The 72089-nt window shown below is 36.2% G+C and overlaps 1 long non-coding RNA gene and 1 pseudogene across 1 annotated transcript; both read left to right on the forward strand.

Moving 5' to 3' along the window:
- Window positions 1-12741: 12741 nt before the first annotated feature.
- Window positions 12742-43426, forward strand: LOC143676258 (uncharacterized). The gene is made up of 4 exons (XR_013171954.1): window positions 12742-12956; window positions 25982-26057; window positions 26988-27057; window positions 43338-43426. It is a non-coding gene; the product is annotated as an uncharacterized LOC143676258 (long non-coding RNA).
- LOC143676765 (SWI/SNF-related matrix-associated actin-dependent regulator of chromatin subfamily E member 1 pseudogene) lies at window positions 36535-37726 on the forward strand (annotated as a pseudogene).
- Window positions 43427-72089: the final 28663 nt, after the last annotated feature.

Here is a 72089-nt window from a genome sequence, read left to right on the forward strand (position 1 = left end):
ATTTATTTTGTTGGTTCTTCAGAGGAAAGGCAGCTAACTTTCCACTGAGGTTCTTTTTTACGTGGAAGACACAGGATGGTCTCTGCTGGTCTTCTTTCCAGGCCCCTGGGTTCCAACAACTTTCCCCGGGGTGACTTCTTTCTGCATCTCCAAAGGCCTGGGCTGAGCTGCAAGTGCTGAGCTGCTTAGACTGTGCTACATTGCGTTCTCTCATTTAAGCACCAGCCAATTAGTCAAACGTCACTGCAGCAGACACGCCTCCTAGCCGATTGCAGATGTAATTGGCAACAGATGAGGTTCACGTACCGTTGGCTTATGTCCGCAGCAACAAGATTAGATATGTTCACCTGGCCAAGTTGACGACTGAATCTAGCACAAATATAAAGAGGTTATTTATGATACTGTCCAAAGCACTGAGTAACAGAGCTGGTCAGGCATTCAGAGGCTATAGTGTTTATCTTAGACTAGATAAATTCAAAAGTACCTCCCTCACTTCAACTGTACGTAGAAATTGCCTCAAACATAAAATTTTTGTATGACTTTGACAATTGAAAAATATCATGAAAATTGTAGACATACGAAAAGATATAAAGTCTAATATATTAAACTATCATGTACTTATCCACTCTCCAAAAAAGAAAACATATTTGAAGATGGCTATGCACCCTCCCAATTACCATTCCTTTCCCTTTTCCCAGAGGAGACATTACCTTACGCATTTCATAGTGTGGCAGGGTGGAGGGGTAAAATTTTGCATGTGTTTAAATTGTGTATAACTATTGCAATATGCATTTTATGGCTGAGAGTCTGCATTTATGTTCATAATAAAATATGTAGGCTTTTTAAACCATATATACACTGTTTTACATGTTTTTAAACTTTACATAAATGGTATCATGTTGGCTGTAAACTGATTTTAGTGTGCTTTTTTATTTTGTTCAATATCATGTTTATGAGACATCTATATTGATAGATGTGCTTTATTTCATTTATTTCACCTTTTTTTGGTATGCCATTGTATGAGTATATCGCAATTTATCCTTCCTCTTTTTCATTGACAACCAGGTTATTTTCAGTGTTTGGTTGTTGCAAACAATGACCTCTTGGGTCATTGAAGTCATATGACTTCCATTATGCGTGTGTAAGACTACCTCAGGGTCTGTAACTAGGAATGGAATTCCTGGATCATAGGATGCATTTACTTACTTGAAAATTCATGAATCTCTTTAAGCAGTAGTACATTAAGCTGGCATCTGATATCAGAATAATACTATGATTAATTTCATCACATCCCTGTTTTAAGTTTAGGAAATCATTGGGTAACATATCATTGGCCTCAAGGCCCTGGAAGGAAGTGATATGAAATAAAATAAAGGGCACAGGATTCTCCTATATATTTTAAGATTCTTCATTCTCTTGATTCATTTTTCCCTGAGCTGAGAGATAGCTACACCACCTTCCTTATTTTTTGGATATGTAAATATACAGCATATCAGTAAATTTACCAACAGGTATTTATTGTTAATTTCTTACAGTTGTTTCCTTGTGGTTCTAGAGACCAATCTCATTCACCTTTTCTGCCTATTTGAATATGTAGTGTACCCTAGAAAAGCCATGCTCTTTAATCAGTATTGCTGGGTGGGACCATTTTCATTGTTTTCATGGAGATGTGACCCACCCAGTTGTGGGTGGTAGCTTTTGATTAGGTGATTTCCATGGAGATGTGTCTCCACCCATTCAAGGTGGGGTTGCTTACTGGAGTCCTTTAAGAGAGAGCCATTTTGGAAGACACTTTAGAAGCCACACAGCTAGAGATCTCTGGAGTTGCAGAGGGGAAACACCCCCAGGGAAGCTTTGTAAAATGAGGAGAGAAAGCTAGCAGAAATTGTCATATGCCCTCCCAGCTGAGAGATATGTCAAAAAGCCAGAGACCCCAGCAGATGCCAGCCAGTTGCCTTCCCAGCTGATAGAGATATTCTGGACAACATTAGCCTTTCTTGAGCGAAGCTAACCTTTTGTTGGTGCCTTAATTTGGATATTTTCATGACCTTAAACTGGAAATTTGCAATTTAATAAATTATCTTCTTAAAATCTGTTCCATTTCTGGCATAGTGCATTCTAACAGTTTATAAACTAAAACACCTTCCTCTACTGAAAAATGGCTGTTTCTTATTATATTAGAATTTAGTGTGATCAGCTCACTATTTTCACAAGAGACACACTAATATATGCACAGGACCACAAGAGAATGTTTCTTAGAATAGTAGAATGTTAAACTAGAAATAACTCTAGAAATAATTTACTTAAGTGTTCATTTTATAAGTGAGAAAAACTGATACCCCAAGAGGTTAAAATAATTTATTTAAGGTTCAATGACTATTAGCAGAGAAAGACTTATGACATGAATTCCCAAGATTTTAAGTAGAGTCTTCAACTGCTCACACTATCTGGCACATTCAAACTTTCTCTATTTATAACATAGTATCTTTTATCACTGGATGCCATTTATCTTGTTCATATTTCTCTTTCTTCTTAAATCAGTGCAAGTAACTTGGTATATTCTTTCAGGGACATTTTTGATCTTGAAAATCAAATAAAATTTTAAATCCACAAAAGTTACTATTGAGATGACCGCCATATTTTCCTATAGAACTATTATAATTTGAAAGTATAAAAATTTGATATATCAGGAAAACAATCAGTTCAATTAATCCTTTGTGATGGGAAAATATAATGAAGAATAACCAAGTGACAGGAAAAATACAAAGTTCATCAGAACATTTTCTGATGTCTGACTGACCCCTGACATGCCATTCTCAATGAAGGGGTAGAATAAGGTGGGGGCTGATTTGGCCAGTGCTGGGCTGAGGCCTCTGCAGATGAATCTGGTGCAGTGTACAAGACAGAAGAACTTGGAAAGAACAATGTGTTGTAGAGCGCTCTGGGGAGAACACCAGGGACACTGAGGTCTGTCGTTAAAATCTAAAGAGTGCATGTGGAGGCAAACTGGAGACAAAGGCAAGGGATTCAGAATTTTAAAAGTGGATGGCATAGGGTGGGCATGGTGGCTCAGCAGGCAAGAATGCTTGCTTGCCATGCTAGAGGGCCTGGGTTCGATTCCCGGTGCCTGCCCATGTAAAAAAAAGTAGATGGGATAGAAAGCAAAGTCAGGACTCTTGTTTTTGAAACATTGTTATATTCATGATAAATGAGGGAAGCTTTCCACCCTTTGAAGATTATCACCAATGATTATAGTAAAGACAAAAAATGCTAAACCAAACAAGAATAACATACCACCACCAACAGAAGCAAGAAAGCTGGAGATTATTTTGTTTGAATGCCTCTTAGTATTTTATGGTTTAGGATTTAGGTTGTGGACACTGGTACAGATTACAGTTTATAGATTTAATTTGAAAAGTTGCAAAATTGAAAGAGGTATTGCAATATGTAATATAAATCTTAGAAAGATGTGATCAACCAAGCACACAAATACCAAATAAATGGGGGGAGAAAATTAGCGATTGTCCTTATATGAGAATCATTAATATTTCGAAAGGACAAGACTCTACCTGTTAAAATGCACTTGCATATATAGGTCAATAAATTGAGATGTTTAGATGATCAGAAATCTTATTTCCAAACAATTAAACCACATGCCAGAGGATAGTATTAAAACTGGGTCGTGGAACTTAATGCAAATAAGACTGCCTCTTGAAATTTCCCATAAGTCACTGATTGCAGTCAATGGCTGTTCTTCTCTGTTAGAGAATATCCTCAGTGATTTTAAGCGAGGAAATTTATCCATGATGACACCACTCAAGGTGGCGACACATATCCTGCCTAACATCTTGAGCCATCTGGATTTCTCAATTAAAGTAGAAACTCTAACAATTTCTACTTAATTAAACTGAAAGTTATGAATTTCCTGCTTGCTATGACTTCTACTGTTATTAGATATTAAATATTCATAGCATATTTGTCTTGAGCCAAGATTGATGTTTCTATGCTAACAGGGAAAATGTGGGTGTTATTGTTAGTAACTAAGATGCCGTTAAAATCTTGATATATTCATTTTATTCTTCTCAAAATGATTATTTCTTTTTTTATTAGAGAAGTTGTATGTTTATAGAAAATTATGCAGAAAATACCGAGTTTCCAGGTTACTCCCCCATTATTAGCTCCTTTTTCAATTCCTTTTTTTAATGTTTTTTAAAAATGTTTTTATTGAGATATCTTCAAGCACATACAATCCATCCAAAGTATATGAACAATGGCTCACAAGATCATCACATAGTTGTGTATTCATCACCATTATCATTTTTAGAACATTTGCATCACTCCAGAAAAGAAATAAAAAGCGAAAAGAAAAAAACACACATATCCTTGTGCTGGTGTGAATCTGTAGAGGACCCCAGAAAAGCCATGTCTTTTAATCGTCATTCAATATTGCTGGCCGGGAGCTTTTTTACTGTTCCCATGGAGATGTGACCCACCCAGTTGTGGGTGGTGACTTTGATTAGATGGCTTCCATAGAGTTGTGACTCCACCCATTCCAGGTGGGTCTTTATTACTTTACTGGAATCCTCAAGAGGAAGAGTTTAGAGAGAGTCCCTTTTAGACTCACGACAGAGCCACAAGAACTGCAGAGTCCACCACGCGAGACCTGTGGAGATGAAGAAGAATACCCTGGGGGAACTTAATGAAATAAGAAGCCTGGAGAGAAAGCTAGCAGAGGTCACCATGTTTGCCATGTGCCTTTCCAGTTGAGAGAGAAACCCTGAACTTCATCAGCCTTTCTTGAGTGAAGGTAGCGTCTTGTTGGTGCCTTAATTTGAACATTTTTATAGACTTGTTTTAATTGGGACATTTTCATGGCCTTAGAACTGTAAACTAGCAACTTAATGAATTCTCCTGTTTAAAAGCCATTCCATTTCTGGTATATTGCATTCTGGCAACTGGAAAACTAGAATAATCCCACACCCCTTTTTCCCTTCCCTCTCACTGACCGTTAGTATTTCAATATACCCATTTTTTTAGGCTCTTATCCCAACCCCTATTATTTATTTGTTTTTATTGTCTCTGTTTTTCATTCAGCTGTCCATACCCTGGATAAAAGGAATATCAGACTGAAAGTTTTCACAATCACAGTCACACTGTAAAAGCTATATAGTTACACAATTGTCTTCAAGAGCCAAGGCCACTGGACAGCAGTTCAACAGTTTCAGGTACTTCCCTCTAGCCAGTCCAATGCACCACAAACTAAAAAGTGATATCCATATATTGCATAAGAATATCCTCCAGGATAATCTCCTGTCTCTGTTTGAAATCTCTCAGCCACTGAAACTTTATTTAGTTTCATTTTTCTCTTCCCCTTTTTGGTCAAGACGGCTTCATCAATCTCATGATGCCAAGTCCCAGCTTATCCTAAGAGTCCTGTCCCACATTTCCAGGGAGATTTACACCCTTGGGAGTCATGTCCAATCTAGTGAGGAGGGCAGTGAGTTCACCTGCCAAGTTGGCTTAGAGAGTGAGGCCACACCTGAGCAACAAAAGAGTCTGGGGTGACTCTTAGGCACAATTATAAGTAGGCTTAACTTCTCCTTTGCAGGAATAAGTTTCGTGGGGGTGAGCCTCAAAATCGAGGGCTCAGCCTATTAAATTAGTAGTCCCCACTGATTGCAAGAATATCAGGAATTCTCCAGAGGGGGATGATGAATATTTCTTCCTTTCTCTCCAGTCCCCCAAAGGTACTTTGCAAATACTTTTATTACTCTCTTTCTTGCCCAGATTACTCTGGGAAGTATTGGGGCATCACACTAACCTGGACAAACCAACAAGATCTCACAGTGTATTGGAGATTCCATGTAATTATTGTTTTCAAATAAACTGACCATACAAGCTAAATTCGACAATGTGCTACCCAAAATATTAATTTTGTACCAAGTAAACATCTCACCCATTGGTTTCACATACAGGTTAAAGTTTTAAAATATGGTCCATATTTTCCTTTACCTTGTATTCTGATTTACCTTAGTCCTATTTATATCAGCTTCATTCATATCTCTAGTCGAAGTCTGATCATTTTTTCTACTTTTTCAAATAGTTGTTGTATGGGGTAATATTGACTTTCATGGCTTCAGAGCTCTAACTCTGAGCCTCAGGTGTCACAGAAATACCTGAAGTTTCAGGTAACGACCAGGTATACACAAGTAGCTCAGTTTTTCAGAATTTAGAAATAACAGTTACAACTCCAGAATAGATGTGAATGCTGTAAGAGCTTACAATCTAGGACCCTTTACAATAGGCCCCAACTTGATAACCCATGCTCTCGACTTCAGTTCTCTGAGTTTATATAATACAGTTAGTCCATATCAGTGAGGCATAATAATATTAGTCTTTTTGTTTCTGACATTTCATTCAACATATTGTCCTCAAGTTTCATTCACCTAATTGCATGTCTCACAACTTACTGCTTCTTGCAGCCACCCAGTACTCCATTGTATACATATACCATGGTTCCCCTTTCCATTCCTCAGTCACTGTATCCTTAGGCATGTCCATCCATTATGAACTGCATACACAGCCAACGTAAACACCAGTGTGCAAATGTCCATTTATGTGCCCACTCTCAGTTCTTCCAGGTATATACCTAGCAACAGTGTTGCAGGATCATATGGCAAACCTACACCTAGCCTCCTGTGGAACTACCATACTGCCTTCAAGGGGAGCTGTGGGTCTCAGCTTACCTACCAACAGTGAATAGGTCCATCGCTTTTTCCACATTTTCTCTTGCACTTGTTTCTCTTCGTTCAGTTTTAAACAGTTTTATTTGCACATCAAATAATCTAACCTAAGTAAAAAATCAGTGGTTCCTGGTATAATCATATACCCATTCCTTCACCACCATAATCTATATGAAGACATTTCCTTTCTTCCACAAAGAATCATATACCCCTCCCCCATATCACCCCACTTGTTGACATTTAGTTTGGCATCTTGCCTTTTTTACATTCAGAGGAAGCATATTACAATGTTACTGTTGACTATTGATCCTAACTTGCATTGATTACATTTTTTACTGCATACCATCCCATTTTCAGTACCTTGCAATGTTGATATTCATTTATTCTCCCTCATGAAATAACATTCTTATATTTGTATGTTTAATCACCACCACTGTCCACTCTAGGCATTCCTAAGTTATACCGTCTCAGTCTTCATCCTCTATCTTTCCTCTGATTTCATACCTGCCCTCAGTCCTTCTCCCTCAACCATACTCGCATTCAGCTTCATTCAGTGTACTTATGTTATTGTGCTACCATTAGATAATATTGTGCTATCCACTTCTGAAGTTTTACAGTCAGTCCTGTGGCATGTTCTGTATTCCTTCAGCATCATATACCTACTCTCTACCCCCTTTATATCTCCTGCTAACCTGTGTTCTTATCTTTAACTCTCAAAGTTCACTCATTAATGCTATTTCATATTAGTGAAACCATACAGTCTTTGTCCTTTTGTTTCTCACTAATTTCACTGAGCATACTGTCCTCAAGGTTCATCCACATTGCTATATGCTTCATGACTTTTTTCTGTCTTATAGTTGTTCTATATTCCATTTTATGTATGTATATACCACAGGTTGTTTAACCATTTATCTGTTGAAGGAAATATTTGGGCTGTTTCCATTTCTTGACAATCATAAATAAATATCAGGGTGCAGATGTCCATATTTGTTCTTGCCATCAGGTCCTCTAAATGTACACCTAGTAATGGGATTGCTGGATCATATGTATATTCTATACTTAACTTCTGAAGAATTACCAAACTGCCTTTCAGAGCAGTTATTCCATTTTTTTGGGGGGGGGGGTGCATGGTCTGGGAATTGAACCCATGCCTCCCGCATGAGAGGCAAGCATTCTACTACTGAACCACCCATGCACCCAGCTGTACCATTTTACATTTCCACCAATGGTGTGTAAGTGTGTCTCTTTCTCCACATCCTCTCCAGCACTTGCCATTTTCTGGGATTTTTTTTTTCTTTTTTTATTAATGGTCTTTCTAGTGGGTGTGAGATAATATCTCATTGCAGTTTTGTTTTGCATTTCCCTAATAGCTAGTGAAGTTGAGCATTTTTTTATATGTCTTTTAGCCTTTTGTATTTCCTCTTCTGAAATGCGTCTATTCATATCTTTTGCCAATTTTTAAACTTGGGTTGTTTCCTCTTTTTGTTATTTAGTTGTAGAACTCTTTATGTATTCTGGATATTAAATCCTTATCTGATATGTGGTTTCCAAATATTGTTTCCCATTGCATAGGCTGCTTTTACTTTTCTGACAGAGTCCTTTGACATGCAAAAGGGTTCAGCTTTAAAGAGATCCTTTAATCTATTTCTGCTTTCATTGCTCACACTTCGGATTTAAGGTCTAGGAAAGAACCTTCTAGCCACAAGATTTATAAGATATTTCCCTACATTTTCATCTAAAAGTTCAATGGTCTTAGTTCTAATATTTAGGTCTTTGATCCACTTTGAGCTAATTTTTGTATAGGGTGTGAGATATGGATCCTCTTTCATTCTTTTGTTATGGATATCCATTTCTCTAAGCACCATTTATTGAAGAGGCTACTCTACCTTAGGTGGGTTGGTTTGACTGCCTTATCAAAGATTGATTGTCTAAATATTAGAAGGTCTATCTCCGAACATTCAATTTGATTTCAATGGTCAGTATATGTATATTTATGCCAGTACTATGCTCTTTTGACCACTTTAGCTTTGTAATATGCTTTAAAGTCAGGTAGTGTGAGACCTGCTTACTCATTTTTCTTCCTCAAGATACTTTTGGCTATTTGGGGCACTGTGTCCTTCCAAATAAATTTGATTGTTGGTTTTTCTAATTCAAAGTAAGCTGTTAGGATTTTAATTGGTATTACCTTGATTCTATAAACCATTTTGGGTAGAACTGATATTTTAACTATTTTAGTCTTCCATTCCATGAACATGGCATACTTTTCCAGTTATTTAGTTCTCCATGATTTCTTTCAACAATATCTTGTAGTTTTCTGTGTACATGTCTTTTGTGTACTTAGTTAAATTTATTCCTAAATATTTGATTCTTTTGGTTGTTATTGTAAATGGAACTTTTTTCTTTATTTCCTCCTCAGATTGCTCATTACTAGTGTACAGAAATTGTACTGATTCGGGGGTGTTGATCCCATACCTTGCCACTTTGCTTTATTAGCTCTGGTAGCTTTGCAGTAGATTTTTTGAGATTTTCTACATCTAGTATCATGTCATCTGCAAACAGTGAATATTTTACTTCCTGAATTTGGCTGCCTTTTATTTCTTTTACCTATCTAATTGCTCTGGCTAGAACTTCCAGCACAATGCTGAATAACAATGCTGACACTGGGCATCCTTGCCCTATTACTGATCTTAGAGGAAAACCTTTCATCAATTCCCCACTAAGTATATCAGCTATAGGTTTTTCATATATTCCCTTTATCATGTTGAGGAAGTTCCCTTCAATTTCTACCCTTTGCAGTGTTTTCATCAAGAAAGGATGTTGAACTTTGTCAAATGCCTTTTCTGCATCAATTGAGATGATCATGTGGTTTTTTAGCTTTGATTTATTGATATGGTGGATTATATTAATTTATTTTCTTTGTGTTGAACCATTCTTGCATACCTGGAATAAATACCACTTGGTCATAGTGTGTAATTCTTTTAATATGTTGCTGGATTCAATTTTTAAGTATTTTGTTAAGGATTTTTACATCTATATTCATTAAAGAGGTTAGCCTGTAATTTTCTTTTCTTGTAGTATCTTTGTTCACTTTGGTATTAGGACTTCATAGAATGAGTTAAGTAACTTTTCTTCCTCTTCAATTTTTTTGAAGACTTTGAGCAAGATTGGTTGTAATTCTTTTGCTAAAACTTAGTAGAATTCACATGTGAAGTCACCTGGTTTGGACTTTTCTTTTTGGGGGGTCTTCTTGATAACTGATTCAGTCTCTTTAATTGTGATTATTTTTTTGAGGTTCTCTATTTCTTCTTGAGTCAATGTTGGTTTTCATGCTTTTTAGGAATTTGTCTATTTCATCTACATTTCTAGTTCACTAGCATATAATTACTCATTTGTCCTCTTATTACTTCCTTTATTTCTGCAGGGTCAATGATATGTCCCCTCTTCCATTTCTGATTTTATTTATTTGCATCCTCTCTCTCTTTTTTTTTTTCTTTTTGTCTGCCTAGCAAATGGTCCATGGACTTTATTGATTTTCTCAAAAAAAAAACGACTTTTGGTTTTCTTGATTGTCTAGATTGTTTTCATGGCCTCAATTTCACTTATTTCTGCTCTAATCTTCATTATTTCTTTCCCTTTGTTTGCTTTGGTGTTAGTTTACTTTTCTTTCTCTAGGTCTTCCAGGTTAACAGTTAATTCCTTGATTTTTCCTCTTTCTTCTTCTTTAATATAGGCATTTAAGACAATAAATTTCTTTCTCAACACCAGTTTTGCTGCATCCCAGAAGTTTTGATATGTTGTATTTTTGTTTTCATTTGCCTTGAGATATATACTGACTTCACTTGTAATTTCTTCTTTGACCCACTGGTTGTTTAAGGGTATGTTATTTGTGAATTTTCTGGCCCTCTGCCTGTTATTGATTTCCAACTTCATTCCATTATTATCAGTGAAAGTGTTTGATATAATTTCAGTATTTTAAAATTTATTTAGACTTGATTTGTGACCCAGCGTATGGTCTATTCTTGAGAATGATCCATGAGCACTTGAGATAAATCTGTTTCCTGCTGTTGTGGGTTGCAGTGTTTTCTAAATGTCTGTTAAGTCTAGTCCATTTATTGTGTTATTCAAAATCTCTGCTTCTTTATTGATTGTACTCTTTGGATGATTATATAGTATGTGAATATATCATATATCTCAATAAAATTGCTTTAAGAAAGAAATATTCAGAGATTAAGTAGGTTGTTTAAATTCTAAAGAACAGTAGGACACAGGTCTAAACCCAACGATAGTCAGCTCGTGAACTTTTGCTCTTTTTTATTTGTCTTTTGTTTTTTTGAGCTTTTGCTCTTAACCACAATCTTATAACTGATACCCTCAGCAAGCTCAGAACTTTCCTCCTCACAATCATTGAGAAGGCCTCTTAATTCTTTCCAGATTATTTAGGTTGTAGCAACATACTGTCTTATTGGAGGACAATTTTCACCAAACTTGTAAATTATTTCAATAGTTTAATTTATTCTATCCTCTGTTTTGCTTTAGTGGGTCATGAGCCAGAATGTAGGCTGTTTGGTAATCCACACTTGTAAAGAACCATGGGAATTGTGGATACGGTGATCTAGTGATAAAATGGTCAATAGTCAAGGCTTCAATTCTGACCCCAAACTTACTATCCACTATTACTTTAATCATTCAAATGCTTAGTATCAGATGGAACATCACAAGGAAAAAAAATGTTTGGGATTGGGGCAGTGAAATATATTTATCTTACTTTCGTGAGCTAAAGAAATAAAATTACTCAAATTATTTACTAACCTTTTATTGCATACAAATATACATAATGTAAAAAGTATACAGTGAATTATCACAAAGTGTACACACTTAAATAATCATCACCCAAGTTAATAAATGGAGCATCAGAACTCACCCTTTTTTCATTCTTTAGTAATTTTTTAATCATTATACTATCTTTACATTCCTAAGATAATTACTATGTTGATATTTAACACCAGATATTTAAGTAGGTTTTGAACTTCAAATTGAATCATCTAGTTTTTATTCTTTTCTAGATGTCTTCTTTCACCTAAAATTTATGATTGTTTTTGCATGTTGTAGTATTTCATTTATTTTCATTGTCACATAGTATTCTTTTCACAAATATGTCACAGTGTATTTTTCTAGTCTGCTCGTGATGATATGTGGGTTACTTCCAGCTTGGGGCTGTTATAAATAAAGCCACTACGTACCTTCTCAGTCATGCCTTTTGACATAGACATAGACATGAATGAATTTCTGCTGGGTAACGTAGAATAGCTGGATCTAAAGGCAGTATATATCCAGCTTTTATAGATATGGTCAAGTATCTACTTGCATTGCCACCATCAGCACATGAGAGTCCTAACTCTCATATACGTTTCCCAAACTTGGAAGTATCTATCTTTTTAATTTTAGACATTCTGTTGGGTAAGTAATGGTATCTCATTGTGGTTTTAATTTTCATTGCTCTGATTATTAATAAAGTTGAACTAGTGATCATAAGTTATTGGCCACTTAGTTATGCCTATTCGTGTCTCTTGCCATTTTCTCTTTGGGCTTGTCTGATTTTTTTTTTTTTCTGGATTGATTTGATTGGAGGCTTTAATCAATAATTCTCATGGTCTCTTTGTCACTTTTCTTGCAAGTATCTTCAATCCTATACTTCCCTTTTTCATTCTTCTAATAGTGTTATAAATGAGTAAAAATTCTTAATTTTAATGTAGTCAAATTTATCAATCTTTTCATTTATATTTAGTGCTATTTTTCTCTTTTTTAGGTAGTCTTTTCCTAGCTCATGGTTATTATGCTGGTTTGAAACTGCTGTGTACCAGAGAAAACTTTTTTAACCCTGATTCAGTATTGCTGGGTGGTTCTTTTTGATTAAGTTGTTTCCATGGAGATGTGACCCACCCAACTGTGAGTGGGGCCTTTTGGTGAGGTGGTTTCCATGGAGATGTGTTCAGCCCATTCAAGGTGGAATGCTTACCTGAGTCCTTTAAGAGGGAACCATTTTGGAAAAAACTTCAGAGCCCACATAGGCAGAGACTTTTAGAGATGCAGAAAAAAAATGCCCCTGAGGAAGCTGTTTGAAGAAGCCAGTAGAGAAAGCTAGCATAGTAACCATGTGCCTTCACAGCTTAGAGAGAAATCCAGAACATCATCGGCCCTTTCCTTGGTGTTAAGGTATCGTTCTCTGGACAATAATTTGGACATTTTATAGAGTTAAAACTGTAAACTTGCAACTTAATGAGTTCACTTTTTAAAAGCCATTCCATTTCTGGTATATTGCATTCCAGCAGCTTTAGCAAACTAACACAATTATAAAGGTATTTTCCTAAATTGCTTTCTATAAATATTCCTACTTTATTCTTCACATTTAGATCTGTTCTCTATCTGGAATTATCTTTTTTGTGGATGGTATAGTTAGGGATCAATATTAATTTTTTCTTATGTGCTCAATTAACCCATCACCATTTTTAAAAACAGACTTTGCTTTGCCTACTGTTTTCCAGTGCCAGCTTTGTCATTAATCACTTGATTATGTATACATGGATCTGTATCTCTGTTTGCTATTCTATTTTACAGTTATATCCATATTAAAAATCAGGAACTGAGGTGATTAAAGGTCAGGCCTGAGTCCTTTTGAGGGCTTGCATATTTCTGCTTCGGTCCAACTCATCTGAAGTAGCCCATTGTGTTTCCCACTGAAATGCTGATTTTTTACTAGGACCATTCTTCCTTAACCAGCCTTGAACCACAATTTTTATTCTCCCAGCCTTGTAATTTAGCTGAAAGCTCTACATAGCTTCCAGCCTCTTAGCCACCTCTTTCAAATTATTTTAAATTGGTGGATGGCTTAGGATATGGATAACCCCAAATTTGTAGCTCACTTCTCTGGAATCCTGGTACCCAAAGTCCTTTCTGACTTGGAAGCCCTCAAGTGGTTTCGAGCCAATATTTATTAGTGTTTTATCTAACATATCTATGTATTTGTGCTCAGATGGAGGGATGGCTAAAACTAGTTCACCATTGCCCAAAACGAAACTTTTGTGGAATTTTGGATTATTCAAAGTAAGACAATCTCTGTATGATGATTGCAGAAAGAGTTGACATATCTTCCTATTTAAAGAAATATTTAAAGAAATATAAAAATGTATATACATGTTTTGTCAACGAGCCAAAAACCCCTGATGAAGTGGAGGGTGGAGAAAAGGCTATGAAAATAATAATTACATAGACCATCACTTTCCTCTTTTTTGGGAATAGCAGTCTAGCACAATAGTAAGTTCTCAGCTTTTATTTTTTTGACTATATAAATCACTGTTCATATTCAATGCTTTATTCCACATTTTATTCCTTGCCAATTTTATTACACTTGTGTTTCATATTTATAGGATATTTGGAATGATTATAGATTATCTGAATGGTGGGACATGACACAAAGGTATTCATATAGGTGAACATCTTTGTTACTCACAGCTTGAAATGAGCTGCCAAGCAGGGCCACACAAGGGTTGCACTCAGGTAGAAGGTAGGAGCAAGTTGGAAATTTAAAAAGGCAGTTTAAGTATGACAAATGGGGTGGGGTTAGCTAGGTTTTGCAGGCTCCCCGTGGATTGAATAATTTGAATAATTTCACAGACTCTGGGGTCATAAGGGCTGTTGCTGATTGCTTGGTATCTGGCACAGGGGTGATTTGGGCAGGAGAATCTGTGGTTCTGAAGTGTGAGATCCCGATAAAAGGACTGGTTGCAATGTAGACTTTAAAATCTTCTGAAGAAGGGTAACATGGATCTGTCTGTCTAGGTTTTAAAACTGTGATGAGACTGCACTTTAAAGAAAATTATATTACCTTGTGCATTCAACTTCAACTCCTGTGTCCTTGCCATTATCTTTACAATCTTCTGCTTTCTTAATTTCCATCTCTTTTTAATTGAAGGGGCCACAGTTTTTTCCTAGGGTATAAAGAATTGAGTCATAAGATTGAACTGCAACAATTGTTAGGATGCTGCTTGTTTTCAGTGGTGCGCTATTGTGTTAGGAGAGGAAGCTATTGGAATCCAGGAACATTACCCTGAAAAAGAAGGACATCCAGCCCACTAGCCCTATCATTAGACAAGTAAAAATTATCTAATGTGTAACACAGCTCCAACAGTCAGGGTTTTAAGAAAATCGAAGGCTCAATTGAATTAGCATAATTTGAGTAGGATTTATTTAAAAGGATTGAAAGGGATTATCTGTGCAGACCACATGGGACAGTGTGGCAGAAGTGGAGGAACTGCAAGGGTGGTTCAAGAGCTGGAAACAGCAGGAGAGCTTTCACATACCCCTGAGAACAAAAGGAGAGTTTGGGGGGGAGCTTATGAGAAACAGGAAGAAGACAGTGAGACATATACAGAATTTACTTTGTGAAAGAGCAGTCAATGTCAATAAACACAACCAGCTTATGTGAACCTCTCAGGGAGAAAACAAGCAAAATAAATATCCTAACCTCAATTTGTACCCTCTGATCTCCTGCCAGCTTACCCCACTGGCCAAACCTGACAGAAGATAGACTGCACTGGAAGCCACTGAGGTAGTCAGCAAATGTCAGATTTATAGGGCACAGAGGGGAGCAGAGGGGGTAGAGAACGGATGTGGAGAGCCACATGCAAGATATCTTGCATGGTTCTCATATTGTGTACCTTAGGTGCACTTTTTGTCCTTTATCCAGGTGAAAACTATAATCCTAACATGGAGTATGCATAAAATCTCACCATCGTGATTTAATGTCAATTCAGTCACTCTCCCACATAAAACTTAAAATGTTTGCTGCAACCTATAGTTTTCATATAATGTAGTAGAAGAAAAAAAATGGAGAAAAGAAGCAATTCAGTCATATAAAAATAGCTGCTACTCTTCCTTCTTCTGATCATGAGACCAAGGTTGGAATCATAGTGAACTTCTTCTACCACCAACTCCAGATTTCCCTAGCCCTCTATATCACTGCAAATGATCCAAACCTTTGTTCATGCAAGGTTGGTTTCCTTGGGTAGTCTTGTTTTTTGGGATTGACAAAGTTTTCTAGGGATATGGATATTGGCTATGAGAGTTTTGCAGGTGCTCCAGAGAATCCTCTGGATTTTACACATATTTCTACTTGACTTTTTTATATAGCAGCAACCACATTCCTCCTGGACATTGGAATCAATCACCAGGACTCCAATCTACTTCTCAACCTTTTGATACAAAAGCATGAGGACCACAAGCATAAGGTGGCATTTTTGATTTCTAGTTCATCAGATGCATTTCTCTGGCCCATGGTGAAATCATTCTTCCCTTAGGACTGGGATTCCAAGTGCCCTGTGCCCAAGGGCATACATGCATGAATCAAAGACTCATTCAGCAAGTTATTAGGAACGATATTAAAAGTGTTCTTGTCCCCTTGTTTTCCTAGGTTTCCATTTAACATGGATATGTGAGAGACAGAAAATGTCAAATCCTGTAGGAAATTTTTTCAAGAGACAGGGTATTGCTTACTAGCCAGTACTGTGAGACAATTATAGCAATCTGTAGTGTCAAATGCTCTTGGATGAGGGAGGATATGGAAGACCAGTGAATTCCATTGAATTGAGGCCTCTGATGCTCTTTCTTTGCCATTAAATGTATCTTCTGTAGGCAATTTTTATGGAATTCTGCTGTGATGTGTAAAAGTATTTCCCAAAACACAAGTAGGAAAAGTATACCATGTCCAGAACAAGAATCTATACTTATGAGAACAAAGTGTCAATATGGGAAGGTTCAGTGTAACCATCCTGTCACTAAGAATAACTGTCTCCCTGTAGAAATGGTGCTGTATTTGGAGATCAGCATTATCTTTTGCTGTGACAAGTGGGTACTTAACACTTGTGGTGGTTTGAAGCTATATGTAACTAAAAAAAAGCGTATTCTTAGTCCATTGTAATTAGAACCTTTTGATGATGCTACTTCAGTTTAGGTGTAGTCCAGTCCAATCAGGATGGGTCTTAATCCTATTTCTGGAATGCTTTATAAGTGGAATGATATTCAGAGAGAGAGAGAAAGTCACAGAAAGTAAGAAGCTGAACATCAGCAAAACCTGCAAGAGAAAAGATTTTTTGCTGCCATGTACTTTGCCACTTGACAAGCTAAGGACCAGAGATCATCAGCAGTTGGCTGCTGAATGCCACAGAAGGAAAAAGTGTCACCTTAATGCTGCCTTCATTTGGACTTTTTCCTAGTCTCAAACTATGAGCAAGTAAATTTCCATCGTTTAACTTGCTCCATTTCATGGCATTTACTTGAGCAACCTAGAAAACTAACATAACACTGAATGTGACCAAATCAGATTTGCTAAGATTAAGACTATGAAATTGAGTCCATGCATAACTTCTATTCCTGTCTCCATCCCTGTCTCCATGGACTTTGCGGTGAGCCCATTTAATAAACACTTGGCTGGCTAAGAGAAGAAGATGACATTTATATGATAAGCCATCTTATATACATGATTATTAGTCTTTTCTGTGGCTATCTTCTGGTGGGCATTTAGGTGAAATATGAATATCTTAATTTACTGTGTCCAAGACATCTCCCCAAATATCTCTCACTAAGACTTGTCATCACTATTCCAGTGCTCCATGCATGGCTAAAAATAAATCAGTTAGCTACTACCTATGAATCATTGTAGATATTGGTTATAATGTAATATCCCATGAGTCCATGGTTGTGGGCTGAGAGAGATATGGTGAAATATTAGCAACAGGTACACATGAATCTGAGCTGCCTGCACATGCTTTACTTGTGATTTTTTTTTGGACATGCTCAGGCCCGTATCATATATATTACTTCTATTTTATAACAAAATGCTGGTTTGCACGTCTCATTATATGATTTGGTTGATTAGATGTTACCCAGTTCATGATGTTCAGTTTGAGTTGAATAGTCACTTCATGTCCTAGGGGCTGCCATTCAGTTTCTAAGAGTATCACTAGCAAGGCAGGAACTATTTTTCAAATAGTTGTTTTCAGAAAATAGCAAGATCTTACTGCAAAACTCTTGGAGTCAACACTGTGATTTTCCTGTTGGGTCTTGCACAGTCCCTATACCACATTTCTCACTGCAACAGGCATTGGACCTGCCAAGCCTCAGGACCTATGTTCCACAGAAGCTGGCAGCCTGTTACCTGTCAAAGAGGGTGAAGTGCTTGCCTAAATGTGATATATCTGCTTCCAAATCCAAAGATGTCCATCAAGCTTTGTGCCTCTTTCTTTGGACAAGTGGTACAAGGTGTAATAATTTATATCTCCTTTTAGATTGGATATTTCAAGTTTATAGGTTCCCTGAAACTTTACAGGTGTGGTAGTCTCTTGAGCCTTCATAAGGTTTTCTTCCCATTTTCTACTGTGTAATATTACTAAGGGATTGAACGTGTTTGCATCTTCCTGTATACCAAGGCCAGTTAATATCAGATAATCAGTATAATGGACCCACATGATGTTCTGCGGATAAAAAGATCATCTAAGATCCCTCTGTACCATGTTATGACAAAGTACAGTAGAGTTGACAAAACTCTGAGGTAAGATAAAAATGGTTTGTGGAAAATTCATAGTTCAACCTTATTCCCTCATTTCATGGCCCTTCCTCAAAGGACTCTGGCCTTTCTTTAACCAACATAGGCTTGAGAATGGATAAAAGGCCATGAATCTTCACTCTGACAACTCAATTTAGATTTCTTCCCAGACAATTGGATTTTTTCCCTCCCTTTCCCTGTATATAACAAGAGCACCTTGTAAGATTTCTTCTTGTTTGTTTCCGAGTTTTTAAAACAAATACCATACTATGGATTGGCTTAACAAAGGAATTTATTAGCTCAGAGTGTTAGAGACTAGAAGGGTTGCTTCACACTGGGGTTGGATCTTCTGGTTGGCTAGTAAGTCTTTCAAGTTCCTTGGCTTTTCTATCACATGGCAATGCTCATGGCAATGTCTTTTCCTTTCTCTTCTGAAGTTCTCTTGACTTCCAGCTCTGGCTGCTCCTTGTGACTTTTTCTCCATCTTACTTTCACTGTGTTTATAAAGGACTATACTCATCCAGATTAAAGCTCAACTTGATTTAGTTGGATCATACCTTAACAGTAGTAACCTCATCAAAAGGTCCTAGTTACACTGGGCTTATACCCATAGGAATTTGTCAGGAACATGAAGGTACATAACTCCAAGCCACACATCTTTTCATGTCTGGAGAATTTCTGATAAATATTATCATAACATACCTATGAATTAAAACATCCTGTATACCATTCCATTCTTCTGGTTTATTGTGATAATTTTCCTATCTTTCTCTAACAGCTATGAACCACACAACTCTGAGATCTCATTATTCACATTGAAATCAGGAAAACTAATTGGATAGCAGTATCCCTTCACAGCATTATCCAGGACATTATTGGCCTCCTCACCAATTATTTTTTTATGCCTTAATGTCTTGGTTCAAGGATGGTTTCTCCGGGTCCTCTCAGGAAAACAGTTGGGAACTGACTAAGCAGGACTCACATTGTAGGTTCATTCCAAATTCTCTTTTCCCTAAAACTTTGGAATCCATCCTATATGACATGTCAGGAAAGTTCCAGGATATTAACTCTATTAATTGTAGGCCATCATTCAGGTACTGTTATCCCACCTAGTGCCATTCTCAGGTCTTCAAGCCTACCCATTACTTCCCAAATATGAAGTTATTTAAGTCATCCATAACAATATTATTGGATTTAAGCCCACTGAGTCTTATAGTTTCTCCCCCTAAGTATAACACCCATAAAATCCACTTCCTACATATTTCCCAAGCTTCTTCTAATACTGATTAGCAAATTTTCTTTTTAACTCTTTGGATTAAAACAATTTATCCCTAAGTAGGCTTATTCCTATCTGATTAGGCTATTTTGAACTCTTAAATATCATATAGGTCTGAAGGCAATGAGTGGTGATGATTTGTGACAAGAATCAGAAATATTTTTCTGTCAATTAAAAGATTTTATGCTAGAAAGGGTTACCTCTGTAGGAAAGGGATATTTTAAAATTCAAGGTTACCAACCCTGTTGAAATATGCCTAGATGAAATGAGTCCATGGATCAGGGTCCCACTTATGCATCACTAGTCTTCCCACTTTAACATGGTGGACATGATGTGGCAGAGTATTGAATTAGCACCACAACTGTACTCCTTCCAGTTAGACCCAGGGCTTGGACCTCAGTTCTGCAATTATAGAAAATGACTTGAAGGTGACAAAGCTAGAGAGCTTATGGTTCTCCACATGTGTTCCTAATTTTGCATTAAAGATCTTATATGACTTTTCTTTGTATACAGTATTAAAGTATAATAGATGAATTCAGGAAATTAATTGCTATTACCATGGCTATTAATTTTATTGTTGTGTATGCAGCTAAGTGACTCAGATCTTTGATATCCCCATGCTGTGTCCTATACCTGCATTTTATGTCATTCTACCATCAGGGACAATTTATATAATCACAATATGATCCCACACTATAGATTGCCTGTGTTCAATCAATGTCTTATTCATTCCCTCCCCAAACCAGCCAGGAGTTTATCTTGCAAGACTCCAATATATGACCAATACAACACCAGAATCCAATTTTGAGGGTCTTTTTCCTGAGGCCATTTCAGTTCAAACCACTGTCTCAGTTAGGGAGCCAGCAGGAAACAGATGGCACACTCAAATTAGGATAATTTGAAGAGAGTTTATTTACAAAGTGACTAATTACTAAGGTTTGGGTGAAGAGTAAGGAAACCACAAGAGAAATTTCAGGAATGTGGAACTCACAGCAGCAGCAGAGCTGTCACCATTAGCCATGAAGAGATAAAGGGATGGAGGGCTCTCCAGACAGCCTGTATGTCAATTAGAGGGAACCAGAGAGATAAATCCTTCAACTCAAATCTCATGTAGGCAAGATTTTTTCCCCTGACTCATTCTCACAAGGTCTCAGCTCAAAGGTCACTATCTCAAAGAATTTTCTTTGTTCTGTCTAACTAAATTAGCTCGACCAGCCTCCTCCCTCTATTTTCTTCTTTAATAGCACTTATCAGCATCTGACATTATCTTCTCCCACTACAATTTTACATTCCAGTACAAAGTTCATGAAGCAGGAGTCATACATATCTTATTTTTTGTAGTATCCTCAGCAGTCAGAAGGATGCCTCGTATATAATAAATAGTCAACAAACTTGGTAAATGGCATAAATGAAGAAATAGTTGAAAATTTTTTAAAAATGTGATGAGAATGTAAGTCAAATTGTAGTCACACATTGGAGGAGAAAAAGTGACTCAGAGAAAGAGGCTAAAGGGACATTAAATTAGAACAGGGGAAGAAAAGGGGAAGGAACTATAGATGAGGTCACATAGTCCAATATGGTTGAATGGAGGAATTTATAATGTTTTTGTGGATAAGTTGGAAATTGGAGCTGTATTGAGTAAAATGTTATATATTTGGTCTTAGAATAGTTAATGTAGTTTGATGCACACAAGTGAAATGTTGGAAAAGACGGAAATAAAAAAGTGTCCTTCAACGATTGCTTTGGGAATCAATAGCATAGAAGTTATATGGGTGACAACACACATTCTCTGTATGTCTGCTGTTTGATGTCTTTTTTCACAGCAAGCCATGTCAGTAAACGAATCAACAGGTATTTAAGGAGATCCATATGCAAGTCCAACATCACTCCATGTATCACCAAATTTGACCTTATAATGTACAAAGAGCAAGTTTATTTTGGAAACTTTCTAATCTAGCCCACCAACTTAGCTGAAGAACAAATTAAATCATTCTCTTTTCTGAATCATATTCAGATATAAAGTTAATAAAGTTAACAAAATGAACATATATATATATTGTTCAGTAAATGAAGTGAAGGAAAAAAATGGAAAAAAAAAAGAGGAAGAAAGAAAACACTGAGTGCTGAGTCCAAGCCACACATGCTGGCAATGCTAGTTTTCCAGGGCTGCTGTGGACAAAGCATCATAGACAAGTTGGTTTAAGCAATAGGAATTTATTGTCACATAGTTCTGGAGACTAGAAGTCCAAAATCAAGGAGTCAGCAGGGCCATGCTTCCTCTCAAGACCACTGTGCCTTGTTAGCAATTCATGGTATAATTCAATCTCTGGCTCTGTCATATGGCTGTCTTTCTGTCTGCTTCTACATCAGTCACATTTGTCTTGGTCCAAATTTTCTCTCCTTATATCAGCTCTACTCATACTGGATGAGAGTTCACCCTAATCCAGTTTGAACTCAGCTAATAACATCTTTGAAGATCCTATTTGCAAATGAGTTTGCATTCACAGGAATGGAGTTAGGACTTGAGTGCCCCTTTTTGGGCAACACTTCAGTCCATAGCACCATTATTGTGTTAGGCTAATTTCATAGAATGTCTCTTTCAATTCTTATACCAGCTTCTGGAGCTAGATATTACTCTCAATTTACAGATGTTTCAAGTAAAGTTTAGAGAAGATAGACACATTTTCTAAATCATTTCATTCCAAATCTCATCTTTCCAGCACACACTGGTTCTTCCACATGAGAAGAAAGGAAGTTAGCAAACATTCATCATTTTTGAATTACATACTGGCAAACAAGAGTTGATACACTCAATCTGTTAAAAATAGCAACTATTTATTTCCACTGCCTTTGCTCCCCACTCCATCCCCACTCCCCACCAAGTGTGTTCTAGCATTTTAATAGATTTTGACTTTTCTTTATTTAAATTTACTTGATCTAGTATTGCAAACTCTTGGACTTACTCTTCAACTCAAAGTTGGTTCTTCCTATAATGTTCATCCTTCCATCCGTTCTTGCTTTTCTTTCTTAGACAATCCCCTTTGGCCTGTCCTTTTTTGCCTTCTAACATACTCATTCTCACCTTCAGTCTCTCAAGTCACCTTGGGGCTGCAGAGGGTCTGGGCCCAGAATGGTCTGCCAGACAGGAAGGGTGGAAGTCAGAGTTATGTCTGCAGCCTGAACAGATCTTCAAGGAGCTAGATCATCTCTGACTCAGACATTTAAAACTCCTTCCATTTAATCATTTGATACACCATTTGAAACTCAAAATAATTCTCATTTTCAAATAGATTTTAATTATTCACACGTTTGGCACAGACATTTGATATGCAATGATGAATACAGTCATTCAGGTCCTTGAAGAGTGACAATAATAAGGAAGATATGTAGATGAGCCTGGGTCGGTGCTACAGAAGTTCTGGGAGGTGATTAATTCATCCTGCAGGTGTCAAATAAAGATTTCACAGAGGTGAGAACACTTGAAGTTGACCTTGAAAAGTGATAACATTTATCAGTTAGTAGAGCTGTGTAGGAAGAAGGCAGTAGATTGCAAATTACAGAGGAAATTTAGATTACTGTCTTTGTAGGCAGGAGATATACCTGAGAACCCAGGATAAGAATTCCAGTTTCTTCCTTAAAGGGCCTTATTAATGTGGTTTTGTTTACAACAAAACATTCTAGTTACTTAAAGGATATTGAACCCACAGATAACTGAATTTTTTGGTAGGCCAGTGCTGGGCCTGTATTTTAAAATGTGGAATGTTTTCTACCTTCTCTTCATAGGGAGATGCATTTTGGCATTTTTATGATAAGTTAAAATTTGATTCAGATCAATTTTAACCAGCTCTAAAATATAACTTTTACTTCTAAAATTTGAGACCGACAATTTTTTTGTTATGCACAAATCCTTTTGGAATACAATGCAACTTTAGTTGATTTGACCCTAAATCATCCTCCTTCTACTGATTTCCATATCAAATAGCAGTTTCCATTGCCATAGCAAATTAGCTGTCTTCTTGCACAATCTGGACTGTGAAACATATTAGGACATCACGGATATTCTGTCTGATGTTATAATGCTCTTGTTTGCCATTATCATCCATCATTTGATTACTCTCCTGGTGCAAACACTCTTTTGTTTGGAGATAGGAGAATAGTTATCCTTCACGTTTATTCTAACTGTCTGCCATTACCTTTTATTTTGTAAAAGCTGCTTGGGAATATGACTCCAGTGGATAGTTATTGGGAAAATGTATAATGTACTTTCTGGAAACCTATCAACAAGAGACAAATCTCACTATGGAAGACTTGGCTTTGACTTTTCTGGATTGTCTGTATTTTATGTGTCCTAGTTTGTCCTTTGTCCTTTGTGATCTAGAGTGTAAATCAATATGATTAAAAATGGTATGGAGAGATAAGAAAATACACAGATGAAACAGCTTAGCTTGCCTGCTTTACATGTTAAGATGGCAAAGTATGTTTTTCCTTGTCAGGATCTGACACATTTTTGTGCAAATTGCTTCAGAGACCTGTTCATTTAATATATGGCTTCCTCTAGCACACATTTGTCAATGTTGGTTTTTCCCTCCAAAATCAACTAATGAAACCTTTTACAATCAATTGGGAATTTCTCTCTTTAGTTATCTGAATGCCAAATTCTTAAACTGTTCCAAAATCAAATTTTCAACTTTTTATGCCAGTTTTTGACCATTGTGTTAATCTAATTATATGACTAGAACTAGCTTGGCAATTAAAAATGGTGAAGTTATGAAATGGCAGAAATCAGTGCTGGATGCTTTATAATGTTTATATGATTTTACCTTCATAACCACCCTGTGAGGTAGTTATTAGTACACTTATTTCAGGGATGAGGGAGCTGAGACTCAGAAAGAATAATTAAATTATGTACGATTATATAACTACCAAGTGATAGCGAAAGGGAATAACAAATTCAAGTCCCTTTATTTTGTCTTTTTATGTCAGTTTTCTAAAGGTTAAGTTTTAGAACCATATTCTTAACTCATTTGGCTGTGCTTAGAAGACTCAGTAGTTACTCCATGTGGAGGATGAGTTAGTAGGTTAGGGAGAGGAGTGGGAGGTTGGTATGCAATTAATTATCTGCTCCTAATATTTGATAAGAAAGCTACTCTTTTATAGACAACTTAGCAAAGAATTATATAGAAGTATTTATCACCCCAGAAAGTAACTCAAATCTAGCAATGGTGTGCAAATGAGTAAGAAATGAGGACATGGTAACATAAATTCGAATTCAGGAAATTAGAATATGTGGAATGTAAATAAAGAAAAGTGGCAACAAAATGAATTGTGTCATTGTTTAAATGAAGAATATCTTCAAAGCAGAGTGTTCTTTATGGAGCCTAGAAATTAGGAAGTAAAAGAAGAATGAAAGAATATCTCAAGATCATCCAATTACCTTTTTGGTTTCCTAATATACTCTTATGCTGCAAAATGCATTTAAGTTTGAAAGAACATTATTCACAGTATTTTAACTTCGTTAAATACAAATCTTCTTAATGATAGAACTGATTTTCATTTACCAATTTAATGGCATCTTTATGATCATTATTTCTTATAATTGAAGCAACCTTAATTTTAAAAGGTTTGGAAAAGAGAGAAGTAAAAAGACAAATGTAAAAAAAAAACAGTCACTGGCACCATTCACACATATACTCAATTTATGTTTTGTATATTGATATTTTTCATTACCTTCATATAACGTTATTTTTAGTTCATTATCAAGTATTCTCAAAAACATGATTAAAATAACAAATACAATTTTATCACATAGATACACTGTTTTAATGGCTCTTGCACCAATGGGTACTTAGAATATTTTCATAATTTTGTTTATCCTGAAAAATTCTGATATAAATATTCCTGTCTTAAAATCTTTGTGTACTCTCTGATTATCTCCTCAGGAGAGATTCATAGGAGAATCAATGAATTAAAAAGTATGAACATTACTGATATTTTTTGAGACAGTCTGCTAAATAAACTTCCATGAAATTTGTTAACATTTATTCTTATTATTAAGGTTTTGTTATATTTATGTGAATTTTTTAATACATATGAGACTGAATATTAATGAACTAGTTCTATTTTTTATTATATAAGTTTCTTATTGATATTCTTTGCCCATTTTTCTCTCATAATGTTTACTTTTCTTGCTCCTGATTTTTGAGGCTTTCTGTGGATGAGGGTTATTAAGATTTTTCCAATTTAAATGTGTCAAAAAGCAATCCCATTTAAGATATTTATGGTAATATTTTTAAAAAGTTGTTCAGATCAACCAAAAATTTCCCCTATATTTTCCTTTATTATTTATCCCTGTTCTTTTATATTTAGCAGGACTTGCCCAACTTGAGTACAGTTTTATTTGCATCCTTCATGGCTTCATCCATTTAATTCTTAAGTCAGTCTGGTATGTATATTCATCTGCTCTGAATTTATAACTTGGTAGTGTAAAAAGTACTGGCAAGTGGATAAATTAAACCTTCAATTTGGTGTTCCTTTCCTCCACTTTTGTCTTTTTCCAATCCAGTGTCAATATTGCAACTGAAGTGGTTTCATACTTCCTGTTTTCTAGTTTCTCCTGTTAATTATGTAGTTACAAAGACATAATCAACATGGATTTTGCTTCCTGGGATCTTAGACTTCCCTTGAGATGGCAAGGTCAATTGATAAATGTGGTTAAAGAAAATTGTAAGATAGCTTTTCAAAAATGCCACTTGGAAGTATGTGATAAATGGCAATGAGGGGCATCAACAAATTTATACAGAGTTTTCAGAAGAGAGTGCTTGAAGGGCTAGAATGCCTGTTAGAACACTTTAGGAACCAGGATGAACTTGAGTTAGATCTTGAGATATATGCCGAAGTTAACTAAATAGAACTCAGTTGGAGCAAAAGGAAGGGCATCATGTTATCAAAGAGTACAGAATATTGTTAATAATGTGGGCCAGTTTGTGGTATACAATAGTAAGGATATGTTGTTATGACATAGTTGTATTGTGGTTTCCACATAACTATAGAACATAAATAGTAGGAGTGGGCAATATTGAATTGACATCTCATTTGTGCTACAGTTTGACTATGTGGCCTAAGAAAATTCACTTAACTTCTCTTTATATTTACTTTATATTTGTGAAATGAAGAAAATGGGTTAAAGGACTTCTCAGGTCACTTTGACCATACACAATTTTATTGGTCTATGATTCTATGAATCCTTAGAATTTTAGACACCTTGGTATCCTGGAGTAGATTGGAGGAGTCCACTTATCAATATTCAAATCATTCACTTATGCAGTTATCTGTTCTTTCCCTAATTAATACAGTCAAACCCATTTCTTTTCAGGTTCCAGTCTCTATCTACCCTAGCCAAGTGATTCCATATGTACTTTTTTGACTACTCTACACCAAGACAGGTATTAATTTTTTTTAGGTAAATATTCATTTTACTTATTAGCACCAGTTGAACATAAAAATTATATATATCAAGAAGCACCCTCAAAGTGAGCTCAAAGTATACACGTAACTGAGATCATTGACCCAGAGGTTTAAAAACTAGCTTGTTGTAGAGTGAAATTGCCATGGCTAACAATTTTCAGTAACCCCTGATGGTTAGAAAACTCTCAGAAGGTCTGTGCATTGCTCAGTTATTTTGCTCCCCATAGATCTCACTCAGTTGTCATGCCAACCTCCTGGTTCTTCTTGATGTGAAAATGGCTGGGTATTAACCTGGGCATTTTGAAAGATAAGCTGTTAACTTCCAAACAGAAGTGATTTATGATGCATTGGGTGGGTTGCCAAATGTTTGTTCCAGTCATTTCAGTCTTCCCAACTTTATAAATCCTTCAAGTCACATACTCCTTCCTTCATATAAAAGAGAATTGAACTTGCTCATCATGGTTGCTGAAAAGCACTCCATGTTTTGGTATTTTTCACTGTTAAAAATAATCCAGTGAATTTCTCAAATTTATTGATATACAAGTCTTCTGCCAACTAACATCAGAATGAATTATTGAAGTCAATTACTTATCAAGGTACATAGTTGCAGATTTCAGGGGTGTTTTGATGATCTACTCTTCTGAAGTACTATATATAATGATTTTTCATTGGACCCTCTTGATTTCAGATATTATAGTTGTTTATTTTATTACTAAAATTAAATATTTAAATGAATTACCAAATGAGGGCATTTAAAATTGTTCAGTTATATTTGATAGATAAATAGATATAGACATATGCATACATCATACATACATAGAATAAATAGACAAATAGGCAAATAGATAGATAAATAGATGATAGATTTCTTTAGTTCAGAAATGTGCCCAATCTCAAAAGGTATATGTGAAATAGTTCTGTCTCTCTAGTTCTTCAAAAAGGCATCCTGCTCTTGAGCAGGAACAAACAAACAAAAAACACTAATAAGCTCATTCAAGTAACAGAATCCGGCAGGCAATCTCTCTCAATATTCACTTAGTTATGAATTTTCTTCTTCCAAACCAGGAAGTTTTCCACTCATCAATCTATCATCTCACCACATGGACAATGAACCCAAATCAGGCTTCTGAAGGAAATCTGTGCACTTCACCCTTAGAGTTTCTCACTCTGCTCCTGCCTTTACCCGTCGCTCTTCTCTTTCACCATCTATTGTAGCTCCTTATCTGTAGTTTCTGAGCTGCATGCTTTACCTCACCAACTCGAAGCAAGTTTACTTCCTTCACTTTGATCCCCATCTCCCCCATTTTGACCCTAATCCTTTGTCTTTGATGCTGCGATTCCCAATTGAAAATAACTCAGGTGTCCAGTTAGATGGTGTGGCTGAGCCTCTCACTGTGGCTCTTCACCCCATCTGAGGTGTTGGCTCCTTTCTGTCGTTGCTGCAGGAAACCTGGAATTTGGTGGAAATTGCCACAGGATCTTTTGATATAAGACATTTGGAGTAAGGCTTCAGCTTGATTGTTATTCTGTTTGTTTTTCAGATAGAAAGCTTTATCTTACCTAAACCCTCTTATCAGTTATTTTATATAAAGTATAGATTTCAAAGCTTGCTTCATTAGGTTGTAGCAATGTTTGAATAGGATAACATATGCCGAGTGCCTGGTAATGTGTCTGGCCCTTACTATGTATTCTCCAGTTTGTAGAACAAATCTGGAAACTCCCAACACTGAATCTTGTGTTTTATGAGATCATCACATTTTTCTTAACACTACAGTGTCAATAACACCTCATGGGACATCACTCTTCACTAAAGAATAGAGCAAACATTGACTATACCCTGAGAAATCCATATCCTCTTCCTGGAAAGCTTGAGAAAGGTAGTTTTACCCCTTAAGCCAGATTCGGCTCCTGCTTGTTTAAGAGAGCAGATACCACATTTATGGCCTCCTAGGCCTCTGCTAGACATAAATAAGCCCTTTAGAGACTCATTCTTTATTCAAAGAGATCGCGTTATCAAAGGACCAGTTGATTAAATTACTGTTGACTATGACTTATTTCTCTAAATAAATAAATTCCATTTTTCATGAAATGACATGATCTGCAATTTTGAACACTTTTAAAAAAATTTTATAAAGGTTAAAATCATAAGGCAAATCTCAGAACCAAAATCTTACCCAATGGATGTCCATTCTGTCTCCTTATCACCCCAGAATACTCACAGACTTTTGAGAATAGAGAGTCATTCACTTCTGCCATCAATCAAGGTAATGCAGGCTATTTATTTGTTTCATCTCTGGCTGTTTATCTAAGATAAAGAAAATTTAGTACTTCAAAATCTGGGGAATAAAGTAGGTTGAGGGACTTGGAGGGGAAAATGAGTAAAAGTTAAAGTAAAAATGTGAGGTTTTCCCCCCTCATTTCTAGTTCTCTAGTGAAATGATAATAAACTGCAGAAATTTCTAATAAAAAGAGCATCATAGAACATCGAGGCCAAACTGAAGAGAACTGATAAAATTTCAGTCTATGCTGTCTGGTGAATGGGAAGACCCTGAAAACTAAGTAGGAAAGGAAATAATATTGATAACTCTTGTAAGGAAATTATGGCAGAAATTCTTATAAATAGTGGGTGCAGTGGAATGGCTGTCATGTCCATTGTAGCACCAATGCAACGAGAAAGGGATCCTCAGTTGTGAGAAGATAAAGACATAGTTGTACCAGCTGTTAGACCAAAGTGTCCTCAAATAAACTTAAATAATTTTCTTGGAAAATAAACTCAGAAAAGGTCATTCTGTGATCATGATGTAACATCACCAATTAGAGGGCCATTCTGAATGAATAAAGAGACAAAGACATTCTGCAACCACAAAATTAACTAAGTATTCCTTTTCCATCTAACATGAGTAGCTACTATTTTTTTGTCAATGACAATTCTAGTCCTACATTCACCTTTCAGCATCCTAAACATAATCACCCAAATGCTGTATCATCTACTTACCCAAGCTTCCAGAAATTGGCCTTTGAAACTGGCTTATGGTTCCTATATCCTACTTAAAATCACCTGAAAGGGAGGGACAATTGCAGAATGGAGGAGTTAAGACCTCCTCCACAAAATAAATTCAACATTGGGAAAATTTGTTAACATTAACCAAAGGCATCCACCAATCCAAGGAGTGTTTGAGAAAAAATTGCTGAGTCTCAGTGACAATAGTAAGCTTTCTGGCATTGTAACTTGCCCTGTTACTATTTTCTTTTCCCTTGCTATGTGCTATCTTTGAAAGCCTCAATCCTTGAAACCTCACAATCATGGTAGCTAAGAAAATCACCAGCCTAAAAGCTATTGAAAGGAGCAGAATGGATTGGATGCTCAAAAAAAAAAACCCCTATACCCAATGTATTGTCATTATTTGACCTGTATGTCAGCTCCCTGCAAACCTCCACTCGTAGGGCTTGTCTTTATATACCTAAATCAGAGTTGGCTCAGTATGAACAGTCCTTTCCCTTGGGAAATGGTCACAAACAACCAGCAACAATTATTTATATCACAGCTGCCTAAGGCAGCAATTGACAACTGGGAAAAATAAGAAATGGACCAAAAAACTAAAAGGAAAATATGGAAATGGTAACTGTATAGGGCTTTGAGAAACTTCACTATATACTTAGGATTCTAGAGACGTTTGTGCATGTGCAGGTTTCTGGGCAAGACCAGGAACGATAAGGTAAATCTCTAAACTCTCACCTCTGGAGGACCTTGAGGCTCTATCTGAATGGAAAGGGAAGGCCAGGGCAGAGTTGTAAACTGTTGGGGCATTGAATGAATGTATGTGTGCGCACGCGACGCATACACACACAAACACAAACCTTCAGCAAAGGCTGGAAAAAGGACAGGTTCAAGTATTTAAGGAATTCTCTGTCCAATTATTAATTGTGTATAGCTAATTAATTAGTTTGTTGTGTGTAGCTAGTTAATTCAGTAGTTACACACAGCAAACTATATAGATTTTACAAACTGTAGCTCAGGAATGCTGCTAAAAAGCAAGCAAAAGCAACAGCAGCAGTAACAACAAACAACAACAAAACTGGGTGGGATCTGATTCCTAGAGTTACCACATTTTATCATTTGAAATATCCAATTTTCAGCCAAAATTTATGAGACATGTATAGAAACAGGAAAATACAGCCATTATAAAGGGGGAAAAACATTCAGTAGGAACTCTTCCTGAGGAAGTCTAGATTAATTAAAATTTGATTTGATTTAAATGAGTGTGATAAATAATTTCAAAGGAACAAAAGAAGCCACAATTTTTGAAGCTATAAGGAAAGTAAGAGGAAAATGTCTCAAGACATAGAGAATAGCAATAAGGAGAAAGAATGAAATAAAATGTCTGGAGTTGAAATAACTAAAATAATTGAAATTTAAAAAATTGACTTGGGATCTATAGCAGATTTGAGCCTTTCCCCGTGACTCACAAATAAACACTGCACTGAGGACTAGATATATTAGCTTGGCTCTTAGGAAGGGATGGGATTGCGGGCTGATTCCTTTCTTGGGTCACTTTTACATTCCACAGCAGATAGTCTGCCCATCCATTCCTTTCCCCTTTGCCCTGAACACATGTAAACATTCCCAGACTAAGTATGCAAGTTTCAAGGCATCTAGCTCACCCTCACAACTATATTTGTTACTGGTAGGGAGGGAGTGAAGTCCTGATGTGTAGGCACTGGAGGAGTGCATGTGTGACATCTGCTACATGTCATGACATCCCCTGCATCACAGCCATCACATTGGAACTCACTGGTCATGGGGGACTGATGGGCAATAGTGAAACTTTGTTATGTGTCATACTATCTCCACAAAAGCCTAGTGAAGTACATGTTATTATTAAAGACTCAGAGACATATAGAAGATATTCAGCATGTCCATTTTTTTTTGATAGTCACAGGCATAACTTTATTGGGAAAAAAAAGTGGAGGGTGGCAGGAGAGGCCTAGGAATAGTTCTGGTGGCAAGGTGGTGGCTTCTTATCATCAGGAGGGCAATCAGTGAAGTTGGCAGCATGGCAGCTGTGTTCTGGAGAGCTGACATCTCTCTGTTTCTGTCTCTTCTTCTGTGGATGTCTCTGATGGAGGTAGTGCCTTGTCACAGCCACCCTTAGTCTCCTCTTCCAGGACAGTTGCAGGGAAGACAGAGGGTTCTTCCTCCTGAGGTCATGTCTCTACTGTGAGGCTTCCCCCTTCCCTTTCCACCTCCTCCTGGATGGGGAGTACCTCTCAGGGGTGGGGCCATCGCAGCCACATGCTCCTCCTCTGTCCCAGACATCTCCACTTCCAAGAGCAGCTCAGCTTCCACTTCAGCTCAGGATGTAACTTTGGTGACTGAGGAGGGCAGAGCTGGAGGCAGGGTTGTGAGGTGGAGGCCCATCTTCTACCTCCCCTCCTGCTGAGCTGAAGTCAGCCCTTATACCTCTTCCAACTCTTCTTCTCCCTTCTCATCTTCCTCTTCTTCTTTCTCTAAGTCACCTCCACCTCCTCAAATTCCTCCTCAAATCTTGTTGTTGAGGTGGTTTCCCACATTGAATATAAGTGTTTCAATTCTAAAATCCTTTATTTCATGTTGACCTTGTTCCAAAGATTGATTATTTTGTTGTAAATTATCTAAAAGCAAACAAAGCTAATTTTTCTTAGTAATCATATATTTCTACCACAAATAGTTGTGGGTTTTTTCCCTCCTCTAAGCCTTCTCTTTCTTTCACACTTGCACATGTAAGAACTCCTGTGGCTTGCCTTAGTAACAACTCATAATGAAGCAATTTATGTTGAAATGACATGCCATTTGATAAGAAGGCATCTTACTGTCTAGCTCAGAAAAGCAATATATTTGTATCTATTTCTTCTTCCTGGAATCACTCAGTAGTGTGATGAACTCCAGTGTGGTCAGCTGTTTCTTGTTCAGCATAAATTCTTCTCCATTACAAAAGTGGGGTATTGTTTTCTATAGCCTGAAACTTCCGTTTCAATTTTATTTTATAAATTCTCAAAATACAAGTAGCTGGTGACCCCTTTGCAAATGGCGCTGTTACATAGTTGTTCATGTGCTGACTTAGCAACACTTATATTTATATTTTACAAAGTGCTTGGATTCCAGAAAATTAACTTTTATTTATTTCACCTTTAAATCATTGTCAGTCAACCTTGCTTCTTTACCAGTCTATATTTGTTGATTTTGTTTTTTTATCTACAATTGATTCTGGTCATCTTTTTGCATTGTTTTCATCACGGTTTGTTTTTCACTTTGATTTTGGCCACTGTTTTAGTTTCTCAGTGGGTAATTGCTTTAAATAGCATATAGTGGGTTGGCTTAACATCGGGACTTTATTGGCTCAGGGTTTCAGTGACTAGAAAGCTTGTTTCCTCCCAAGGTCAGTATCTTCTTGCTGGTCAGCAGTCTTTGGGATTCCTTGGCTTTTCCATCAAAGACAATTTACATGGCAATGTTTCTGCGTTTTTCTTCCAGTTCCATTGATTTCCAGCTTCTGGCTACTCCCCATGGCTCCTACCATGTACAATTTCCTTTGTTTAAAAATATTTCAGTTATATTGTAGTAAGGCCCACCCTCATTCTGTTTGGACACACTTAACCTAATACCATCTTTAAACCTATTTAGAAATGGGTTCACATGTATACAACCTTTTGTGGGGATCATGATTCATTCTGCAATAGGCTTTCTCAAAAAAACATGCTTCTTGCCTTTCCCTTCCATTTTTATTTCTTGTAGGAAATTATGACTAGGGTTCACTGTGTCTGAGGACGTAGTTATATACAGCCAAATGTACTCTTCAAATTCAATTCTATTGAGACAGGGCTGCTTTGGAAAAAAGGTGAAATTTGGTGAGACACGTAGGATATACTTGCTTTCTCTCTCACCATGTCTTGTATTCTGCCAATAATTTCTGGTGTGACTCTGAAAAAAAATCACTTAACTTAGTAAGCCTCAGTTTCCTTTATTTTACAATAAGCATGGTAACACCAATCTTGAAGGATTTTTCAAAAAGTAAATGAGATGATGTAAGTGAAGTGCAGCATATATAAAAACTTTGCAAGTGGTAGCTAATGTTATTATAAAAAGTACTATAAATTATTTCTCTGAAGCCCAGAAAAATGAAATTCTACTAAATAATGTCTACTAAACTCATATCTATCCGGAGCAGGGAATACTTTAAAGGCAAATAGGCCTTTATTTTGTGGTCTATGGAGTACCTTGCTAATTTTCTATGTTTAGAAGCAAGATACAGGGAAGAAAATAATAGATATTAAATATTTTTTTCCCTGAAGCTCTACATTTTCTCATGGGAATTTCCCCACATTTCTCCAGGATTATTCTACTTATAATTGTTATTGTCATGATTTTAACTATTTTATCACATAATCAGTTATTGGTCTCTAATTCCCTGCTGGTATTATAAGAAGAATTAGGAAAGGAAATGTATTATTCAATAATGACCAGCTTCTATGCTGTCCCTTTATTATCTCTGCATTTATGTTTTTTTTTTTTTTCACATGGGCAGGCACCAGGAACATTTATGCTCTTAATAAGAAGTTTCTAAATTCAAATTTTGAACTTGAGATAATAGCAGCTTGGAACGGCGCCTGGTGTGGAGAGTTTATGTATTCAATTTGTTCTGCCAATGACTCTCTTAGCTGTTTAAAAAGAAAACACACTGTTATCATCCTACAAACCATAAGGAGAAACTAAGGAAAAGAGGAAAAGAAGTTAACGTATGAGGCAGTGTGAGTAGCAATATGAGTAGTGTGAGTGACAGTGGCTGTTCTCACTACTCTTGTGCTTTCTTGTTAAGTTGGGTGTGACCAGTGAGTTTTCTGTGGCTTCTCTACTAAATCCAGTTATCTACATGTTGCTACTTATTACTAGAGAAAGGTGGCAGAAATTTAATTTTTGCACAGGTATGCCTACACAGTTTTAAGATGTTGCTTGTCTGAAGAATAGTTCATTCGTGACCCACAGAGTCACAGAAAACTAACCAAAATTAAATGCTATAAAAGAAGTAATATGAAATTTGGAGCCATCCAGAACTAGATTTAGATCAAAGATAGCCATTTAATCTCCCCTAGCCTCTATGAAGAGAATTAGTATATATTTTTCTTATAACCATGCAAAGTTTCATGGAGTACAATCAAATATGTGTATAATCTTCAGCAAAAGTAAAAGGCATAATAAGAGTAAGTTTCTTAAATTTTCCCTAGAAAGAGTATATAAAGTCTTGTGATTGGACATTTTGCATAGGAGAACTGCATCTTAACTTGAGCTTTTAGAGTACTAATCAAATTATTTTAAATTCTTTGTCACAGTTTCAAAACCTCCATCATGTCTGGAGTCCAATTCTGTTCATTTGTTTGTCTCTTTGCAAAATTGTTTGTTGTTTTTTCTTGTCTTTCCATATGCTTCATAATCTTTTTTAAAAAAACCCAGTTGTCTTGTGTTGGAGAATAGTGACTGCGATAACTAGATTTTGTGCCAGAGAATGGCAATAATGTATGTGGGCTTGGTTTAACTTTTTAGGAGTTGAGCTGGTGAGACTTGATGTTGTGGTTACCCTCAGTGCAAAACAAACTTTACGTCTTTCTAATTATATACCATATTTAGTATGGAAGCTAGTTTTCTCAATGTCTGCTCTACTATGACTTTTAATTTTCTTTCTTTGTTCTCTACCTTGGAGAGGGTCCCTTTCCACTTCCTGCAACTCACCCAGCCTTTACCTTTACTCGGTACTTATTAGCCTGGTAGTGGGTTTGGGGTATGCATATGGATTTTATAAAATGATAAGAGACTCTCAAAAATGTATGAAAATATTTTTATCACTTAGACATATGGACAAATTCCTAGAAAATGTAAACTATAAGAACTCATGTTCAAAGAAATAAAAATCTTCAAGTCTTATATCTATTAAATAATTGAAGTAGTGTTTGAATATAAGCCTCTCCCAAATGCCAGGCCAAGATGTTTTTGTAGATGAATTCTACCAAATTTTAGGTAACAGATTATGCCAATTAAGAACACTATCCCAAAAAGAGCAGGAAAAAAAGAAAAGAAGAAGAAAAAATACTAATAAACTTATTGCATATGACCAACATAACCCTGGTTCAAAACTAAATAAAAGCTTTACAAAACTGAAAATTAAATACAAGTATAAAAGTATTAAAAGGAACATTAGCAAACTAAACCTAACAGTCTATAAGTATTTTAAAAACTTAATGTCCTACAACTTGTATAGCTTTCTCGTAGATATAAGGGTGTTTTAATGTGCTGCATTAACATAGTACATAAAACAAAAACATATGTAAATTTATAATGAATAAACTCATTTTACAGTTTTAGAAGCTCCTTCAGCCTGCAGTGTCTCATATTCACTCTTAAGGAACTGAGATCTTACTCTTCCAAAATGTCAAAAAGACCATCTTACACTCCACCTTCCACCCCAGCTCCTGCAACCCAAATACCAAGCACACAATCCATACAGTCATCTTGCCTACAACAACTGCAGGCTGGGAAGGAACCCTGGTACCAACAGCCAGGTCACAGGATCCTCTGGTATTACAATTCCAAAACCCTCAAAGCCACCAGATAAGCCAGTGATACACTACATGAGGTACAGCTGAAAGGTCTGAGACCAAGTAAAGTCTCCCAATCCTGACTTAAAGTTGTGGGAAATTGGCGAGACTATTGGTGGCATGTGGCACAATCTCACTGATGAAGAGAAAGAAGAACATTTACATGACTATAGCAAAACAGTTTGAGAACAATGAAACTATATCTTAATTCCTTTCCCCTCCATACCTTACTCACAAGAATGCAAAAAAGTCTTGCAGAAGCTGCTTTAGAGGAAGAATGTCGACAGAGACAGTCATGCATGGGGAAAGGAGAACCTTACATGAGGATTCAGCCTGCTGAAGATCCAGATGATTATGATGATGGCTCTACAAAGAAGCATAACAGCCACCACCCATTTCCAGAGAAACTACTGCCTCAAAAGTGAAATCCTTAGCGAGACTGTGATGTCAGAAATTTGGTCAGCTGTCAGAGAATGCAAGTCCTCAAATGACAGATCCAGGCCTTAATGGTTCATCAGTGAAAATGAGAAGCTGAACTTCTTCAAATAGAAGAGTGACATCAGGAAAAGAAGAGGAAAATTCCTGAAAAGTACAGATTCAAAATGAACTTAAAAAGGGGTATGGTTTGAAGGTAGAAGTAGATATGGAGAAAATTGCAGCTGAAATTGCACAGGCAGAGGAACAAACCTGCACAAGGAAAGAGAACAGGGAGAAAGAGGCAGCAAAACAAGCTGAAGGCAGTCAGAGCAGCATTGTTGCTGAGGAAAAGCTAGCATCTAATGAAATCAAAGAAAAGAAGGAAGATGAGAATATTCCAATGAAGACGGATGAGACATGCCTTGAAGAAACAAAAGCTACAGAATGGCGAAGAAGGCACATGAGGACAAGGAGAGCGGGCAGGAGGGGATCAACAATATGGCTGAGGAATGAACCAGTGATAGCAACTCAGGCTCAGAGAACCACAGTGCAACAGTGCGGGAGCCGCTAACAGATTCCATACCAACAGTGGAGACAAACGAATAAATGTTGCCTGATTTTATGTGTTCTAAATACTTTTTTAAATGAGATAATTTTTTTTTGGTGTTTTAATGGTGCTATGTATTTGTATATTTATTTTTTTAATCTAATTAAATTATTTATTTATTTATTTTCTATGCTGTATGGTGGGAGTCTCATTTCACTCTTTTTCCATGTAGCTGTCCCATTATTGCAGCACCATTTGTTGATTTTTTTTTTTTTTTTTTTTTTTTTTGCGGGGGCAAGAGCACCAACTGGAAATTGAACCTGGGTCTCCTGTATGGCAGGTGAGAATTCTACCACTGAGCTACCTTGGCACCCCACTGGGTATTAATTTTATTCTTGTCCATATCACACTACCAAAGGCTTTTGGCCCACACAGCATCATGGGCCTAATGGCACAGTCACATTTCCCTAAGCAATTGTGAAGATGGCTCTTTTCTTTGGATCTTGTTACTAGCCCTCAAATGATGAAATGCTCAGGTTGAGGAAATGCCAACTTCTTTGGAGAATTATCCTTTGATGCTATAGAATCTACTCTTACCATTGCCTTCCTACAGCTCACTTGGGTGCCTACTAAAGCCATAGCTTTAAACCTTTCCAGTCCCCATGCATAGCATCCTGACAGTCCCCTCTCCTATTTACTTCTGCAAAAAGTAACTTCATGAAAATGTAATCATAAGAATGTGATCATTTCCCCTTTTCTATTTTTAATCAAAATGTCAGGTGCCAGGAGTTGTGCTAAGGAATTGAGTATGGCCTTCATACACTTGGAACAGACTGATCCAGAAATAATGGCTGTCTCTGTAGTTAAAGTAGTTGCTAGTTCATGAAACAGTCATTTAAGTGAACACAGCGCATACACATTATCCATACTACTTTTTGTTGAAATTAATTTAGGGTACATTCTGGTAAATTCAACTTATTTTACAGAAAAAAAAATACTTTATTACCAAGTTTTCCAAAGACAGAATAGACCACAAAATTTAAGGAATTGAATATCCTTGTAATGGAATAAATAAATTCAAAATGATTCATGAATTCCAGGAAAAAAATACAGCTGAGAATTAAGCTCATCCACTTAAAACTGTTTTACAGTAAGCAAAACATTCAAAACCTCAAGACTCAGGAACCCACAGGGGAGCTTACCTTTTTGATAAATTCTTAGCACAGTCTTGGGGATTCAAAACAAGACAATTTATGATATGTATGTGTCACAAAAACTAGAATCAATTTTTACTGAAAAGTGTACATCTAATGGTCTGTGTTTTATAATGTCCAACTATAATAAAAAAAAATTTTAAGGAAAAAAAATATTTTAGACCTAACAGAAAAACTGTGATGGTGGTTTAGAATCCCCATATACCTCACATCACATTTTCCCTATTATAAATATCTTAAAATTAAATTGTTACAGTTAATGAACCAATATTGATACATTATTATTAACTACATTTCACACTTTATTCAGATTTCCTCAGTTTTTACCTAATGTCCTTTTTCTGTTCCCGGATCCCATCCTGGATGCCACATTATATTTAGCTCTCATTTCTCATTAGATTCCTCTTGGCTGTTACAGTTTTGAAGACTTCCATTGTTTTTGAAGACCTTGACAGTTTTAAGGAGTGCAGAGCAAGTGTTTGGCAGAATGATCCTCAGTTAAGATGTGTATGATGACTTTTTCTCGTGATTGCACTGTTTTTGTTATTGGTGGTATGGTGGTTTTGTTTGGAGCAGGAAGACCACAGAGGCAGTGTTGAGATCATCCTATCGTATCAAGGGCACATATTATCGACAGGACTTATAAATACTGCTGTGAACCTGATCACGTGTCTGAGGCAATAGTCTTCAGATTTCTTCCCTGTAAAGTTACCCTCTCCCTCTGTCATGGTCAGGTTCATGTGCCAACTTGACCAAGTGGTGGTACCTGTTTGTCTCGTTGGGCAAGTGCTGGCCTGTCTGTTGCAATGAGGACATTTCATAGAATTAAATCATGGTCATGTCAACTGCAACCACAGCTGATTCCATTTATAATCAGCCAAGGGGAGTGTCTTTTGCAATGAGTGATGCTTAATCTAATCACTGGAAGTCTTTTATGGAGATTCAGAAGAGGCAGACTCTCTTCCTGCTTTGGCTGGTGAGCCTCTCCTGTGGAGTTCGTCCAGACCCTCCACTGGAATCGTCGGCTTCACAGCCTGCCCTGTGGATTTTGGACTCTGCGTTCCCACGGTCACATAAGACACTTTTATAAATTTTATATTTGTGAGGGTTCCCTGTGGATTCTGTTTCTCTAGAGAACCCTAACTAATACACCCTCCATCCCCTTTCATGCTGTATTATTTGGAAGGAAATCAGTCACAGTGTGCTGCCAACACTCAAAGAATGGAGAGTTGCATACCAGCTCCTTGATACTGGAACATCTACATAAATTATTTGGTATTCATTTGCATGGAAGATTTTTCTATTATCACTTTTATTTTATTTACTCAATTATGTATTTATATCTGCATGGGACTCACAAATATTTATTTCATAATTTTGGCTTTAATTCAATGCTATTCCACTGATGGTTTCACTGCAGTTGTTCTAGCTTTAGCAAGTGCAAGCTCTGAAAAATTGTATCTGCACCCAAGATCTGCACTAGTTTTGTGCTGAGCATTTTTCTTCTAATTTGCTTCTTGCTTGTAAATTGTGTTTATAATATTTTTGGTGCACTGAGAATTTCAATTTTTATTCTATTTTTATTTTTCCTTTGGGATTATGTTTAGAAATCTCTTCCCTAATGAAAATTTTATAAAATTTCATCTGTAATTGCTTGTAAAGCATGATTGCTCTGTGTGATACCTACCCATTCAATCAAAATCATTCATGAATCTATAATCCATTTCTTTACTCATTCAATAATAATTCAGTGAACTCTATATACGGTGGGGAATGGCTCTCTCTATATTTCAATTTAAGAGGTTAACATTTTTATTTTTAAAAACTTTTAGAACTATTTGGACTAGTAGCCACGAAAAAATGCAACCCTTTTGGAATTTGATTTTAGTTAAATTTCATTCATAGTTTAATTTGGTATAACATAAAAATGTTAGGTACTTAAATATTTTTATCTAGATGAGTGTTGAATATTTTTCTTGAGGTGACTTTTTTTTTTATTAATTAACGGAAAAAAAGAAATTAACCCAACATTTAGAAATCATACCATTCTACATATGCAGTCAGTAATTCTTAACATCATCACACAGATGCATGATCATCGTTTCTTAGTACATTTGCATCGGTTTAGAAGAACTAGCAACACAACAGAAAAAGATATAGAATGTTAATATAGAGAAAAAAATAAAAGTAATAATAAAATTGAACTAGATTTATGGTTGAAAAAATGTGTTATTCCCTGACTTGCTGTAACATTCTTTATGCAAGAGGTCTATTGATACGAGCAATATTCCTATTTACTGAAGAAAGAGGAACAAAAGATGACATATTTTATAAACATGACTGTCCCCAAATAATTTGAATAAGGGTGAATTGATAAATCAAGTGGCCAGTGATTTGAAGTACACAGATCTACTATTAGCCTTAACTAGTTTCTTTTTTTCTCCAAATTAGCTTTCTTGTCTAGACTTGACCAGACAAAATATCAATTTAAGAATTAACTAATTTGTGTTTAATTTTACAAGAGTACATTTATGTTTTGCAGCATGTTTATATTGCACCTTAAATAAAATTAATATACATATTAAGTTATTATTACTTAGAAATTTTACACATGTCTTCATTTATGTTTATTCTTCCATATGATTTTTGGGTTTATATTTCTATTACATCTGCATCTATACCAAAACAGACATAGACATAGATATAGACATAGACAGACACAGAGACATAGGGTCAGAAACAAAGAGAGATGTGGCAGAGATACATAAATGTGCTGGTTAAAGTTTTAGATTTCTCTGCTAGCATCTAGAACTACATTTTGAACTACTGATGTAATAATTCATTATGTACGATATCCAAGATCTCTAAATTCAACATGTCCTAAACTGCAACCATTTTCCCTCACTCTCCTATTTATATTGAGAATAGCCCTAACTTTGACTCTTGGGTTTATCTTTATTTCAATCTCTAGCAACTTACTATTCCACAAATAATAGGACTCTGGCCAAATTTCAGTATTTCCTGAATAATTTTTTATTTATCTCTGCTGTTGCTTTATGACATGATGTATATATACTAAGGAATTTGACCACCAAAAATGAGTGTTTGCCTTTGTCTCTGCTTCAGACTGGGTAATTGCTAAACCTTTGGAATTTACTTAAATATAGGAATGCCTTTGTTATTCCATGGTGCTGAGCTCCCCACTACATCTGGTCTTTCTCCTAAAAAGATAATTCAGGATAGGTCTGGTCACACTGGTGGCCTTAGGTGGGGGTTGGCCACTCCAGAAAGCCCAACCCTGTGATTAGAGCTTTGGGGCTTTGAGTTACATGATATTAGCTCCATTAATAGGAAAGAAAGGGAGACTGAAGATTGGGTTCAACCATGTGCACATTGATTCAATCCATCATATCTATGTAGCGAAGCACTAATAAACCTCAGGAACTAATAAAACTCATTGCACATGCAAGTGCATTCCCTCTCATATTTTATATTTATCTATTCAATATAGATTATTGAACACATACTCTATGCAACTTTACTGAGGAAACAATAGAGGATTAACAGTAGAGGATTAGATTGAACTCACAGATCTTAATGTCTAGCTGGTAAGACCAATATTAAATAATTACATTGTGATTCACTGACAGTCTTGCATCCTTACCTTATTATATCCTACTCACCCCACAAGAAAAACTGAAATCATCTATTTCTAAGCAACATACCTTGATTCTACTCCAAATTCCTCCTAGCCCTGTGACTACAATGTATTTACAATGCTGACTTTTTTCCCTTCAGTTTTAAATTATGTAATACCATTTACTTGATTGTAAGCTCATCAAAGATATTCGACTTGAATACCCACAATTCTTGAAACCAATAGGGTATCCATATATGGTCAATTTAAATGTGAACAAAATTGTGGAAATGTGCATGTTTTGTCAGAAAGAGAATATTTTCCAATTTCTTTCTGTTCTGTTTCCCTTTTGTTTTCATTGTTTTTATTCATCATTACCAAGAAATTATAGAGTTATCATGGTACCTTATAATTATTCACTAACACAGTGTGACATATGTTAGATTATTATATTACATGTTATGAGGGTAACAATAAAATCAGGCAAGATGTATTATAAACAAATGAGTCCAGGAGTTACTCTGAGGTAATTTTCTTCATCATTTCTGGGAATGTAAGTGGTAGGTTAAATATATATAATAAGTAAAAACTGCTTATTGCATTTTGAAATACTGTTCTTTTTGGAAACTTATGGGAGATAGTGACAGAAAATGGAACGTATAAATTCAGTATATATGTTCTGTAAATATATTTTATATATATATATATAATTTTTCTTTTCTTTTGGCGTGGGCAGGCACCAGGAATTGGAGCCTGAAAATATGTATTTTTAGACATGGATCAAATTTTGTTGCTTAACTATTTTCTTATTCATCACAGTGGGCTGCAAGTTTGGGCTCTTCCTCCAGTCCACATCCTCCCCAAACGATGACAATGTTACCACCGATGATAACCAAAATATTTCAGATAATAAGTAAGTAGCAAAAGTATGACTTTTTGCTATTGAAAAAAAATTTTTTTTAATTGTCAAGACTACAAGATACACTGGGGTTGTTCTTTGTTAGAGGACCAGCAGAAAATCTTGTTATTCTTAAAAAGTGGGGTGTGTTAACGTCACAAATGATGCCACTTAGAAAGATGTTTTATGTTTGTTTTGGCACTATTTTATCCGTGGATGAAAATAACTTAGTAAGCACAGGTGGTGATGTTGAGAAGATGGCATTTTCCTAGAATCAAAGGCAGATTGGTAATATAGTCACGCATTGAGCTGCAGCCAATAGTTCTATTTTATTTTTGCTTAAATACTATCATTGTGATTTCTCAAAATCTTTTAAGGGAAAAGTCAAGTCTTGTACTTGTTGACTCCATTTTCACACAGACCTTTAAACTTTAACTGAACATATAGTTATTAATCAACAAAATATTCATAAATTAAAAATAAAGCATTTTCACTATTATTTTATGCAGAATCCTCACTTAGAACTGCTCATTAAACTGATGCTCCACAAATGCTTTAGTATTCAAATATAGCTTTTAACCAATTTGCTAAATGGTCTCTAAGCAAATCAGCCAGATTGGCCACCTCTTTGCTGTGTGCCCTTGTAGAAAGGAACATTTCAATTAAAAATTAACAACAGCTTGCCAGTAAAGTGGTACTTGGAGTCGTGTCATTCTGCCTGTGTATTCAGAGTCTATCCAATGACTGTGAACCTGCAGGTACAGACAGAGACAATCATATCAGTAAAAGCGAATGCATTTTCCTAGAAAATTGTCCTGTATATCCCGGTCACAACAATGTAAAATGCTCAAGGGCCGTCTTTAAATTAACTTTTAACTTGTTTGAGTCATTCAATAAGGCCATTTTAGCAATAATTCTTCCAAAACATATCAGGATGTCTTAAAAGATGAACAATTGGTAAATACACTCGCATATACATACATATGTTTGCATGAATAGAAGTTTTAGAAAATATGCAATTTCAGGGTTTTCATCAAAGGGATACACTCTGTACATAACAACTTTATAAATTCAAACACTTACATAGTTAAAGTAAATACTGCGTAGTTACTTGTCTGACCATTTTTTTGAAAGACTAATTAAACTGAAAAATATGTTTAACTACTTATGACATATGTAGTGTGATGAGTAAAATAAGGGCACGTGTAGACCAAGAAAAAATAAATGCCAATCATTCAGGGGAAAATGCAACTTATTTTGAATACAGTGCCATTGATTTGGAAACACACTTGCAGCCCAGGTTTATTCAGAAAGCCTCAGTGTCCCCTGCCCATTTGTTCTTATGCTGTCCAGCTATTTCCATGGAATCAAATGATTTTTTTGAGAAAAACATTTATGAACTATTTTTGAAGTTGAACCATTTGTATATAGGAGTGTTGCTTTATATTAATAAAATGTCTGTGGTATAATATTCTTGTTTGCAAATGTGCCAAAATGCCTGAAATTTTTGCTTTTTTCAGTTAAGGAATTTGTGGTTGTGTGTGTATTCATTCATTTTGTAGGAGAAAGATACTTTTGTCTCCTAAATCCAATGAGATGGTTGGTTTTTAAAAAACTGTTTTTTAATGAGATAAAATAGGCCTCTTTTCTTGGGGAAAAATGCATTGTAATGATTTTTGCAAATGCATGCCATCAAAATATAACAAAACATAGAATGGAACTGGAGTATCTGACTGGAATTTGAGGAAATAGCAAGAAAATGCTACCTGAAAATGAATCTAATAGAACCAAGATGAGAGCAATTGGAATAGTCATTTTTTTCAGAGCAGAGACAGTTTCTTAATGTGTGGTCAAAGTGGCAATGGCAACTAACTGTAATTAAGGATTGAGTTGGATGTGTGGTGCTATAAGAAAAAACACAAAAAAGAGAGGAAATGCAACAATTAAATGGGGTGCTCTGAGTAGCTAAAATAAATTCTAGTTTTTAAATTGATGAATTATTTATAATTTGCTGAGATGGGTCTCAACAGATTAGGGCCATGTTAATCATTTGTGTTTTCAGGTAACCTGGTGTTGATGAAGTAAAATGATAAAAAAAAAAATTGTATTTCCATTCATTAACAATGAAGAGTCCTAAATGGAAATTTGGAAGATAATTCCATTTATAATATAATCAAAAGAATAAGATATTTAAGAATACATTTAACCAAGCAGACAAAATACTTGTACCCTAAAAGCTATAAAACATTACTGAAAGAAATTAATTAAAACTTAAAGGCAAAGGACAAGGAAAAAGTTCTGAAAGCTGCAAGAGAAAATAAATGTGTTATGTATGAGGAAGTCTCAATTAGATGGAGGGTTGATTTCTTATCAGAAACCATGGAGGAATGAAGACAGTGGGTTGAAATACTTAAAATGCTGAAAGAAAACGACTGCCAGGCAAGAATTTTATATTCTGAGAGACTCTATTTCAAAAGTTAAGGAGAGATAAAGACATTATCAAATAAAGAGAAACTGAGGGAGTTCATCACCATTAGACCAGCCCTACAAGCAATACTGAAGGGAGTTCTTCAGACTGATAGGAAAGTACTCTAGACAGGGTTGAAAGCAGCATAAAGAAATAAAGACCTGCAGTAAAGGGAACCATTTGGGTAATTATAAATGCCACTACTATTGTATAGTACTGTTTGGTAAGCAACTTCACTTTTACTTCCTTTAGGTGCTAAAATGCAAATACATAAAAAGTAATGATACATTTATATTTTGGGACATACAGTGTACAAAGATATAAGCGGTGACAAGTATGAAAAGTAGTGAGGGAACAGAAAGGTATAGGTAAGGTATATGTGCATAGTATCGAAGTAAAGTTGGTATAAAACCAGATATTATTGCTATATATTTAGGATGTTAAATTTAAACCCCATGTTTAAAGGGGTAGCAAGGTAAACAAATTAAATAATATATAAATCCAGATAGCATTGAGGAGGCACTGCATATAGTAAAACACATTTTCATGACCTTAGAATTGTAACTTGTAAGTTAATAAAGCCTCTTTTTTAAAAGCTGACCCATTTCTGGTATATTGCATTCTGCCAGTTTTAACAAACCAAAACAACTACCCAAAACAATTTATAGATTCAATACAATCCCAATCAACATTCCAACAACCTTCTTTGCAGAAACAGAAAAGCCAGTAATCAAATTTGTATGGAAGGTAAAGTGCCCTGAATAGCTATAGCCATATTCAAAAAGAATGAAGTTTGAGGACTCACATTTCATTATCTTAAAACTTATTACAAAACCACAGTAGTCAAAATAGTGCAGTACTGGCACCTGGGCCATATGGACCAATGGAATCAAATTGAGAACTCAGAAATCAACCCTCACATTATAACTGACTGATTTTTGACAAGGAGGCAAAGACATTGAAAAAGATGTCTCTTCAACAAGTGATGCTGGGAAAACTGGATCTCCATTTGCAAAAAAAAAAAAGGAGGACCTATATCTCACAGCAAATGCAAAAATCAACTCAAAATGAATGAAAGACCTTTATATAAGAGCTAGAACAATCAAAATTCTAGAAGAAAATAGGAATGCATATTCAAGCATTGTCTCAGGCAATGGTTTCTTAGAGTTTGCACTCAAAGCACAAGCAAAAAAATAAAATCTAGACAAATGAGACTTCATCAAAATGAAAAACTTTTGTTCCTCAAAGGACTTCATCATTGAAAGTATTAATGGCAGCCTACACAATGGGAGAACATATTTGGAAGCTACATATCTGATAAAGGATTAACATGTAGGATATATTTTTTGAAAACCTTCAACTTAACAAAAAAATTTGAAAATTGGGCAAGAGTCTTGAACAGACATTTCTCCAAAGATATACCAATGGCCACAAAGCACATGAAAAGATGCTTAGCATCATTAGCCATGAAGGGATTACAAATTAAAACCACAATGATATACCCTTTCATACCCATTAGAATGGATACTATAAAAATGTGGGAAATAACAAGTGTTGGATAGGAGGCAGAGAAATAGGAACATTCATTAATTGGTGGTGACAATGTAAAATGATGCAGCTACTGTGGAAGACAGTTTGGCAGTTCCTCAGAAAGCTAAATATAGAATTACCATATGACCGGCAATTCCCTACTTTGTATAAAGCTAGAAGAACTGAAAGCAGGAACTTAAACATATATTCAAACACTGATGTTCAGAGTGGCATTCATTATTCACAATATCCAAAAGATATAAGCAACTGAAGTGTCTATCAATGGAAGAATGAGTTACAAAAAGTGGTATACACATGCGATGGCATATTATTCAGCCATTAAAAGGTAAGAAGTACTGAAGCATGCGGCAACATGGATGAACCTTGAAGATATGTTGAGTAAAATAAGCCAGAAACAAAAGGACAAATATTGTATGATCTCACTGTTTTTAAATAATTAGAATAAGCAGACTCATAGAGTGAGAATCTAGACTATAGGTTACCAGAGAACGAGGAAGTGGGGACTTAGGAAATGGGAAGTCAAGTCTTAAAAGTGTGCAGCATTCCTATTTGAAATGATGGAAATGTTTTGATAGTGTATGGTTCACAACATTGTGAATGCAGTTCTCACTACTGAATATATACGTGAATGTGATTAAAAGGGGGAATATTACATTGTATAAATGGGAGCTGAATAATAATTTTAACAAAGTCTCTGTAGCTATGTTATACAAACAGTGACCCTTAACTTAAACCATAGACTTTAATTAGTAGTACAATTATAAAAACATGCTATTATCAGTCGTAATAAATGTCCCACACCATTAAAAGTTGTTAGTGGCAGGACGGTATATGGGAATCTTGTGTTTTATGCATGATTGTTCTCTAAATCCACAACTTCTCTAATAAGGAGCACAAAATAAAATAAAAAAACAAGTTTTTGTTTTGGAACTTGTGTTGTTTTTAGCATGTTCAAAAGAATATGCTTTTGAAAAAGAATGAGGATATTCTTACTCCACTATATCAAAACTTACTATGGAGGGAAAGTAATTAAAAATAGTGTATAGTTCATAGGGATAGACCAGTGGAACTTATAACATAATAATATAATTCCTGGCAATCTCTCAAATGTATTGATCATTATTTCTCTTGGAAACCACGCTCCCAGGGCCCTCCATGATCCTGCTTATATGTGAATGGTTGCCTTCTAGATTTCATCCACTATCTGGGAATTCCTTTTGCTGTTTTCCTGTTTCCTTTGTTTTGTCCTGTCTTCTCTCTTGGTTGACTCATATTGCTGGAGCAAAATCTCTAGTGCCTTCCTAACAAACTTTCCTGAAAGTAAATCTTTTGAGGCCTTGAATGAGTAAAAATGCCTTTATTCTTCTTTCTTTTTTTTTTTTTTAAAAATATATATATATATATTTATTGAGATACTTTTATACACATACAGTCCATCCAAAGTATACAATCAATGGCTCACAATATCATCACATAGTTGTGTATTCATCACCATGACCATTTTTAGAACAATTGCATCACTCCAGAAAAAGAAAGAAAAAGAAAACAACATACATCCCATACCACTTATCCCTCCCTCTCACTGACCACTAACTTTTTCATCTACCCAATTTTTTTATCCTTTATCCCTTACCCTATTATTTACTGATTCTTTCTCCATATATTTTTTTACTCATCTGTCCATACTCTGGATAAAAGGAGCATCAGACACAGGGTTTTCACCATCACACAGTCACACTGTAAAAGCTATATACTTATACAATTGTCTTCAAGAATCAAGACTACTGGAACACAGTTCAATATTTTCAAGTACTTCCCCCAGCCACTCCAATATACCATAAACTGAAAAGGGATACCTGTATAGGGGTGCCTGGGTGGTTCTTGGTAGAATGCTCACCTTCCTTGTGGAAGAACTGGGTTCGATTTCTGAATCATGCACCTAAAAGGAAAAAAAACAAAAAAGGGATATCCGAATAATGCATAAGAATAACCTCTAGGATAGCCTCTCAATAGTCTTTTTTCTTGTTTGATAGTTTAAGTGGGCATTAATTGAAGAATTTTTTATCCCCAAAACCGTCTTCTGGAGTTCAGTGCTTCTGTTAAAAGTCCAGAGCCATTCTACTACTTACTTCTATATGTGTCACTAGTTCTATCATTCTTGAAACTTTTTCCCCTGGTATTCTGGGATTACCCAAAGATAGACTGTTGGGAATTGACTCATGTAGCCCATAATACGCATGTTCAGGTCCCAACCCTGCTCCTGTGGTGTGAACTCATTTGTAAATAGGAACTTTGAGATGCTGTTAATTAAGGTGTGTACAAAAAAATGAAGATAAACCCTTACCTAACACCATATACAAATTAACAACAAATAAAAAGAATGAAAAACTAAATTTAAGAGATAAAACTGTAAAACTATTAGAAGAAAACATAGAGGCAAATCTTTACCTTCAAATGGTTTCTTTAACATGATACCCAAAGCACAGGCAACAAAAGAAATAAAGATTAATATTTTGATTAATATTTAAAATGTTGTGCATCAAAAGAGACTGTCAAAAGAGTGCAAAGAAAGCCCACAGAATAGGAGAAAATATTTGCAAATCATGTGTACTGCACTCAATTAAAAAATGGGTGAAGGACTTGAATATACATTTATCCAAAGAGCATGCACAAATGGTCAATAATCATATGAAAACAATATCAGTCACTAAGGAAATACAAATCAAAACCACAGTGATATACCAATTCACCCCTCTGTGAAGGGTATAATTTTTTAAAAAAGGAAAATAACAAGTATTATCAAGGATATGGAGAAGTAGAACTCACAAATTGCTGATGGGTATTTAAGATGGTGCAGCTCTCATGAAAAACCATCTGGTGGTTCCTCAGAAAATTAAACATAGGATTTTCATTTGACTAAACAAATCTGTTCCTAGGTATATACCCATAAAAATGGGAAAAATGACTCAAGCAGTTACTTTTATGCAAATGTTCATATCAGCATTATGCACAATGGTCAAAGAGTAGAAACAACCCAAATATCTATCAACTGATAATGGATAAATAAAATGTGGTTCATATATACAGTGGAATATTATTCAACCATAAAAAGCAATGAAGTTCTAATACATGATACAACAGGGATAAACATTATGAACATTATCCTAAGTGAAATAAGCCAAATATAAATGGATATATATTGTATGATTCCACTTGTATGGAATATTTTGAATAGGCAAATTTGTAGAGACAGAAAGTTGATTAAAGAGGTTACACCAGGTTACTAAGGGGAGGTATGGGAAGTTATTACTTAGTGGGTAAAGAGTTCCTGCCTGTGATAATGAAAAAAAGTTTTGGAAACTTGATGAAAACAAAGTTGGAAATAGTGGTCATGGTGGTACAAAATTGTGAATGGAACTAATACTACCTAAAAGGCAAAATGACAGATTAAGTACATATAAATTTTAAAAAAAAGAGAAAATAGCAGAACTGAAGGAGAATAGGTAAATAATTTGCACTGTGTAGCATGAAATGAAAATACTGAGCTCTTTATTCAAATATTATAAAATTTGAAAGGTAGTGATTGAAGAGCATTATGCAAAACACAGGTCTCCAGGTCTCTTCTGAATATGGATCCTGAGTGACTTCCTGGGTCAAACATTTATGAAGGCAACCCTAATGTGAGGGGAACAAAGCCAAAGGATATACATCAAGGTTTCTTTTCATCTCTTAACAAAAGAAGAAAGCATGAAAAAAAAAAAAAAGAACACACACACAAGATTGAATCATATTATTCATATTACTATGTTTACATAATTTTTCTCTCTTAAGCTTTATAATAATTGTAGGATCTAATGGCTGATAACACTGAAGAATAATGCAGAGAAACATTATCCTATTTGACCAAGTAAAATTATTTCTTTGCAACTAGGTTTCAGTAATTATTGAGCACACAGTGCAAAATAGTAATTACATAATGCATTTTACTTTGTTTTACTAAGATGAATTATTTTATAATCTTAGCTTGTAGTCTAGTCTAGTTTGGTCTTATTACTGGGTTGTGTCCAGCCACAAGTTCATACATGAGGCACAATTGCTTATATTGTTTTGTACATGTCATTGAAAACGTAGTGATGAAGTGAATATGAGAGAGAAATCTCCCAGGTCCCAGGCCTGGGATTTCTCAGAATCCATTAGTCTTTCCTAGGTGAGACTCTCTCCTAATCACCCAGAAACCCCTGATTTTTCTCTGGTACATGAATATTGTCCATTTTGACAAGTGATAACAGCTCCCAGCAGAGCTCACAACAAATTGCATGCGAAATTTATTACTCCCTGTTTTAGTATCTTGGCTGCTAAAGCAAATATCACACAATGGGCTGGCTTAAAAATAGAAATTTATTGGCTCATGATTCCAGAGGCTAGAATGTCTCTTTCCTCTCAGTGGAGGTATCTTCTGGCTGGCCAGCAATCTTTAAGTTTCCCTGCTGGAAATGCACATGGCAGCATCTTCTCCTTTCTCAGCTGGGTTCCGTTGACTTCCATCTTCTGGATGCTCCCCGTGGCTTTTTTTCTCTCTCTGATTTTCATTTCTCTCTCTGATTCAGTCAGGCCACACTTTAACTAAAGATAATATCATCAAAAGGTCCTATTTACAATAGGTTCACACCCATAGGAATGGGTTAAGATTGAAAATATGGTTTTCTGAGGTTCATAATTCAATCCCCAACACTACCACCATCACATTTTACAGTATAACTGTTTCTCTGTGTATACGGAATCCTGAAATCATGGAATTCACCAAACCAGTTGGTCTCATCCCCGGCAGTACATTAGAATTATCTGAATAATTACAAAAAATAATACAGATGTTCATATCCACTCAACCATTTAAATCAGAACTCTGGAGGGTTGAGTTCCAACTTAATAATTACTAAGAGTTCCAGCTGTTTCTAAAGTGTAGCTAGGGTTGAAAAGCATTGTAACTTCTTAGCCACTCCTTGTATCTCCCTTTGATTTTAATTTCAGGCCTATCAGCAACTCCAGTCATGTTCACAAGGTGACCAAAAACTTAGCCCAAATCCAGTGTCCAACCACCTCTAAAGCATACAGTAGACCATCTTCGTCCAAGGGACTACACTTAAGTTGTCAGAAACTGGCAAAGCCACTTCCTTGATTTCCACCGAACCCTGGGTAGGAACCATCAGCCCAAGGGTCCCCCACCATGATGATCTGATCACTTGAACGCTCTCTCCCAGGGCAAGCTGAGTCATCTCCAGGCAAGAAAGTGGCTTTCCTCTGGTAGTGCTTGGTTGAGGACCTGCTCTGGCTAGGCACAGCCACATCAACAAGTTGCTGCCTTTTGCTTCTGAAGACAGTTTTACTGCCAAGAATCATGAGTCATTCACCAGCTCCAGTTAGCTTTTGATCTGAAGTGACAGTGTGAGTGGGAGAGTGAGCAGAAGAGATTGGGTTTGCTCAAGTTGATTGCCGAGGGAAGTTCAACTTAGAATGAGTGCAAAGACAGGGTAGGTGTTGGCAGAGCCGTGGAAGGCACTGCTTACAGAAAACGTCAGTCCCCATAATCTTTCATGGCATCATGCACCTGCTTCTTCTGGCTTACTCTTTACCACAGCGAAGTGTTGTGGCCCTCCCTGGAGCTGCATCCTGTGCCTAGCACCTTCAAACTGCAGCTTCGAAACTGGGACCAAGGCAAAGAGTTCTCAGGTCACCCTCCATAGTCAGGCCCATCCTGTAGGAGCACCCAAACCTCACAGTGAAATCAGATAAAAGTGGTGGATTCTGTGCCTGATATGCATGTAGCAGGGTTTCAAAGAGAGAAATAATTTAATGCTATGTGAAACAGAAGAGTAGATGGCCTATTGGCCCCAAAATCTGTCTCAGCCAGTAGTTTTTGAGGCACAAAAGAATTACCTTTTTCTTTCTTTTCTAATTCTAGGTCTATTGAGTAATTGTTTAGGATCTAAATATTTATATATTTCTAAAACAAATAAAGGTCTTCTCCAGGGTTAATTACAAAAGAAATGAAAACTGCATCTGCTCCAATCATGATGTAGTTGCCATTTATCTAACAACAGCACAGTACAAATCTAAGGGGACAAAACACTTCAGAATTAATACAAGGACAGAACCTTTTTAGACTAGAAACTCTGTGCTTATAAATAATTCTTACAGAAAATTTGCACATAAGTTTTAGGCTTTATAAAAACACACAGAAGAACAGAGAAAACTCTGTATTTGAAAATTCAAGCCTGCTTCTGCAAACTTGGATATCCATGAGCATTCCATGGAGGGTTTTCTTTTCTTTTCTTTTATATTTTTTTTATTGTGAAAAATAACATATAAACCAAAGGGCAATAAATTTCAAAGCACACTGCAACACTTCATTGTAGAACAGATTTCAGACTTTGGCATAGGTTACAATTCCACAATTTTAAGATTTTCCTTCTGACTGCTTCAAGACAATAAAGGCTAAAATCAATACAGTGACTCAGCAGTCATATGCATTTGTTAAATCCTATCTTTTCTGTTATAACTCCACTTTCTATTTTGATCTTGATCCCAATCTTTGGGGGTATTTGGGTTATGCCCATTCTAACTTTTTCATGCTGGAAAAGGCTGTTGATAATATGGGATAAGGGGATGGAACTAGTTGATATTCTGGAGATGCTGGCCCCTCTGGGTTTCAGGACTTATCTGGCCTAGGCACCCCCATCTGCAGATTGTGTGTTTCTGGAAAGTAATCATAGTGCATGGAACTTTTGTAGAATATCAGACAAAGCCCTAGGTGTTCTTTAGGGTTGGCAGGAATGATTTTGGCTGGGGTTTGGCAAACCATGAAAAGTGGCAATATCTAGATGAAGCTTCCATAAGAGTACCCTTTCAATTCTATTTGAACTCCTCAGCCATTGGTACCTTCTTTGTTACACTTCTTTTCCCCCTATGGTCAGGAAAGCATTGTTGAACCCACAGTGCTGGGGCCAGGCTCATCCCTGGGAGTCATATTCCACATTGCCAGGGAGACTTTAACCCCTGGATGTCATGTTCCATGTAGCAGGGAGGGCAATGATTTCACTGCAGAGTTGGACTTAGAGAGAAAGAGAGGCCATACGACATCTGAACAACAAAAGAGGTACTCTGGAAGTAACTCTCAGACATAACAATAGGTAGGTTAAGCTTCTCTGCTATATAAATTAGCTTCATAAGATCAAGTCTCAAGATCAAGGGCTTGGCCTATTGATTTGGGAGTCCCTAATGTTTGAGACAGTATCAAGGGTTTCCCAGGGGTAAAGCTTAATAGTTCCATATTTTTTCTCCCTTCCCTCAAGGGACTTTGCCAATACATTTTAATTATCTGTCTAACATACTCTTGGGCTTATCCAGGCATTACATTAAGGTATACGGAATTACAAATGCTCATTCCCATTATTGGAGTCATGTGCTTGGGTTGGTTAAATGATCAATCCAGAGAGGATGTGTTAGATTATGTGCTATGGAAAACTTAGGTTCTGTACAAAATAAACCTCTCTTTCTTTGGTCTCATAGAGTAGATGAAGTTTTAATATCTTCTTAACCTTATATTCTGATTTACCTTAGTCCTATTCAATCAGTTTTATTCTTAACTCTAATTGGAGACAGATCTCTTTTTCAATTTGTTTAATAGTTATTTGCGGCAATGCTGTCCTTCAGAACTACAGAACCCCAACTCTGACTCTTAGTGTCATACAGATTTCAAATTTCCAGAGAAATACCAGGTTAAACATACATAGCACAGTCTCTCAAAATCTAGAAATAACAATTACCACTCCAGACTAAATGTGATTGCTATAAGAGTTTACAACCTAGGCCCCAATTTTCTTAAAAGTATTTTCTAAATGAGACAATACAATATTTGCTCTTTTATTTCTGGCTTGTTTTGTATCACATGATGTCATACAAGTTCATTCACAATGTTTCATAATGTCATACAAGTTGATTCAAACCCACAACTTTGTTCCTTTCTGTAGCAGCACAATATTCAATCATAAGTATACACAACCATTCGCCATTCTACTTTTCAGTCAGTGTATCCTTCAGCCACCTCCATCCATTTGGTATCATGTATAATGTCCAAAGTCAACAATCCATGTCCCACATTATCCTCAGTGGTATAATTAACACACTTAATTTTAGGCAATTTTCCCTATTTCCAAGAGAAAAATGACCCATAAACACACCCTTACAAACAGAAAATCCAAACCTCCCCTTAACTCTTGTCTTTCCACCCCATTATTTACCCCTGCTACTGTTGATATCTTCCTGTTAAACATGGCCCATAGTATGCAATAGTAGATTTCCCTATATGCCCTTATATTATAAACTCTTTGTACAAGATTCATATCTTTAAGTAGTTCGTGCAAGAAGTTACTTTTATTTGTAGTGTTGATCAGTGGGATACATGGGTTTATACAACTCCTTTCAAGCATGATCACCTTCTGTATGGTAATATTATAATCCCACTAATGACCTGCCTTCACTTCTATCCACTTCTTTGTTTAAGTGCAGTTTCATTATTTGTTCACCTGTCTCTAGCTTCCATGTATCTCTTTGTCCCCTATATTCTGTATTATAAGCCTCTGAGCTTACATTTAACATGGTCATAAAAGCAAAATCATACAGTGTCTATCCTTTTCTGACTGGCTTATTTCACTCAGCATTATGTCCTCAAGGCTTATCCATCTTGTCATGTGCTTCGAGATGTCATTTCATCTTACTGCTGCATAATATTCCATTGTTATGTATATACCACAATTTTTTTAATTCACTCATCAGTTTATGGATGTGTGGAGTGTTTCCATTTTTTGGTGATTGTGAATAATGCAGCTAACAATATCATGGTGTAAATGTCTGTGTCACTTCTTTCAGCTCTTCTGGGTGTATACCAAATAATGATATTGCTGGGTCATAGGGCACCTTGATATTTAGTTTTCTTAGGAACCGCCGAACTGTCTTCCATTGTGGCTGCACCAAAATACATTCCCACCAGTAGTGCCTAAGGGTCCCAATTTCTCCACATCCTCTCCAACATTTGTAGTTTTCTGTTTGTTTCATAGCATCCATTGTTATAGGTGTGAGGTGGTATCTCATTGTAGTCTAAATCTGTACTTCCCTTACAACTAATGGAAATGAGCATCTCTTCATGTGCTTTTTAGCTATCTGTATTTGCTCTTCAGAAAAATGCCTACTCATATCTTAAGCCCTGTGCTGGTTTGAAAGGATTTATGTACTCTAGAAAAGCCACGTTTTAATCCTGATCAATAATGTAGGTTGTACTCTTTTGATTAAATTATCTTCACAGAGATTTGACTAACACAATTGTGGGTGAGGGATTAGAAGGATATGTGACTCCACTCATTCCAGGTCAGTCTTGATTAGTTTATTGAAATCTTTTAAAAAAGGAAGCACTTTGGAGAGCGTCCCTTTTTTAGAACCATGAGGCCAAGAGCCCGCGTAGCCACAGACCTTTGGAGATGAAGAAAAAAATGGCCTTAAGGGAGGTTCATGAAACAAGAATCTGGGAGAGAAAGCTAGCAGATGTTGCCATGTTCACCATGTGCCTTTCCAGCTGCGAGAGAAACCCTGAATTTCATTGGCCCTAACCTCTTGTTTGTGCCTTAACTTGGACATTTTTATAGAACTTGCTTTAATTGGGACATTTTCTCAGCCTTACAACTGTACAACAGCAACTTTTTAAATTCCCCTTTTTAAAAGCCATTCGTTTCTGGTATATAGCATCCCAACAGCAAGCAAACTAGAACAAGCCCATTTTATAACTGGGTTGCTTGTTCTTTTGTTGTTGAGTTGTATGATTTCTTTATGTATACTTTGTTCAATGTGTGATTTCCAAATATTTTCTCCCATTGAGTTGGCTCCCTCTTCACCTTTTTGACAAAGTCTTTTGAGGTGCAAATGCATTTGATTTTGAGGAGTTCCCAGTTATCTATTTTTGTTTTGTTGCTTGTGCTTTGGGTCTAAGGTTTAGGAAGCTACCTCTTCTTACTAGGTCTTGAAGATATTTCCCTACATCTTCTTCTAGGAGCTTTATAGTACTAGTTCTTATTTTTAGGTGTTTGATCACTTTAAGTTAATTTTTGTATAGTGTGTGAGATAAGGGTCTTCTTTCACTCATTTGACTATTGATATCCAGTTCTCTTGTGCCCATTTATTGAAAAGACTATTTCATCTCAGTTTAGGGGATTTGGGGGTCTTGTCTAAGACTAGTTGACCATAGATTTGATGGCCTATTTCTGCACTCTTGATTTGATTCCATTGGTCAATATTTCTATCTTTGTGCCAATGCCTCCCACTTCATTCTTCTTTTTTAGAATGCTTTTAGCTATTTGGGGTCTTTTTCTCTTTCAGATGAATTTGGTAACTAACTTTTCTAAGTCTTCATGGTAGGTTGTGAAGGCAGGGGGGCCAGCTTGCAGGGCTTGAGGGTCAAGATGCAGGTGTGTGCATGCACAGGGAAGGAGGGACAGGGCCTGTGTGTATGGATGCAACAGGGGTGTGGTGTGCTTGGGGCTGGGGAGATGGGGCATAGGTGTGTGTCCAAACCAAGCTCAAGAGGGAGGTGAGGGGAGCCAGGGGGACTGTGTGCATGTGTGGAGTAGGGGGACTTTGACATTCAGGTGAGCCCCTGCATGAGGTAAGAGTGGGTGGGCAAGGGGCAGGACATGGGTCCTTGGTTTGGGGGATGTGGCTTGATGTAATGTGTGGGGTGGCTAGTAGGGTGAGGATGTGCAGGTCCCATGGGAGTAGGCTGGGATGCTTGGAGTGCTGGGTGGTGGGGTTGGATCCTGGGCTGTGGTGAATCACAGAGTTTGGGCAGTCATGGGGCATGTGGGGCTGGGGTTACAGGGGCGGGGCACACATGGGTGTAGTGTATTCAAGGAACATTGCTTGGCTTACTTCCTAGTCCCTACCTACCTGTCCATGGACTCCTGAGGACTCTGGGCCTCCATTTGGAAAGAGGCATGGTAGGTTCTTTGCATTAGCTGGATAGTCTCTGGTTCTCTGCATCTCAATTCCTTAGCTTTTTCAATAGGGCTGCCCTATGTGGTGTAGAAGACCCTCTCAGGTCACTTGCACCCTGGAATTGCTCTCTTCATTGTTTTTCTTTCACCTCTCTAGCTGTTCCTTGGAGTAGGAGTGAACTTAGGCCTACCCTATTCCTCCATCTTCCCAGAAGTCCCATGGGGCAGTTTTAATAAAGATAGTAATGCATGCTCCATTCCCTGAGATTTTTTTGAATAAATGACCTAGGGTTTGGGCACATTTGCTGAAATTATTACATTCTCAAAGCAATCTCAATGCTTTTTGCAGTTTTGAGAACCACTGCTTTCAGACCTAGAAACATTTAAATTGTATCGTCCATCAAAGTAGAATAGAGAAGGAATATCTGTGCTTTGAGAAGTGCAAATCAAAGTGCCTCAAATTCCTAACCCTTGGTATCCCTTCTCTATGTGTGTTTAGATATATTGTCTAGGGACTGTATAGATTTAGAGATGAACCAGTTGGATCACACTGAGTGCACAAAACTCTTGTCTGAGAGGAACTGGAGGAGAGGATCTGGGAATAAAGTCACAAAATGCTTTATTTGGGGGCCTTGGTGAACTTGCATGCAGTGAACCTGTGGGATAGGGAGAGGGCATTGGTTAGAGGGTACCTTGGAAGTTGCCAGGAACTTTGAGATAGATAACAGTGGCCCAACCCTTCGCATAGTTCTGCACTGACTTAGCACATCATGGTTGAATGAAAGAAGGCACCAAGCACAGCTGAAAGCTTCTATCACCTGTGCAAAGTAGCCCTGGTGAGAAGGGAAATTTGAAAAACTGAATCCTAGAATCATGAGATGCACAAAATAATATAGTTTTACTAGCAAAATCTAAACTCATTGAACTAATCCCCATAGAAGTAACCTGAGGGACCTTGAAAGGCCATGATTTAGAGGGTATCAGGAAGCTAGTTTTCATCAGAACATCATTATTGTGGTTAAAGGCACAGAAGCTGGGAGCCAAAGAGCTTGAACACTCTTTGAATGTTCCACAGGACCTGTGGAACCCTAAGCAAGTCGTTTTGTTTCTCTAGGCTTGATTCCCACACATGTAAAATGGGAATATTAAAATGACATAATTTGTGAAGTTGGGTTTGTTGGGAGGCTTTCTTAAGTCAAAATAAGAATAATACATACCACATAGGAAGAACTCAATATATGTCAGAGACTATAATTATTTTTGGGTATTGCAACCCTCCTCATACAAAAAAGACTTGGAATATTGCCAGTCATTTAGTACTTGCTAACCTAAGTAGCTTAAAACTCTGATCCAGTGGGACAAACCTGCTTTCAGGTATTAAGAGGGGGACGACTTACTAGGCACACTTCCATCTGTTGTTCTTCATTAAATGTGCTGTTGGAATTAAAGTCACACACTAATTATAAGGCTGGAGAGTCTTGTGCCTTTGAAATATACTCCCAGAGTAGCATGTAAATAGTGTCTGCCATTATAGCATCTTGTTAATTCTGTAAAAAGTGATGCTGGTTTGAATTAAGTAGTTAATGGTCCCCTTTTCCAGAAACAGTGAAACTTGTGTAAAGGTTGAAAAGCTTCCAATCTGACTCCAAATGTGAAATGTAGGATTCTAGGGAGAACCCTAGCCTGCGAAGCAGGGAGATTTTCCTTGGCAAAAAAAACTTGGCAAAAAACCAAGGTTTAATTGACTCAAATACTGCCAGGACAACAGAAAAGAAAAGTTTGTTCCAGGTTCCAAGGGAATTATTGCCCAGAGGGCCAGGCAAATGAAAAATCTTTTCCAAATCCACATTTACTTGTAGGTATCCTGCATTTCACTGGACAAGTGCTGCTAGCCAATACCATATTTAAGAAAATTTCAAGACTTCACAGGCTATTCAGGCCAACTGTTCAGTGGATTTTTCATTGTCTGGGTGATTTTTACACAATGGATGAAATTAGGAGAGAAAGTATATTTCGTAAACAAGGAGGTCATGGACGATTCTTTCCTGACCTATCTGCCACTAAATATGCCTGTTCTAGTTTGCTAGCTGGTGGAATGCAATATACCAGAAATGGATGGCTTTTAAAAGGAAGAATTTAATGAGTTGCTGGTTTACTGTTCTAAGGCTGAGAAAATGTCCCAATTAAAACAAGTCTATAGAAATGTCCAATCAAAGGCATCCAGGGAAAGATACCTTGGTTCAAGAAGGCCAATGAAGTTCAGGGTTTCTCTCTCAAGTGAGAAGGCACATGGTGAACACAGTCAGGGCTTCTCTCTCAGCTGGAAGGGCACATGGCGAATACGGCGTCATCTGCTAGTGTCTTCTCCTGGCTTCCTGTTTCGTGAAGCTCCCCAGGAGACGTCTTCCTTCTTTATCTCCAAAGGTTGCTGGCTGGTGGACTCTCTGCTTCGTAGTGTCACTCTCTCTGAATCTCTCTGAATCTCTCATTCTCCAAAATGTTTCCTCTTTTATAGGACTTCAGAAACTAATCAAGGCCCACTCAAATGGGTGGAGACATGTCATCCCCTAATCCAGTTTAACAACCATTCTTAACTAAATCACATCAACCAGGGAGATGATCTCATTACAGTTTCAAATATACAATATTGAATAGGGATTATTCTACCTTTAAGAAATGGGATTTATATTAAAACATGGCTTTTCTTAGGGGGCATACTTCCTTTCAAACCAGCACAATGCCTCTAATGGTTCTTTTACAACTGGGAGCTTTTCTAACTTCCTTGAGCAACAGGCCACTTCCATTATACTTGTTCTCTCATGTTTATACCAGCAAATTTTAGAAACTTCAAAGTTTGCAGATACTTTCAAATCTTCCTTCTTAAAAACTATTTATTATTCTAGAAAATGATAGGATTTTCTTGATTCCTTAGGGTATATATATTTGTCCTAAATATATATACATGAATAAATGAATTCTACAGAAAAGCACTATATGCTTAAAATTAACTTACACTAAATCTATCTGTGATTGTTAGGTTCTCAGTGTCAACTTGGCCAAGTGATGATGCCCAGTTGTCTGGCTGGGCAAGCAGTAGCCTGACCATTGCTGCAATTTTGTGGCTAGTTGATGAACTAGAAGGCTGGTGTATTTAATCCTCAGTCAGTTGATTGCATCTGTAGCTGATTACATCTGCAATCAACTAAGGCATGTCTCACACCAACAAGATTATTCAATCAGCTGAAGACTTTTAAGGAAGAAGAGAGACTCTTTCGCTGCTTCTTCAGCCAATGAGACTCTCCTGTGGAATTCATCCAGATCCTTCATTGAAGCCACTGGATTCACAGCCTGCCCTATGGATTTTGGACTCTTCTAGTCCCATGTTTTCATGAGACACCTTTATAAACCTCATATTTACAGATATCTCCTTTTGGTTCTGTTTCTCTAGAGAATACTGCCAAAAACAATATCCATTGCTTCTATTCTTAAAGATAATTTATGAGAAAATTATGCCTAAACTTAATCTAGCCACCAACACTTTTTATTTTTTTAAGATAATTTGGTTGAAAGAAGAAAGGGACTAGCATTTATTGACAGATTTCAACCATCCAATTCTTAACATACATCATTTTATTAACATTTGCTCAAAAAGTGGGTATTTTTAATTTCCCATTTCACTGAAGAGAACTGACCTAGCACATCATGGTTGAATGAAAGAAGGCACCAAGCACAGCTGAAAGCTTCTATCCCCTGTGCATAGTAGCCCTGGTGAGAAGGAAAATTTGAAAAACTGAATCCTAGAATCATGAGATGCACAAAATAATATAGTTTTACTAGCGGAATAAATAATAAAGGAACTGTCAATAAAGGAACTAGCATTTATTGACAGATTTCAACCATCCAATTCTTAACATACATCATTTTATTAACATTTGCTCAAAAAGTGGATTTTTTTAATTTCCCATTTCACTGAAGAGGAAAGGAAGGCTTTTAGAAGGTGAATGCCCAAGATACACAAAAAGGTTGCTATTGGAGATTGACTCATGCCCCTCCACAAAAAACATGTTTAGGTCCCAACACCTGATCCTGTGGTGGAACCCATGTGTAAATAGGACCATTTAAGGTGTTGTTAGTTAAGGTATGCCCAAACTGAATGAGGCTGAAGTCACAAGAATCTGGAAATTGGAAGAAAAAGTACAGGATATCTCCATGTGCAGAAAAGTCAAGAAACTGCAAGGATTGTTGTCAGTCAGCCTTAGAATGCCACAGTGTTGGAGAAAGCATCGCTTTGCTGATGCCTCAAATTTGGCCTTCTACTAGCCTCAAAATCATGATCCAATAAATTCCTGTTGTTTAAGCCAAGCCACTGTTTGACATTTGTTTTAGCAGCCAGGAAACTAAAACTGTTTTATGTACAAAAACCAGCGGAAGTCTCTCTGACTCCAAATCGAGAAAGCATTCCAATACATCTTGTTACTTCTGTGTCTATTGCTTGCACATTCCATGCAGAAAAGAAGCAATGCACAATAAAACACTAATAAGTAAAAATACGATATTTGCTGTCATCTGAGCAGTAAATTCCAACCTGGTTGTTCATCAAAATCAAGAACTTAAAAAGAAATTACTTTTGTTTTACTTTTTGAGCATCAAATCCTTGCTGGCACAAATGATATTTTTGGCCTGAGTGATAGACTATAAGAATGAAGTCTGCTGAGATAATTTGAAAGCACTGTGCTAAAATTAAAGGGTTATTGGATGAGGAATCAATCTGGGCTTGTTGCTTTCTCTATAAAATGAGGAGAATAATACTTGGCTTTCCAATGTAATCTAATATATGTCTAGTGCATTATGATTTATATAAACTATCAGACCTAGTCTTGGACAAAATACCACATAAAATGAAGATCCCAACCCAATGGTAATGGTGATAGCTTCTCTTGAATTGTTCCTTCAAATCTTCCTTCGATCAGCATCCTGTTGTCTCTGAATTCTCCTTAGCTTTTAAATATTATGTTAATTTCATTTTAAAAAGCTTGTGCTTTGACTTTTGGCATTAAAATTTGCTAAAGTATCAAGCTTGGTAACTTCCTGCTTTCATTTTGATAGCAACTTAACTATTTCCTTCAGCTACTTGGAATAAGCAGGTGACCTGCCCGATGTGGCTTCTACAACCCTGTTTCTCATTGCAATCACCTAGATATGCCATCTAGGCCTTTACTCATGATGCAAGGGTAAACTAGATCAAATTAGATCATGCAGAAAACTTTGGAAAGTATCAAATGAGATACATATACCAAGTATATAGCCTCTTATCAATAGCATTTTAAATTTCTTTCTTACTTAGAAAGCAATGAGTTTATTTCAGCACATCCATTCATAAACAACCATAATAACACGACATAATGATTTTTATTTGTAATGTGACTTTTACTTTGGGAAAACAGAGAATGCCAAAGATTAATGCATGTGATTGGAAAGTGACATAATGACAGCAGGTGAAACTGATATCAGGTTAGCTGACTATTGTTCATGTCTCCCTTTGCTGTTTTTAATTGGAAAGACAAAACAAAACAAAGCTTTGCCTTCATAGAACATCACATATTTATGGCATCTTTAGAACTGTTCTAAAGACATGCAGGTTCTAAATAATCTATTAGAAGGTTTTCAGCCACCCAAATTTCCTATTAATAAATGCAAAGGGATTCAGGTATCCAGAAGGAAAATGAAGTACAGAAACAAACCCGCTCAATGTTAGGCCAAGGAGGCGTATTCATCAGTGGCAGGGCCTCGGGAGCAAACCAATGCATCTGTTCATCCACAGAAAAGGGAAATAAAAATTTTTCAAAGAGGAAGAGCAAGAGAAAAAAATCATTTTTTACATAAGCATGTAGAAAAAAGGAAGTAAAAGAGTATGACATTCAGTTCTTATTTTATCCCTTTCTTCTGATGCAAGTTTCAAAAAAATAATGTGCAATTGCAGCATATTCCACTTGGTGATAATCAGTTGATTCAATGTAGTCACTCCTAACCTGAGAGTGGTGTTAGGCTGAAACAGACGTGAGGGTTGTTCCTGGATTGATTTTTGATGGTATGTGCATGTGTGCCGTGCATATGCTTGTATGTGTGTAAACATGCTGTGTTTTTTAAAGGGTAATATTAAATTTTATCTGTTTAAATCTCATTCATTTGATAAAGATTAATGCAAAAAAGAAAGGGATAGGAACAGAGTTTTATAATTTATAAGGGTTTATGGGCTCATATTTCTTTTTGAAGCAAACAAACAAATGGAATCATTTGTTTTAGCCAATTAGTAAAAAACAAAAAGTAAAGATGGTGGTTCAATATTTGGTTATTTTAAAAAAAGAAATTAAATTCCAAAATTGAGATGCACAGAAGATTCTAGAGGCTGGCCAATACTGAAATATGGATATCTTAATAGTTATTTCTGTTTTTCAGTTATTTCCAATGACTGTGATAGGTGCCAAAATAGCAAGCTACAATTCCAGCTTTGGGAAGTAGTTTTGGAGACACCATGTGGGCTTGGAAAGATCATGTTGGTCCAAGTACACTTAGGAGCATCTGTGATTACAACTGGTCTTACATATCTTCTGTTCTGGTAGCAAACACCCATGTATGAAAGGCACTGTTGACTTTTCTCAGCAAAATGCTCTGAGTTTAAATAGTGGATTGTGGTCTCTTAGAACACTTGCCTGTCAAATAGTAGACTTGTGTCTGTTTCCTTGTAATGTTTGCTTCCGATTTCAGCAAGCAGAACTGTTAGTCTAAAAGACTGAAAAAATTCACTCACAGACTTCTTATTAGAACTTATAATATTCACCAAAAGCATTAAGTTAATTATTTTGACAAGGGTACCAAAATGGAAACTAGACTAATGTTGAGAATTTCACAGTATTCTTCATAGATAAAGGGAAAATTACTCCCATTTTTAGGGCTCATCAAACTCCACAAATGGAGCTATTTGCCCTTTAGTTCTTAAGTGATTATGGAAATATTTTCATCTCATATCATTAGAAGGGAGCTCCCCTTACATATTTTACTATTAGAACAGTCTTTTCTGTAAGTCAGATTTTCTCTCTGCTTCTTCCATTATTGGAACAGAGAGCACTCTTATATATTATCATTTCATTGACCTTCTAAATGTTTCATTCAAAGACTTCTTTAAATTTAAAATGTCTAAGAATAATAGCATTTCAGAGAGGATGTCCACTCTATTTGTAATCTCATGACCTATATCTTTGTTCAAATGTCTCTCAATAATTTGTATAATCTTTTCCCAAGATGGTGATAATTACTTTAGGATGAAAAAGATTGAGTAATTGTTCACTTTTTTTGGAAGAACTTGGCAACCTATGTTCTAATCTTGCTTTTGTCATTAATATGCTAATCACTTTGGAAAGCACCTTAGCTAATGTGGTTCTTGATTTCTGCTTTGGGAGCAAACCCATATTGCATAAAGTGGATCCAAGCCCCTTCCAATTCTAGGAACAAAAGTTAAACTCAAATGTCAGACTTTCAAAAAATGGTTTTGTTTGTTTCCTTTTAGTTTTGAACTGATATAGTTTCATCTGAAAATATTTACTCAGACTCATTGTTTTAGAGAATAGAGGCTATGCATCATGGATTATTGCATTTTAAGTGGCTTTAAAAATATGCAGTCCACATTTCCATTCTTCACTTGAGGAAATGAAGTATCAAAGTGAGGAAATGACCTGACCTAGATGTACTTAAAATTTTGAAGTTGTCTATTTACTGGACTTCTGACATGTTCACGTATTGGATATGTTCAGAGTTTGCTGTATTTTTCTTCTCTATGAGCCAAGTGTCCCAGTACTACTCATATATTTGTTAAATAAATGAATGATTCATTTATGAGAGAGATTAGACATTCTGATGAGACTTCAATGGACTTGTTGGCTTTAGAAATCTTCTGGTGATAAAGTGCATGCATATACCTATATGGGCTGTCTACACCAATGATAAATATGGTGTATATTATTTTACCAGGCTTAAACAGATACAGAAAAATGGCATTTCTTATTTTTCGTTGTGATGCTTTCTGCACATTCTGTGAGTGCTGGAGATTGCAATGACTTTCAGAGTTAGGGTAATAATAGAGCAGCATACATCAATAAGAAAACTTATTGGCAAAATCCGGCCAACTACCTCTCATGTTGAAGTTTTACATTTAAGCAAGCTGAAAAGGAAAGTCTTCATTCTATGAAATTATTGATGATCAAAGTAATGGAAAATATCCACAAATATTAAGTAGCAATCTTTTCTTATGTAGTTTTAGTATTTTATTAAATATTCTGTACAAATGTAATAAACAAAGGGCTAAGGAATGCAGAAAGACAGGGGAAATAGATTACAACTTGTAGAAATATGAAAACTGGCATGCATTATTTTTTTTTTGACAAAAATCAGTGGACTAAATGAATGATATACATAATATACTAAGCATGTTCCAGAAGTCTCTTGATGTTTATGAGCAGTTCTCAATTATATATAATATATGAATGCGTGTATTTAAAGCAATAGATTTATCTAGATGCTTCTATTCAGTATGAAAATCTCAGACTTTGGACTTCCCTCTCCCTCACATTTTTTTTTTGTATTGACAGGTACTGGGAATCGAACCCAGGTCTCCAGCATGGCAAGTGAGAACTCTGCCTGCTGAGCCACCATGGCCTACCCCCTCTCTGTTTTTTTTTTTTTTTAAGAAAAGGGACCCAGTTAACTGATCTTGACATTTTTCTTTTCTCTCAGTCTTGTAGACTCTAAAAACTGACTCCTTTCTCCATATATTTTCAAAGAAGGTATTAAACATTTGAATTGAATTTTTTTTAGATCTGAATCTAGGATATTTTTCAGATTTGAGTTTAGGAAATATCTTTTCTGCTTTCAGATGTTAATGTACAAATCTCTTTCAGCTGGAAGATACTTTTCAAAACATTTCATAGAAAAAAAATATTTGTCTTTCCTTCTTAGCACACATAAACATATCAAAACATAAAGTTATATAAAATCTAATTAATCCTAATATACTATAAGAATGTAGCAGTGGGATTCGATAACAGCAGAACATATTAGAAGACAGATGCCAGACTAAGGTGTGCCCCACACTTGTTGGAGGTGGGGTGGTATCCATGTAGCCTCTACCTTGTTTACCATATAATAAGAGATCCAAGTCACATGGAGATGTACATGTAGGCACATTTGTCGACAGATTCAACTGAGCTCAGTCATCTAGTCACCCAATGCAGGGCCAGATAAATAACTGAAGAAACATCCAGCAGATTCCAGTTCCTAGACATTCAAGTTATCCCAGCTAAAATCTGGAAGAGAGACAAACTATGCCCATACTCGAAACTTCCTTTTTCTTTTTTCATTGTAAATGTCACATCTTTATACAGTCATCTTCAAGATTCAAGGTTACTGGAACACAGCTCAACAGTTTCAGGTATTTCCTTCCACTCACTTCTATACACCATAAACTAAAAAGGGATATCTGTATAGTGCATGAGAACAACTTCCAGGATGACGTCTTGAGTCTGAAATCTTTCAGCCACTGAAACTTTATTTTGTCTTATTGCTTTCTTCCCCCCTTTGGTCAAGAAGACTTTCTAAATTCATTCATGCCAGATCCTAGCTCATCCTGGGCTTTCTGTCCCATGTTGCCACAAAGATTTACAACCCTGGGAGTCATGTCCCATGTAGGGCGAGGGCAGTGAGTTCATCTGCCGAGTTGACTTAGAAAGAGGTCACATCTGAGCAACAAAAGAGGTTCTCTGGGGGTGACTCTTAGGTATAATTACAAGCAGGCTTAGCCTATACTTTAGAGGAATACATTTCATAGGGGCAAACCCCAAGATCAAGAGTTCAGCCTATAGATTTGGTTATTCCCACTGCTTGTGAGAAAATCAGAAATTCTCCAAATGAGGAAGTTGAATATTTCCTCCTTTGTCTCCATTTCCCCAAGGTGACTTTGCAAATACTTCTTTATTCACTTCCCAAATTACTCTGGGATTTACTGGGGCATTTCACTAACCTGGGCATACCAACAAAATCTCACATGCTATTCAAGATTCCATGTACTTATGTTGTTCAAGTAAACTGACCATACAAGTTAAATTAGGAAATACACTAACCAAAATATAAATTTTGCACCAAATAAACATCTCTTCATTTAGTCTCATACAAAAGTTGAGGTTTGAAAATATGGGTGCTATCAACCTTTACCCTGTATTGATATTTCTTAGTCCTATCCAAATCAGCTTCATTCATACCTCAACTTGAAGTCTGATCACTTTTTCAACTTTTTAAACAGTTCCTTTATGGGGTACTGTTGACTTTCATAGCTTTAGAGCTATAATTCTGGATCTCAGGTGTCATATGAATACCTGAAGTTTCTGGGAATGATCAAGTATATACAAACAGCTCAGTATATCAGAATTTAGAATCAACAGTTACATCTCCTGAGTATATGTGACTGTTGTAAGAGCTTACAAGCTAGGACATTTTACCTTATAACCCATGCTCTTGACTTTAGCTCATTGAGTTTTTATATTATAGCTAGTCCATATGATTGAGGCATGATAATATTTGACTTCTTGTTTTGACATTTCATTCAACGTACAGTCCTTAAGTTTCATTCATCTAGTTGCATGCTTCACAACTTCATTCCTTCTTGCAGCTGCTCAGTAGTCCATTGTATGTATATACCATAGTTACCCCTTTCTTTCCTCAGCCATTGTACCCTTAGGCCACCTCCATTCATTGTAGATCAAGAACACTGCCGCCATGAACACCAGTGTGCAATGTACATCCATGTCTCCACACTCAGTTCTTCCAGGTATATACTGAGAAATGGAGTTTCAGGATCATATGGCAAACCCACTTCGCTTCCTGAGGAACCACCACACTGTTCTCCAAGGAGCTAGATCTTTCATTTTCCTACCAACAGTGAATAGATACACCTCTTTCTCTGTATTTTTTCTAGCACTTGTTTCTCTCTGTTCATTTTAAAACAGTTTTATTCACACATCATCATACAATCTAACCTAAGTGTATAGACATGCCTTTGCCACCATACTCTTGGAAGACATCTCCTTTTCTTCCACAAAGAATCCATACACCTTTCCCATTCATTGACCCCACTGGTTGACATTTAGTTTCAGCATAATGCCCTTGTTATATTGAGTGGAAGAATATTACAATGTTAATGTTGACTATAGACCCTAGCTTGCATTGATTGTACTTTTTCTCATATACCATCAATTTTCAACACTTTGAAATGTTGACATTCCTTTGTTCTCCCTCATGCAAAAATGCTTTTTAATTTATACATTGAATCACCATCATGGTCCACTCTAATTTATACCACCTCAGTTATCCTCTATCTTTCCTTCTGGTTTCATATGTGCCCCCAGCCTGTCTCCCTCTATCATGCTCACATTCAACTTAATTCAATGCACTTATATTATCATGCTACAATCAGGTAGTATTGTGCTATCCATTTCTGAGTTTTTACAATTAGTCTTGTTGCATGATCTGTATTCCTTCAGCACCCATTGCCCAATCTCTACTCTATTTCTATCTTCGGATAACCTATCTTCTTAACTTTAATTCTCCTAGTTCACTCATCAATGTCAGTTCATATTAGTGAGACCATACAGTATTTGTCCTTTTGTTTCTGGCTAATTTCACTCAGCATAATGTCTTCAAGGTTCATTCACATTGTTACATGCTTCATGACTTTATTTTGCCTTACAGTTGCATAATATTCCATCATATGTATATACCACAGCTTGTTTAGCTACTCATCTGTTGATGGGCATTTGGGCAGTTTCCATCTCTTGGCAATCATAAATAATGCTGCTATAAACATTGGTGTGCAAATGTTCTTTTGCATCCTTGCCTTCATATCCTCTGAATATATTCCTAATAATGGGATTGCTGGAACATATGGCAATTCTAGATTTAGCTTCCTGAGGAACCACCAACAGCTTTCCAGAGTAGTTGCACCATTTTACATTCCCACAAACGGGATAAATGTACCTCTTTCACCACATCCTCTCCAGCACTTGTAGTTTTCTGTTTTTTGAAAATGGCCGTTCTAGTGGGTGTCAGATGATATCTCATTGTAGTTTTGATTTGCATTTCTCTAATAGCCAGTGAAATTGAGCATCTTTTCATGTGCCATATAGCCATATTTATTTCCTCTTCTGAGAAGTATTTGTTCATGTCTTGCCATTTTTCAATTGGGTTGCTTGTTTTTTGGTTATTGAGTTGAAAATGTCCTGGATACTAAATTTTGATATGTGGTTTCCAGATATTGTATCCCATCGTGTAGGCTGCCTTTTCAGCAAAGTTTTGTCAAGCACAAAAGTGTTTAATTTTGAGGAGTTCCCATTTATTTATTTATTTCTTCAGTGCTCATGCTTTGGGTATAAGGTCTAGAAAACCACCTCCTATTACAAGTTTTATAAGATATTTCCCTGCATTTTCTCTTAAAAGTCTTTTTTATCTTAGCTCTAATGTTTAAGTCTGATCTACTTTGAGTTAGTTTTTGTATAGGGTGTGCAATATGGATCCTCTTTCATTCTTTTGCATATGGTTATCCAGTTCTCCAAACACCATTTATTGAAGAGGCTTCTCTGTCAAGTGGGTTGGCTTAACCACCTTATCAAAGGTCAATTGTCCATAGATGAGAAGACTATATCTGAACACTTTTTTCAATTCCATTGGTCAGTATATCTATCTTTATGCCATTACCATGCTGTTTTGACCACTTTAGCTTTGTAATTTACTTTAAAGTCAGATAGTGTGGGACCTGCTACTTCATTTTACTTTCTCAAGATATTTTTAGCTATTTGGGGCACTGTGCTCTTCCAAATAAATTTGGCTATTTTTTTTTATTTCCACAAAGTAAGTTTTTGGGATTTTAATTGGTATTGCATTGAATCTATAAATCAATTTGGATAGAATTGACATCTTAACTATATGTAGTCTTCCAATCCATGACCATGGAATGCCCTTTCATTTATTTAGGACTTCCATGATTTCTTTTAGCAATTTCTTGTAGTTTTCTGTTTGTAGGTCTTTTGTAAGCTTAGTTAAATTTATTCTTAAATATTTTATTCTTTTTGTTGCTCTTGAAAATGGAATTTATTTCTTGATTTCCTCCTCAAATTCTTCATTACTAGCGTATAGAAATACTACTGATTTTGGGGTATTGATCTTGTACTCTGCCACTTTGCTGTACTCATTAGCTTTAGTAGCTTTGTTGTAGATTTTTCAGGATTTTTGATGTATAGTTTCATGAAACAGTGAGAGTTTTACTTTTTCCATTCCAATTTGGATGCCTCTTATTTCTTTTTCTTGCCTGGCTAGAACTTCCAGCATAATGTTGAATAATAGTGGTGACAGTGGACATTCTTGTCTTTTTTCTGATCTTAGAGGGAAAGCTTTTAGTCTTTCCCATTGAGGATTATGTTAGCTGTGGCTTTTTCATATATTCCCTTTATTATGTTGAGGAAACTCTCTTCTATTCCTATTCTTTGAAGTGTTTTCATTAAGAAAGGATGTTGAATTTTGTC

Source organism: Tamandua tetradactyla, chromosome 3 (assembly GCF_023851605.1).
Source record: "Tamandua tetradactyla isolate mTamTet1 chromosome 3, mTamTet1.pri, whole genome shotgun sequence".
Lineage (NCBI taxonomy): Eukaryota > Metazoa > Chordata > Mammalia > Pilosa > Myrmecophagidae > Tamandua > Tamandua tetradactyla.